The 72,089-nt window shown below is 39.7% G+C and overlaps 2 protein-coding genes and 2 long non-coding RNA genes across 5 annotated transcripts; 2 read left to right on the top strand and 2 right to left on the bottom strand.

Annotated features, from left to right (window-relative positions):
* Positions 1–5,698: 5,698 nt before the first annotated feature.
* Positions 5,699–24,547, top strand: pou2af2 (POU class 2 homeobox associating factor 2). Its single transcript, XM_032545529.1, has 5 exons — positions 5,699–5,876; positions 6,875–6,975; positions 18,679–18,718; positions 18,844–19,124; positions 23,840–24,547. Exons 1-5 carry the CDS (start codon positions 5,867–5,869, stop codon positions 24,272–24,274), a joined length of 867 nt encoding a protein of 288 aa, XP_032401420.1. The 5' UTR covers positions 5,699–5,866; the 3' UTR covers positions 24,275–24,547.
* A 359-nt stretch (positions 24,548–24,906) lies between these two features.
* Positions 24,907–31,302, bottom strand: LOC116707868 (uncharacterized). The gene is made up of 2 exons (XR_004336578.1): positions 28,723–31,302; positions 24,907–28,671 (listed from the first exon to the last, which is right to left on the bottom strand). It is a non-coding gene; the product is annotated as an uncharacterized LOC116707868 (long non-coding RNA).
* A 1,146-nt stretch (positions 31,303–32,448) lies between these two features.
* Positions 32,449–34,111, bottom strand: LOC116707867 (uncharacterized). Its single transcript, XR_004336577.1, has 2 exons — positions 33,999–34,111; positions 32,449–32,884 (listed from the first exon to the last, which is right to left on the bottom strand). It is a non-coding gene; the product is annotated as an uncharacterized LOC116707867 (long non-coding RNA).
* Positions 32,726–37,959, top strand: LOC116707865 (uncharacterized). Of its 2 annotated transcripts, none has more exons than XM_032545530.1 (5): positions 32,726–32,838; positions 34,458–34,555; positions 35,008–35,050; positions 35,536–35,843; positions 37,478–37,959. In XM_032545530.1, exons 1-5 carry the CDS (start codon positions 32,832–32,834, stop codon positions 37,811–37,813), a joined length of 792 nt encoding a protein of 263 aa, XP_032401421.1. In that variant the 5' UTR covers positions 32,726–32,831; the 3' UTR covers positions 37,814–37,959. The 2 variants fall into 2 exon arrangements, with proteins under 2 accessions (XP_032401421.1, XP_032401422.1); XM_032545531.1 differs by lacking the exon at positions 32,726–32,838 and adding an exon at positions 34,094–34,211.
* The last annotated feature ends 34,130 nt before the right edge of the window (positions 37,960–72,089 follow it).

A 72,089-nucleotide genomic window follows, 5' to 3' on the forward strand; every position in this document is an offset into this window, starting at 1 on the left:
CAACACTTCGGGTGTCATTGTCTCTCATCACTCCCAGATGGGACCGTCTCATTGCAGAGAAACAACCTCAGGGCTCCCATTAATTAGTCATTATCATGAGTTAAACTTTTCATGAAAGTAAAATGTTTGTTTTTGTGGCGCATATGTATCTTATTTTTAAGGAATGTGTAAACGTTACCACAGTGTTGTATAGTAACGAAGTAAAAATACTTCACTACTTTACTTAAGTACATTTTGGAGTACTTCATACTTTCCTGGAGTATGAAAATGTTTGATGACTTTCACTTTTACTTCACTATATTTCCGAACTCAATTGCGTACTTTTACTCCGATACATTTTCAATGTGTGGTTTAGTTACTCGTTACAAAAAAGCGAGAGAGAGAAACGAAGTGTTTTGACCCCACCTACTGATTAGCAAGCAGGCTACCGAACAAAGTCGTAGCCTGCTTGCCTGGCTTGTTCATCACCTCCAATAGGATACACCTGTTTCGCTTCTCCCATTGTTGGGGAAATCAGAAATCGGAACACCTTGCATCGGGGGGGAGGGTGGGTCGAACAGAGAAGAGTGCTGCCCGCACTGACGCGGCTCAGGGATTACGTGACACGCAGCGCCGTGCCCTATAATCCACTGTAAGCTATGTAATGTGTTTTGAGGCAATTGACCAAAATCCCGGACAATTTTTAAATTCCCCCCGGACATCTTTTTAGGTCTGAAAAGTAGGACATGTCCGGGAAAAAGAGGACGTCTGGTCACCCTAGTTCAATGGGGGACAGAAGCCATAGCGATAGCAATTTAGACTAAATTTAACGAATATAGGAAAGGCATGCAAGTTCAAAACCACAAACCATTAACATGTGCTACTCTTTAAAACTGGAACAATTTATTAGCAGGTTTCATTTTGCCTGCACTTGGTTGGGTACATTATTTTAAGTTTATTTGACAAGTTTACCAAGATATAAGAAATGTCATTCAAACTTGCCTTGTTTTACTTTTTACTTGTACTTTTCATTACATTACTTGAGTACATCCATTTTTACAGTAATTTCCATACTTAAGTACAAGAAGTTTCAGATACTTTAAGACTTTTACTCAAGTAACATTTCAGTCAGTGACTTCGACTTTTACCAAAGTCGTATTTTGGAGAGGTACTTGTACTTTTACTTGACTCTGAGATTCCAGTACTTTATACAACACTGCGTTACCATAGCGACAAGAGTGTTAGGGCAGTGGTCGAGACTAGAGGAGTAGAGCTTGAGTCTTAAGTCTGATTCACACGGCACAATTTAAGAATTGTCGGCCGATTTTTCAAACCGCAGAGGTTTGTGGTCACAGAGTTATTGCCAACACAGAGGTAAAAGTACAACAGGTTCGATCGTTCTTGTGTCGATCCACACAGGAGCAACACTCCACACATGAACCGATTCCACTCACAAACATCACGTAAAACCCCCAACATACAATACGTGAATATAGACTAAAAAGACACGGATGACGATGTAGAAGCAATAGTGATAGCTTGTGGACTCATTTTAAGCAAGCTAATGTCACAGTCAAGCCTTGACTGAATCAATAGCCTTATCATTGTAACCTATTTATGTCAGGTTAATGATAGATAGCTGAAAAGTTACCAGTTTTATCAACTGCAGTACCAGTTTTGCTCCAACTCCTCTCCTTATCATTTCTGTTGATAGTCCTGCTGAATAAACATTCATCCTGTTTCCACATATCAGCTCCGATGTCCACCGGACTCTCAGTTGCGCCATGTCAGCTGTTTGGGATTCCCCTCCGTGCTTACGTCACCGGGCTTTCTGATTGGCTACTTGTCACATTCAATAGGTTGCGTAGGGAAAACCCCACAGGCTGCGATAATTGGGCCAAGACAATCCAACATGTTGCATATGCCCGGAGCAGTAAAACAATGAAAATTTATATAGCTATTTTTACGGAATTCACCCTGTGAATTCCCCTCACCCCTCACAACATTGAAAGCTCAAAACATTGTCCTGAGCCGTATGCAACGAAATTTCGTTCTGTATACACCCTGTGCATGCAAAATGACAATAAAGTCAGTCTAAGTCTAAGTCTAAAGTCTAAGTCTGTGGTTTGTACTATAAAGTATTTATTTTTCATTTAGTTTAACCAATTTTGATTTTTTTTTTCAAAGTCGCTGAATTTTTGCTATTTCCTATTCAAATGCTCAGAACAGAGGCTCAGCCTCACCTTGGATTACGGAGCCTCTCACTAACTGCACTGGCTGCCTTTTGATGGGACCACGTTCTTCCTGTCTGTACATCACTAATAAAATGGTTAAAAAACATTTAATATATGAACTGATTTTCCATAATTTAGCCTATTTATATAATGTACAATGTTTTTTGTCACCAACTGTGTGTGTAACGTGTTTCGTGTGCTGAGGAGCGATCAGAAACGACAGAGAACAGATTCAAGGTGAGGCAGGCAGTTTTCTTGCTTCATGGCAGGGGGCGCTCATGATCCCAGACATTGGTCTTATGACTCCACGTCTGCAGAGTAAGAGACAGTGAGCTAGCTAAATGAGTGGAGTGCAGCAATAGATTTAATGTTTTCTCCTCTCTTCCAACGTCAACATGGATGACTACATTTCTACAGTTTTCTAAAGTTAATTTTCAATTGAAGCAGGAAATCATACTAAAAGAACATCAACACCAGAGCTGACAGGTTTGCTTCAAACTACAAGACAGAAGGCTACCACTCTTTTCAAACGGGGTGATATACAAGAAAAGACAGGCTTTGTGGATGTCCTTCTAGAAACGGCCTTTTCTGCTTTCCTTTCCCTCTTTTCTCAAGGATAAACTTGGCTTTGGCTGATCTTTTTGTGCAGAATGAGCGGTGCACGGACTTCATTTATAAGTAGAAGTAAGGCAGCAATAACTTTTTTTGTATTCTAATGAAATGTATGTTTTGTGGGCTACAGTTTGTATGTGTAAAGAATGCAAAAAAGATGCATAACCCACAAACTGCTGTTAGCTTAGCTAATAGCAGCGGTAGCTATAATCTACCACAGCGATCACTTATTAATAATCTCAAAATGTACATTAGGCCTAAAGCCATGCTATTGCAACAGACTGAATGTTCTGCTATTTGTATGGGAAATATTTGAGTGTTTTTTGGTGTTGAATCCTGAAACATAAGGTGACGTCAGTTGCTGTGGCAACGAGTCTGCGTGTAGCTTGGCGATAGAGAGGACGAGAAAGTGGTTTTGAGTTGTACTTCAGTTTTTCCCTTTGCTGTGGAGTACAGCACTAAACTAATAATACTTACATTTCCAAGTTTTATTGAGTTAACAGAATTATTCTACCACAACAGCACGGCGATGGATGGCATGTGAAAGAATTGTCTTTTTGGCCTCCAGCGTTGTGCGCATGCTCAAAATTTCCGTATGTAAACAATAACATGCAGGGGGTCTATATTTGTAAATCTGATTAAGTCAGCGCCTCACCAGCTATGAACCTCACCGTATGTCTCTGGTAAAGTAGGGGCAAAAAATTTAAAATTGTGCCATGTGAACTAAGCTTTAGCAGACACACCAACATGCAGAAGCCTTGTCTGATGGTTCACCTCCTCTCCCCCCTCCATTAGCAGTAAAATTGCTAAGCCTGGACCGGTCTGCGGTGATAAAAAGGTTGGGGTCCACTGGTGTAAAACACTTTGGTGGTCAAAATGACTGGAAAAGCACTAAATAAGTTCAGGCCATTTACCATTTGTCAGTAAGGATAATTGGGAAAAAAATGCTCTAGTTTACTAATGAGCATAAACATTGGACTGGGGCAATGGAAGAAGGTCATGCGGTCTGATGAGTCCAGATGTAACATATTCCACAGTGATGGGAAGATGTGCATGACCTGGTATACCCATCATGCCTATTGTCTGCCTTATGGTGGTTGTGCTGAGATCTGTGGTTGCTGCTGATTCTTCTTCTTCACTGATGGCATGGATATATTCTAAGATGGCAATGCCAGGAAAATATTACAAAAGTGGTTTCAGGAGCATGGGAGCACATCTCATTTCACCAGAGTCTGGAGTTTACCCTGCTAATCTTCAGGAGGTGATAGAAAGGAATTCATGGAGAGGTCTGACTCACCTGCTACTTGCACTTACATTGCAGATGTACAGTATATGTACATTTGAATGCTTATGTATTTTGAAAAGGAAGTACTTCTGTACTTGAGTAAACTTTTCACCGAGCAACTTTTTACTTTTACTTTTAGTTGAGTAAGATTTGACCATTAGTATCAACAAATTTACTCAAGTGCTAGTGCTGAGTACTTTTCCATCACTGGTTGCATATAGTGAATACCTACTTTTTGCACTACTGATCAAATCTAAAGGTTCTTCAACAAAATGTTAGTGTGTGACATTTTCTTTTGCCTGGGCAGTTTGCATTTAAGTTGTCATTCAATCGCTCCAGATAATGATTTACAGTTTGAGGCTTTGCACTTTCTGATGCTAATTTTATCAGTACAGCTTTGTGAGAAAATATTCCATCTATCTGCTACAGAAGAAATGCTAACAAATGCTTAAAACAAAGAGGGAAAATTATGCAATAGCAGAACATTTGAGGAAGCTAGCAAAATAATTCATCTGCGTTATCTTTGAGCTTTATAACAAACAATGAAGTTACACCTTAAATTCAACACAAGCTGCTTTCACCATGGAGATGTAATAATGGGATAACATTTTAGTCCCTATGGAACTAAGCTAGCCAAGCTCTCGTTAGCTTCTTTAGCCACTGTTTCTGGCTTATCTTTGATCAGATCAACAGCTGACTTCTCAGTAATGTAATTTTTGTCCTTCTGATTGCGCCACACCAGACATCATGCAAATTCCAGCAGGAATAAGTAGTTCCACTTTAATGTTTAGCTAGTTCGTCTCACTGGTTTCCCTGTCGCTACAAAATCATGTGTGTAAGAATGTAACCAGGCTCAATGTGCAATGGGAAACGCATGTAAATTTCCACCTACATATTTCGCAGATTAATAGACATCATGAGTTTTAGTTTGAAAGGCAAAGTTCTGTGGTTTGAGTCAGAAAACAAGTCAAAAAGCCTTTCCTGAGTTTGTTGCAGCAGCAGACATAAACGTTTTAGCGAAGCATGCCACCAGCTATTGCAGCCTCTCAACAAAAGCTTGAGATGAGTCATTTGTTTTTACTTTGCTCAAAGTGTTTTCTACAAATCTAAACAAAGAAAACTCATTTCAGAGGAAAATGCCATAATAAGGTTCATTTTTGCAAAAGAGTGTTATCAAAAATGTATGTGTTTGCCAAGAACAAAGTTTTTATTAGATGTACAGTATATAGGGTAGACAGCTATATAGGCTGGGTAGAATATTTTGTATGTACTCCACAGATGCAAAAGCTCAAAGTAAAAGAAGAACAACTTTCATGCCACGAGACCTGCGGCGCTCGGAACTCCCGCAACTCAAAATCAAAAACATGGAAACAATGTATCCTTTTTTGAATTCAGACAAGGAGTACAGGCCAAAGGAGTCCAGGTTTTCTTTCATTTTTCCCAATGCTTCCAACCCCTAATCTTGACTGCGGATGCAAATAGTCTAAAAAACGTCCCCCCCATATATTTGCATTTAAACAAATAGATAAAAGGTCATTTTGAAAACCTGCCTCCTGATGACTGCAGTGTGAGGTGCCATGTGTCCCTGCCCTCTTTACAGAGTGGTTATAGCTCTCTGAGTGGCACGCCAGTCAGTATGGTGCTGCACTCCTGCACTGAGCCACTGTAGGCAAATACAGCTGAGGGAGAACAGAACAGCTTCTGTGGGTGTGTGTATGAGTGTGTGTGAGTACATGATACACCGTTCGGCTGCATCATGGACACAGGTAAGACTTTTTCATTCATGCATATGCCCGTCTTGCTTTTCCTAAAAGAAATGTTATGAATATCAGTGTTGCTATGAAGAAATCAAAATTCTCTGCTGTTTTTTGTTGTGCCAGAATGCTGTGATTTTCATTACTGTGTGTGACGGTTAGTACCCCGAAACTTGTTAGATCATGTTTATCTCTGCAGAGAGCGCTTCTTACAACAGGAATATGAGGAAACCTACTGTCAGGAACTATTTATGTCTAATTGCACAAATGTAATTATATGTTGTGATTGTTTTAAAAATTTTGTAAAACCTTGACTTTCTTTTCACTTAGAATAATACAAAAAAAATGAAAAAATTTAAAATCCAGATAAAATTTTTTTTTTTTCATTTTCAAACATCTCTTTGCTGGGCAGATTTGGAGCTTATCTAAAAGATCCATTCAAAAAGCTGGGGTCTTTTACATACAGTTTTTTGCATGCAATTTCCGTTTGCATAATAAAGTTTGCATTTTCATTGAGTTTAGACCTTTGCTTCCCAGGAATGTCCCCAAATCACACCAGCATCAACGTGAGATTTATACCAAATACCAAAAATGACCTGCTTAATAAATATATGGGATTTCTCATTTCTATCAAAATGCATGCTTTTTCATTAACATGCATAACATGCATATTTTCTTTTCATTAATTAAAGAAAAACATGCATATTTTATAATGCCCATATCTTTCAACCTTATCTTTCTGACTGGTTGAAATCAAGTGTTTCTAGCTAATTGCTTCATTTTAGTTTCCATTTGCAACGACCAGACCAAGGGCAATTTCCATGACATTTACACATACAATCCCAAAGAGTCATTCACCCATATGTATAAAACTGTGATGTATTCAAATGAACGCACTTTGGTGGGAATGGATGAAAATTTGGATGAAGTTGTGCAGGAGGATGAACATTTTCTAGATGAGATCAAATCTCTCAGTGTCCGTTTTTTTTGTTGTTGTCTCTACTCTTCAGAATATTCGAAAAGAGTGTACCAGGGTGTTCGGGTTAAACACACAGTGAAAGACCTGCTGGCTGAGAAGCGATCCCGGCAGACAAGCGGGCCCAGATATACTGTAAGCACCAACTGTTTTTACTATTGTACACTCCTGTGCTGTCTGTTCCCCTCATCATCCTTCACCCAAACCAAACACCGTAGCCACAGTTGACATTCTGTTGATGACACAATTATGGCACTGCCTTCAAATATTATCCTCTCCCTGTTTACATTTACTGTTGTTTTGTGCACTAATAAGCCAATGGTTGATCCATTGACCACCTGTACGTGCCTTCCCCCCTCTGTTTCTGCTGCCCTCAAGGCCTCATAAAGACCATCTGTAAATAGTTGAGCACAGTGTGTGTGGATAAAGACAAAGCACAGAGTCCTATCCTAACCTCACAAAAGAACATTGACACAATGCATGCAAAGGCAATGACCGTGATCTTCAAAAAAATAAAAAGCTCCCTGGAGCTGGAGCTCGAGCTGGAGGTGAGGTGGAGGTGGAGGTGAGGTGGGGTTGGGTGGGGTGGGGTGGGGGGACTGGCGACGCAGGGGATACAGAGAAAAGGCCAATGCAGGAGGTTGCCTATGCAAAGTTTGATCAACACACACCTGCCAGCCGATATTGTCCTCAGTCATGAACGAGCTCCAGACAAACCTCCTATTGTTGTCAAGCACACATGCACACGCACACACACTGCTAAAACACACACACACACACACACACACACTAGCTTGAACATACAGACAAATTTGGCTGTGTCGTAGATGCCTGCATGCACAAGCAAGACTGGCTTTTCATTACCACAAACTGCCTGTCAAAAGGCTTTTATGGGACAGTATTCACTCATTGGTTTCTGTCTAATGGTGGCATGTCCACTCTATAGATATGCAGACTGCTTACCGCTCAGCCAGTTAGGAGATAGCATGGGATACAATAAGACAACAAACCTGTAGGAGAAAACATACCTTCACTTTCTGCTCTGGAAATTTCTGCAAAGGTTCATAACTTCAGTGGATGACAGTTGTGGGTAGTTGGGAGTTCTCCATGGAGAACACACAACAAAGTCAGCTGTACCAGAGCTAAAAGGATTTTATGCAAACAGGTTACATTGAGGCAAAGAAGCCTGTAAAGTGAAACATGCACAGGGAATACTGCTCCATGCTGCGTTTCCATTCCAAACATGCGCAAATCTTTGCCTAGTCTGCTAATGTCAAAAAAACACAATTTCACTATAAATTTATTAAAAATCATGTCAGCAATGGATGCAAACAGTTATATGAGATTATACTTATAATTCAGCCATGGCACTAGTACTATATTTGTCATCTTATTCAGGCATTAGAACGACAAGCCCCTTATAGCCCCTTAATTTTAGAGAAATTACAGTCATTGATTTTACAGAATAGCATATGATACAAACTGCCTGATGCAGTTTGTATCATATGCTGTCAAAGCTCTGGTGAAGCCAGCTGCACATTGTCCAAAAAAAAAAAAAAATCACCATCCTCTCACTACTTCCTGTCATCTTCTGAGCCAGCAGTAACATCTGACTGTTGATCATGTGGCTCATCTCTTGCAGAAAAATGTTTCCATTGTAATTTTTGTAAAACACATCTATTTTGATACTGTCAAAAAATACCTGATCCTTGCACAAAAACTATTAAAGAATGGGAATTTTCTCAGAATTGCGGTATTTTCTTGAAGCAATGTTATTTTCATACTTTCAGTTTGCATAGTTTTATGGTTGATGGTAACTCAGAAATATCTTTCTAAAGTCTCTATGTAGCCACTTTAGTTAGCCACACAGGCTGAAGCTAACATCTTTGTTCAAGCCTGGCTAAGACCAAAAACTTCTGCTATCTCCAGTTCCAAATAGTCATAGAGGCTTATGGGAACATTATTTTATGAACTTCCATATAAAAAACCAACCAATGCTAAGTTGGCAACAGTTCAAAGGTATTCAAATGAGTCTGTCTGATACTTTTGAGAGCAGACTTCTTTTAAGATGGTAGAAGTTCTTCTAAATCTTGCCCACAATCAGAAGAGCCAATATCTTTAAGCTTCATCACCAACTAATCTAGACTCATAATAAGATAAAGAGATAAAAGTGTTATTTACTGGAGGATTACAAAACTACTCAAAATCCTTTAAATGAAAAATCCCAAGATATCCAAGAAGAGTTAAATATTTACACATGAAGTGAACATTAGCAGATACAGTATGTGTTCCTCATGAACATTTTTGTGCACTCGCAGCCACTGTATGTGTAAAAAAATAAAAATAAATCCACACAGTTATCGTAATGAGATGAGCAGATATGCTAATTCCTTTATTTTCTTGACATGTAACAATATTTGTAATGAGCATAAAGGAGGCATTAGCCTTTTGTAGTGGTCATACATTTGTTAGACATGGAAACTTTTTTTTTTTCTACTTTTAATTGGGAGCCACTGAGCTTGATGTGAATTATGTCATTCAGACCAGTGAGGTTGGAAGGATGCAGTTCTTCCTGTACAAAACATGGTGATTAAAAACCTGTTCTGCTTTGCATATGGTTTTATGAAAAAGAAAATGCAGCCGCTTTAAATTCTGACTCATATTTTACAAATTTATCATTTTAATGGACAGGTGTAGCGTTTCCATTTTTGTTTTATGAGTGATAACAAAATAGGATCCACTGGGTGTGGGGGGGTGTACACTATTTCTGTTTCTGTGTTGAAAGCTGAACTCCATGTTCATGAGATTCCAGCCCAGGGCCAAACACCACAAAACAGCAGGCTAGACGCTTCATTCAGAGGGTCAGTGAGTTTACGTCTGTTGCTGCAGAATGTTTTCAGTTTGCTGAAGGCAGCAACAGCAATCTTAAACAGCTATCACATTGCCAGCTTCAGAAATATTAATATGCAAATCTAATAGGCAGCAAATCCAACTTTTTTTTTACTAAATTCAGTTCTGCATTAGGAAAAGTTAATTTGAGTAAAATTTAAACAATAAAAACATCATACATCCACTATTTATTTGGTAACGACTTGTTTATATTTCCTATTTCAATCCTTGTTCTTAGTCCTGAGCTTTTTACTCCACATTTCTATGGCTGCAAGATAAACAAAACTTCTTTAACAACTCCAATCAATCAATCAATCAAATTTTATTTGTATAGCACATTTCAGCAGCAAGGCATTTCAAAGTGCTTTACATCATTACAAACACAGAAACACAATGCAACATAGAATCAATCATTAAGTCAAGTTCCATCAATAAATTTGTAATTGATTACATTTCAAATACAATTCTAAACAGGTGGGTTTTTAGTTGAGATTTAAAAGAAGTCAGTGTTTCAGCTGTTTTACAGTTTTCTGGAAGTTTGTTCCAAATTTGTGGTGCATAGATGCTGAAAGCTGCTTCTCCTCATTTGGTTCTGGTTCTGGGGATGCAGAGCAGACCAGAACCGGAAGACCTGAGAGGTCTGGAAGGTTGATACAATAAAAGCAGATCTTTAATGTATTGTGGTGCTAAGCCGTTCAGTGATTTATAAACTAACAACAGTATTTTAAAGTCTATTCTTTGAGCTACAGGGAGCCAGTGGAGGGACTTTAAAACTGGTGTTATGTGCTCTATCTTCCTGGTTTTAGTGAGAACGCGAGCAGCAGCATTCTGGATCAGCTGCAGCTGTTTGATTTGTTGGACAGACCTGTGAAGACGCTGTTGGGTTAGGGTATCAATACGACTGAAGATGAACGCATGGATGAGTTTCTCTAGATCTGGTTGAGACATTAGTCCTTTAATCCTGGAAATGTTCTTCAGGTGATAGATGGTCGACTTAGTGACTGTCTTTATGTGGCTCTGGAGGTTCAGGTCAGAGTCCATCACTACTCCACTCCACTTCAACATTTAAAGCTACTGGCCACTAAAATTATACAGTTACACACTTTTTAAAAAATGATTTATGATTATGATGTTTTGTGAAATTAGTAGAAGTTAATCTATTATGCTTTTGGTTAGCTGTTTGTTCTTTAGCTGTAGATATTTACTCATTGTTCTTGTCATATATTTTGTATTAATGAAATGAGAAGCAAGTCAACATACATAATTGACATCAATCAAATGTTTAAGACAACCACTGACAGCCACTCAGGGGCGCTGTATAGAGGAGAAAAGTTATGACAATTCTAAGGGTCCCTGACCAACAGGGAACCCTCCACAATTTTTCTTTTCTTTTGTTTTGTTTGTTTTTTTTGTTCATAAAAATTTAAAAGAAAATGGTGTCCTGTCAATTACAAATTAATTATATTGTGTTTTCTAAAATTGTTTTTAGCAGTAAAAAATAAATGTCCCCCCTCCCAGACCAAAAAGTACACATTTGTCCTGAACCCCCCTGGATCTGCATGAAATGGTTCGTTCCTGCTTAGCTTGACGGTGACGGTGTTCAGCAGCAGTCAGAAGACAAGAATGACTGTGGCAGTTACTGTGCTGCTAAGAAAAATAATAAAGTCAGGTTTTCAAAAAATAGAGAGACAGAGAGAGAAAAATGTAAAAGTGTCAATTTGTAACCCAGTTTTTCTCCAATAGACGTGGGTAGACTGTGTGAGATTATCAACCATTTAGCATAGTTAGCTTAGCTACAGACTGTTTGCCTCCATTTCACTAGCATTTAATGAATTAAGGAAAGAAATTACCAACATATTCATGTATTGAACTTGTCCCTGTATCTTTTACCACATTTAACAACAGATGAGTCAGTCAGCAGCAGCTCTAACTCACGTCCCCCCTGACCCGTCCTCTCCTAAGTGAAATTAAAGCTGCAGTATGTAACTTTTATATATATATATATTTTTACATATTTGTTAAAACTGTCATTATGTTGTGACAGTATGGTATGAGAGATAATCTGTGAAAAATCTATTTCCTCTTCCTTCTCCCAGTACTATCTAGAAACAGCTAATCTGAGACAGGAGAGTTTTAGTGCTGTCAATCATAATCTCATGTGGCTGCTCATCCCTATGCTGTAGCTAGCGCAGCCTGTTGTGAATGCTCAGTCTAGTTAGCATAGCTACCAATGACAGCAGATAGACATTTTTCCTGTAATGATAAGTTGTTTTTCCACCATTAGCACATTTAGCAGTGAGTGAATGAGGTTGATTGACAGCGCTAAGACCCTCCTACTGGTTCTGATTGGTTGTTTTGGCCAGAACGTTGCATTACTAGCAATAGTAATTCAGGGAGCAGGTGGAGGAGATTGATTGTTTTCACAGATTATCTGTCTCATAACAAACTGTCACAACATGGTGACAGCTTTAACAAATATTGAGAAAACATATTTTTTATTAAAGTTATATACTGCAGCTTGAATAAAATGCAACTACAAAGCATTTTATGAGAAGTCTGGATTGTTTCATGTATATTTTGCATGTTGCCTATGACTGTTACTGGTGGGGAGAGACATTTCAGTAATCTAAAACTAATAGAACAAATTTAAGCAACCTACTTGCATACTGTATGTGGACTGTTGCATATAAAATTCATGAGCAGTAAATATTGTGCTAGTTATCAGTATTGGAACAAAGAAAGCAAGACAGTTGCAAGCCTTTAAAACTGTGACACTTTTGATAGGTCAGATAGACTCAAAAAATTGTAACAGCAGCTGCATGTTGGGGGCCAATTTAATTTTTTGTCATGGGGCCCAAGATTCCTGGCAGCGCCCCTGAAACCACTACTGACAACCTGTTATTAAATTTGCTTGCAATTTATAAGCACTTTATGCCTGCTGTTGTGTAATTTTGGACTGTAAAGCACCACGATTGCTCCAATTTCATAAGGAATTTTAACTTAAATTTGGCCTAAATTACTTTTTTTTCAACAAATACAGTATATCTCATGTGATATGTGTATCACACAAGGGAAAAGCATTACAACATTATAACATTATAACCCACAAATAAGTGAAGTTACAGCCATAGGACCGTTTCTCTTTGGGAGATCAGTCTCCCAAGAAAACTGACCAACTTGCCAGGATTTGAAATCATACCATTATGTCACATTTTTCATAGATAGCCTCAAACTTAACATGACATGGTGCATTTTAGGCCTTCCACGAGGAATTCAAAAATGTTTTATTCAATGGTCAAATTCTGATTTCTAGATGAAATCATAGGACTGAAACAACTAGTTACAACTAACTTCCTGTTATTAAATTTGCTTACAGTTTATAATCAAATTATTTAAAAAAAACTTTATCTCTGCAGTTGTCTAATTTTGGAAAGTAAAAGTTAATAAGTGCTGTCAAAATATACATTTTAATATACAAGGGGAAAACACATACTATTTCAAAACAAGGGCGGTGAAAACAGATACTCAATTTTCTTCGTGTGTGTGAAAAATTGTATACTTAGAAAACAATTGCCTCCCATTAACTTCTAAAAGAAAATTTTACCAGTTTATTTTGTTCCAAATTTCTTAGGATCTTGGATTGTTTTTGTGTTCTATTTCTTTCTATATTGATTATTCTCTTTCTTTAATTAGATCAATCTTGTTTCTGTTTTACTTTTGTTTAGTCCTTATTATGTTTACTTTTTTTCTAATTATTCTTAGTTATTTATTATGTTTCTTAAGTCTAGTTATTTTTTAATGTTAGATTGGTTTTCTGAGCGGGCTGGAGGTGCTGGAACCCCCGCGGTCGCTATGAGGCTGGAGCGGCGCTGAGCTGCAGGGCCGTTTGAGGCTGCTTGCAGCTTTAATTTTCTTTGTTTCCTTTTTGTGTATTCTGGTTCCTAGTTTATCCTCCTCATCATGCTGATGGTTCTGGGTTTTGGCTTTTGTATTCACCATGCAGGCCGTAAGTTTTTGTTATTCGTCTTTCTTTTTTCATTAAAAGTATTGTCTACTACTTGACGTATTTGGGTCCACTTTTCGAACACCTCATCATGACAAAATTGACTTTTCATTTTTATCATCACCATTATTTCATTCTATTGAATTGTTTAAAATAGCAATAAAATAGTCACAAGCATATCTAACTTAAAAGTCAGAAAAAATTCAAGCAGTTTTGTCTCTTGAGATATTAACTTTAATTTCATATTTTCAGTAATGCAGGATAGTAACTACGTCTTGCAGCAATAAAGATATTTATCCACCCAGAGTTTCTGAACAATTGTCTGCTCAAACATAAAGTTAGCTTGGTTTAACAACGTTGCTGTAATATTCCACTAACACTCCACTTAAAACACAGATAGCTTTACATTTCTTTTCTGAAGGACTAGCTAACTCGGCACATGGTTACAAAAAGTTTTCCATACTTGTGTAACTTGTTCTACTGAGGATCTTTTCACAGGCAGAAATGGCTGCTAGTGTTAGCTTATTCAACCTCTCTGTTTCTATACTGTTGTTATGTTTTAAATTATTTGTGTGTGTCAAGCCTTATTATTTAGTCATCACCGTCTGATAACTAAATAACCAGTCATGTCCCACATGTTATCCAGAATATTCATTTTTCCTCACACACATTAAAAGTTGGTCCCAACTGGAGTTTCAATTCTATAAAGTTTCTATCATTTGTTTCTAAACACTGATGCGACTCTGACTCCACAAATACAGCTAGATCTGCATGCTCCTGCTAGTACTTTCTTTATGTTTAGTGGTTTGCTTTAAAACGAGGCAATCAGTAGCATGTCTGATTTGACATGGCTCAGTGATAAGTTAGCTTTTAATGGATGCAATTCAAAATATTGGACTGTGGGGAAAGCTTACAGAAAACCTTCTTATTCTGCATCAAACTTAACACTTTGCTTTGAACTCTGTAAAATTCAATAACTGTTTCAGCTGCACTATGTAGCTGTCTACTGCAAAAGACCATAAACATATGCTAGGAGCTACTGCGGTCTGTTTCACTATTAATATCATTGTGAAAGATGAGAAACACCTTTAAGTAGAAACACGTTTCATTGCCACAATAATGTGAATAACCTAAAGTACATTTTGGATGACTTCGGTTTTCCCCTCTTGCTTTAAGAAATCTGTAAATATGAACAGCTGAACTCTTAGCAAACCTTTATGTTTTGATAAATGTAAACATTATTAAATGGCTTGTTTTAGCAGTTCCTGAGTTGTCCTTTTGTATCATTGTGGTACCTTGTTTTCTGCTTCACCTAATTAGAAGAGTTAGTTTAGATTTATCTATTTGTCGACTGCTCAAAAGGTTATTGTGAACAAGTTATAAGCTTCTTTAACAAACACGTAGTGACAGTGGACAGTTGATTGTCTTTAATGTCCCAGGATGAATGTATCGACAGAGCAGAAGAGAACTGTCTTTTAACTTGAGTTTGAGAAGACGGACCAGAAACCCAAAAACACAGATACACTGAACCACTAGTACTTTAAATATTAAAGAAAATTTAGAGCGTTAATGGCAGCAGTGGCCCTTCATCTGGGAGACAAACAAACATGGAAGCACTAGATTTAAAGTTTTATCCTTTAAATCTAATGGATAAAACTGACTTATGCAAACTATATTTGATTTCTAAATCTGAATCTAAATTTGCTGCAATTATGTGATCTTTCCTTAAAACACCCTGAGTAGTAGAATTGTCAGTTTGGATATGGCAGAAGTTGGGATCAGACATTTTTGTCAAGTATCTGATGGTTTATGAAGACTGGTTTATAATTACTTCAATGTCACCTCTTACATATGTCTCTGTCTTATGTAAGACTTTAGATAAATACAGTAGTCTCACTTTGAGACTGTTTTGGTAAATTTTATTGGAGGAACCTTGTGTTATATTGTTATTTTTGAAAACAAAATAGAAAATCTAATATGTAATCTTATTTAAACCAAAAACATATGTTATTTACAATTTTGGAAGCACTTTATGTGCTTGTCAATGCAGTATTTACATGTATGGTTGTGAATGTTGCTTAGGGAGCCAATAATGACCACAGGCACATAGTAACGATAGTAACGATAGCCGTTCCCTTCCAATGTTAACCAATGCCAGGTTTTATCTCGGAGAATAAAAAGGCCATTGAGAGAGTAAAGCTAGCTCTGACCACAGTAATCCAGCTCATGCTGGAACATGAACCGGGACAGCAGGAGTAAAAACATCTCACATCGTCCCACTTTAGCAGCTTTCTCCAATCTGACAATTTGCATCCAGGTGCACTTAGACATTCTGCTTTAGCACTACAAGTATGAGCTCAATAAAAACTGGATTCAGGAAATTTTACATTTACAATTTAAAACATTAGCAGTGTTGGCAAAGGTTAGCTAGCCAGTAAGAATTTCCCAGTGTGTGATTGGTCTTCACTTAAAAAAATGTAAATGCAGAGTACTTATTAGAATGATTTCTATATGTTGAAGTACTGAAACATCACAAACGGATAAATTAAAAGAGGTAATGGAATAACTTTAAAGTGAACTTTTATGAAATATTGATTTCAAAATTGTATTTTGAAATGTAGCTAAATTTCTTTGTCTCTGACTTGTGTCATATCCTGTTTGAATAGTAAGAAAGATTTTTTTCTTTTTGGAAACCAGGATAAGTGCCTCCCACACTTCCACCCCCAACCATCAACCACCGCCCCCCCCCCCCCCCTCCACCCTCACCCCGACTGAAACACATTATCTGACTGAGCTTGAGCTGATTTCCATACGCAGCCTTCAGAGATGCAGTGAGCCGTACCTGGGCCACATGAGGAAGTCTTGGCGCTGGCAAATCGCATTCAAATTCTGCCCCCAAAATTTGCGTGTGCCCTAGCCAACATGGGCTTAATATCAACTCTTTCATGTTAGCACTATGCAAAACAGGAGGCTCTGTCATTTTCTGTCCTGTGCGAGCGGCCCAGAGTGTCTGCATGTCTTTAGCTCTGCATGAGTGGGACTGCCAAGAAATAGAAACTCTACAAATGATCAGTCCTTTTTGGTTAGAAAATGAAAAATAAAAAATAGTAAATGTAAGAAAACATACTTCAGTCTTTTTCTTAGCATGTACCAACCACATTGAAAACATTTTTATTCTGTTTGGGTTGTAACTATTTTTCATACTGTCATGCCTCTATTGAAAAAAAAAATCTGGGTACCCACCTTATTTCTAGCCGCTATGAGGCTTTGCATGATTTATGGGCCCAATTTCTGCTGCAAACCGGAACCACCATTTGTTTACATGTTAGCAACTCGCTAACTGACTTTCCACGGAGGTTTTAGGCTATGAAATATGTGAGAACAGCAGCTATCACAGCTTACATGCGGCAGTATTGTTTTACCGCTACCTACAGCTAATGCGGGGAGGGATGGTGAAGAACAAACAACCCGCACTAGCATAGTTAGCTACATCACTGACTCAGTTGCTTCGGAGATGCAGATTTTCTTCCGTTGGCTTTTTGTCCACACAATGAAACGAGCACACATAAAGCATTCTGGGTTCTCTCTTCAAGTTTAGAAGTTTTAGCCAAATTCTTTTTGTTTCTTTATCTGTCGGCAGGTGATGAAAACTACCACTTATCACAGAAACTTGCCTTTTTGTTTCAGAAGCGCGTTCACAACACACCTGTTGCTGCAGCCACAAACTAAACTTTGTCTGATTATAATTTCAGCACAACAGTTACTGAGCTCCGCAAGGGCAGATACTTTCCAGTTGCAAGTTGCTCTCTATAACAGGTTAATGTGTGATTCGGTTTGGTTCGGTTCTAGTCCAGTGGGGAGATTCTCGCAGCAGCTGCGGTCATTCCTCCGCTTATTTGCAACGGAGAACCTCGAGGTTCTGGTTGTTATGGACTAAATAAACCGATATTTTATTTTGCCTTAGAAAAATGTATTGCTGGCCTAAACATAATGATAAAGACTCAGATCATGAACTTTATTATTTTTTTTAATTCACACGAAAAATCAAATTCACATCACACCAAGCTAATATTATGTAGTTCTGGTGTTTTACACTGTCGGCACAAACCTGCAGCTCAGATTTCTGACCAGCTTCTCTGCTTTTCTCTTCTTTATTACTGTCAGTTCTTCAGAAAAACGAGCTGCTAGCAGCTCTGCTAGCAGCTCGTAATAAACGTAATGATCGTGTTCCTGTCGCTCCCTGTGATTAAACTCACAATTACGATCCTCTGTGCTGAGCAGCTCTCTGATAGCAGACGGTGCGTCCATAAACAAGTTTTACTAAATATTGCACAATAACCGAAAAACATGTAACTTCTATCATAAATATAAACTAGCAAAAAAAAAACGACCTACAAATTACAGTGAAATACTGCTACTTCCGGTGGGCGCCGGAAGTAAGATCCTTAATCGTTTCCCCAGTTTCCTCCAGTAAGCCTAATAATCTAAAAATCATTTTAAACACAGGTGTGATAAAAATGGATTATTTGAGATTCTCATGCATAGTTCATATACTGGAGGGTTTCCTCCAGAAAATCTGCGAAGCCCTGTGATATGGGCGCTAGGGCAGCCCACCAGCGGCCTAGCATGCTACTACTTTTATGTTTAAAACGTTAATAGTTACAAAAATCTGATGTACAGGCATCATAAATAAGACTGGTGTGAAAGCCAACAAAAGGTGCAAAAGGTGCATGGATGGTACAATTCGTGCTGACTCTCACTTCCACTTCAATCAGTCAACTATAAACCTAGCTTACTCTGTCTTTACTGTCACTGTTGCTAGTATATTGAAAACCCATTGTAAAATAAACAAAGAATGCTTAGCCTGGGGATGGGGTGGCAAGTAAAGCCTGGTTTATAATAAACCCGGGGAAACCCTGAATTAAAACGCTACTTCTTCCTCACAGGGAGGATCGACTACTCCACCTTCGTTTGTCCAGATGCCAGGTATGTCTCAAAGTAGCATAGATCTTCAACAATAAATCTCTAGATTTCTACCGGTCCCAAAGTTTTGGCTCCAACAATCCCAGCACATTATTTTTGCATATCATATGACAAATGTTTTCTTACAGGATCACACATGCTGCCCAGCTACTACAGCATGAGACGTCCCTTCATATCCGATGCAGACTTTTGCACATCCACCAAGCAGTTTCCTTCCGATGTCTATTCTTCCACACAACCCTCCTCTATGAGCAGCTACTCCTCTCTCATCGACAGCTACTACCCAGAAACCTTTGGTGACTACCGTAGCGCAGCCACCTTCTCCGGCTCTGGCAGCTCCTTCCTGCCCTCGTCAACCATTTCCTCCCTGTTGCCAACTTTCAACGGAGATTCACCGCATTTATTTCTGGTAGGATTCTGAGCACTTTGCAAAGTTTTTATATCCCTTGAACTTTTGCTGACAAGGTGATACATATTTGTATATAATTATGAAGTGGAAAGAAAATGCTACATGGTTTAAATTTTCTTGCGCACCCACAATTTTGTTTTCGTTCATAGAGCGTCAATTCGAGAATGGTACAACTGTGGCTTCCATCAAAGATAAGATAAGATAAGATAAGATTTATTTGTCATTGTCATCAACAGATTACAACGAGATTGAGATTGAGCATCTGATGCTTCACACTTCTTGAATTTTCTTTAGAGCCTGATTTTTTTTTATGATGAATAAATTCTTCTAAAACCGCAAGCACAAAAGCATTTATGTGTTGCTCACCACTTTTATTTTGTTTGCCATTTAATTTGATCGTGAGCAGCTGCAGACCAAAAGCATTCAAACACTTTTGCTTGAAAAATTTTTTGATTCCAAGCCAAAATAGGAAACAATCGACTCAAAAGAACTGCGTGTCTTTGTTTTAAGGCAAACCTGCAAGATCTCAGGTTTACAATAATTTACTGATCCAGGTTCTGTGATACTCAGACTGCTTTACTTGCATTAAAAATATGCAATGTTGAATTTTTGAAGCAGAGTACTTTTACCTTGTTGATGTTGACCCACATGACAAAATGTTTTGATCTGGTTTAGATCAAAGCATATTTTTGTGTTTGAATGTCCTAGTCAAAGTCAAGGCTTAAATTTATTTGAGATTATGCGGGAAAATGATCTTCATTGATGCTCTCCATCCAATCTGACTAAGCTTGTTCTGTCTGATAATACCCCAAAACACCTAAAACTAAACATAGTTTGACAGAGAGGCATTCCACACTTTTCAGTTTCTAGACACTTCCTTTCCCTAGAGACCAACGTTAGTTTTTGTTGGTCTCAATAAAAGTATGTTGTTGTTTCAGCATGACAAAATATGAAGAAATCTCTTGGATAAAATACTTTACAAAGAACCAATCTTGATTTTGCTCCACTAATTTAATCTGGTGGACAAACAGCTCTGATAATCTGTTGAACATGCTAACAGTATAGACATAAAATTAACTTGCTTTTATGATAATCTTTTATAGCAAAAAATTATTAATTTTACATGAAGGTAAATTATTTTAACATCTGGGCATGCTATGCTAAATGGAGTAGTTGAAAAAATCAAATACAAAGAGTTTTTTTTACAATTCCACTGCAGAGAACAGATGTGTGGATTAAGGCAAAAGCTTTAATTTGTAATGCTCTGTCTCTCAGTTGTTACTCATCACATCATTTTCAATCACACATCAATGGTAATTTTCTGGTTTTGGTGGCAGGTACTTCCCTCTCTTCCCTAGCAACAGAATATTCAACATAATACAACACTGTGTGGTGACTGTAGGAGATTTATTATCTGCACATGTCTACACCCACTTTCTCACCTGGAATGGATACAAGCTCTGTGCAAGAGGGAAGTATGGGAAAAATGTTTTAGTGAAGGTCCTGGATGGAAAGTGTTTTCAGTTTGGATCTTTAAAAGCAATCCCTGCTAAAGTTATCTGTGAAACCTGCTGCTGGTTCACACACCTTACAAAATAAAAGATTTTACACAACAGCTATTTGCTGATTTGGGCTTTAGAAAATTAGTATAATTCAACAACCACTGTTACACATGGGATTGGTGTGGTCATGTAAAATTAAGCTTACTGACAATTTCAAAGTAAAAGCCTCATTGTTCCTTTCATACTGTCTCCATATTAAGGTGATAAAAGATCAGTGGGATATTGGCATTCCATGATTGTCAATGCACACTTTGAACCACGCTGGACTTTCAAAATAAGGCCCACACATACCCTACAAAACAAAACCATTCATGTTTTACACAACAGCAGTTGCATATTTGGCCATTATAACATTTGTATAACAAAACTACTGTTACGCATGATTGGTGTGGCCTTTTAAAATCAAGCTTACTGAAATGTTCAAAATGAATGCCTCAGTATTCCTTGACTACTCTATGTATTTTAATCTGAGGAAAGAGTACACTGGGATATTGCCTTAACACATAAGCTTGTGCTCCAACACATTCTAATGGTATCATCAGCATGCTAGTGATAGTCACACATACTAAATGTAGCATTTAAGGTAACCTTAAAGCATGATGTTGAAGCTATTCATCTAACTCAAAATGCTCCATTTAAAGCACAACATTGCTGGAAAAAGGAACAGTACTGCCTCGGCAGGTAGTACAGAGGGATATTTACCAGGGTATTTCTACCCTGGTAAATATGGAGGAGTTGCGTGGGATAATAATAATTGGCCCCAGAAAACTAGACTGGTTCCTGTAAAAGGTGGAAATGCTCCTTGTGACTGTCATTTCCATTTAAAGGCTGAAAAGTTTTATAGTTTCAATCAGAAATTGGAATATTGGAATTCTGACTTGGAAAGTTGGAGCTTCCTCACAAACTCCAAATTCAGAAGTCCAAAATGGCTGCCAACTGTTATAGGGCAGGTATGGTTTGGCCCCTTTAACATCATTACAGGTTTTGGGATTTATATGCGTTTTCACATCATTACTGAATGATCCACACATGGAAGGAGGCGAGAGGTAAGAGGGTTGTGGGTTAAATCAATGCACCAATGTACCAGTGGTTTGGTTTTACACTGGAGTGTCAAACAGGCCACTGTTCACCCCCTCACCTGTGGTGGCTTTGCACCAAGAACCACTGAAGGAAAACATTGAAGGATGCAAAATAAAGACCCTCTGAAGAAGACACTGAGCACAACTTCCTTCTTCACCAAATATAAACAACATAGTGGTTGTAGGATTTATATTTTGTCTTCGATGAGTCTAGCGCTAGTGCTAGACTAATGTTTGTTTTGGTTGCATTTATCCAGAATGTCCTGGATAGGTTTGCTTCCTGCTTCCGGGGTGGTCTCTGGTCTGCTTGGCGTTGACATATGCATTCGAACCACATCAGAGTTTACTTCCAACTAAAACGAGACGTGTTTGTAGGCAGACCAGAGTTCACCTTTTTGGTCTCAGTTGCACAGTCACATCTCCTCAAAACAACCAGACTGTTTGATTAAAGCAGACTAAACCATGGTGATGTGAACACACCTGTAATCACTATGACGAGTATGGGACACAAACCATTTTGCAAAATGTGTTTGAGATCAGACAGCAGAGACTTTAAGTGTAGCTTTTGTCTGATCTGAGAAATGCATTGGTCAGCCAAATCTGATGCTGATGACAGAACACTGCAGCTGTGGTTGCTACATGCAACCTGCAGTGCTATATGGAGGGTTACATGGAGAAAAGCTATTACTCAGGTGAAAGTTGCATGTTGTTAGCCACGCCAAAACACTTCTGCAAACTCAGATGCAACTCTGAAATTCCTAAAGACCTGTATTCTATGCAGATCAACTTGTATGATGGGAAACAATGTAATCAATAATTGGTAGTTGCATGTTTTTTTGCTAACTATGATCTGAAAGAGGGCTATGGTTGCAGTACTGAACTTCTATTTGCACTCTTGACAGCCTGTATCTCATTAAATTAGCTGCATATAAAACACAATACTTACTGCTCCTTTAATGTTTAAATGCGTCAAACTCTGAGTACTACATTGTCACTGACTTGCATTGCTAACAGCTGTTAGCCTGACCTCTGAGCACAACAATTTGCAGTTTCCACTAGTTTTCTGCGTTCCATCTTGGACAAAACTAGGTTTGGTGTTATCTCATTTTACTTATGAAGTGATGTAATGTAAACTACATCAGTGGTCATCAAAAGAACTGCAACATTAGCTTGATGTTCTAGTACTGGAGTTTGTTCCAGTCACATTATTCTTTAACAACATAATTCTAATGCAAAATTTTGTTAAACCTAATAATTTGAAGTCACATTTCATTTTCAGACACTGGAGGCTGGTTGATTCCCTCCACCATGTTCATGGATCAATCAATCAATCAATCAAATTTTATTTGTATAGCACATTTCAGCAGCAAAGCATTTCAAAGTGCTTTACATCATTACAAACACAGAAACACAATGCAACATAGAATCAATCATTAAGTCAAGTTCCATCAATAAATTTGTAATTGATTACATTTCAAATACAATTCTAAACAGGTGGGTTTTTAGTTGAGATTTAAAAGAAGTCAGTGTTTCAACTGTTTTACAGTTTTCTGGAAGTTTGTTTCAAATTTGTGGTGCATAGATGCTGAAAGCTGCTTCTCCTTGTTTGGTTCTGGTTCTGGGGATGCAGAGCAGACCAGAACCGGAAGACCTGAGAGGTCTGGAAGGTTGATACAACAACAGCAGATCTTTAATGTATTGTGGTGCTAAGCCGTTCAGTGATTTGTAAACTAACAACAGTATTTTAAAGTCTATTCTTTGAGCTACAGGGAGCCAGTGGAGGGACTTTAAAACTGGTGTTATGTGCTCTATCTTCCTGGATGCTGTAATGAAAGTTATATCAGATGATATCAAACACAGCATGAATGCAGTTCTCTTTTTAAAAGTGCTAAAATGTGTTTTGGGAAAACATGCAATGTTCCGTAAAAGTAGACGCTGTGAAAAAAAAGCTATCACAAAATAGATGATGCTGTGACAGAAGACCTTTTGTGATGGCTGAAGATCAGGATGCTATCTGATGAGGAAATGAATAACTGAAACGTTCTTCCTCTTTGTTCGTGTTTTCCTGCTTTAGCGTGACTCATGGGACCAGTCGGGACCTGAGCCAGTGTCCCAGGTGGAGGGCCTCTGTCCGGACAGCCTGGGTTCTGTCAGTGTCCCACCCTCAATAGCCAGCCCGGAGCCCTCTGGGAGCCCATCCCAGTACCGCTCCCCCAGCCGCAGCTCCTCCATGGGGCCTGTCTCCGGCAGCCAGCCGTACACCCTGCATTCACTGGAAGACGTCCACTACCACCCTTTGACTTCTGGCGGCACCTACTCTGTGCCCTCCTCCTTTCCCTGCCCCCCGTACATGAGCAGCAGCGTCAGCGACCTGGTGTCCAAGATGGTGTCGGAGGACATGGCGGAGGGTCACAGCGGCCTCCCAGCTGGCACCGAGGCCCACTCTTCGTGGGCTAAGGAGGACGGGGTGAGCCCCTGGTCCCCCTATGAGCTCCGTAGGGCCTACTGACCTGAGTGTCCAAACAAGACTGAGAGGTCAGAATGTCCAAATGAATGAAATTTCACAGACCTTTCCCATGAAAAGCACTGAGCTTGACATAAAATGTCAGAGATGTGTGTGTTTTTTTGTACATTTATCATCATTGTTTTATTCAACAGCTAATATTGGTACTTTAATAACAACAGAGTAGTAATTGGTTGACTAAGTTGGCCAAAACGATGTGGTAGGAGGATCACATTTACTTACTGCAAAGAAGAAAATAAAGGGTTATTATTATTATTATTATTATTATTATTATTATTATTATTATTATCTTTTTTTAAATTTTTTGTCTAGTTTTCAAGCTTGTATTATATGTAAAAAAGATTGGAGAAAATGGCAACTGAACCTGAAACTGACACAAATAAAATGCATTTACAGATGAAGTACATCTACAAACTGCTCCACTGTCTTCCTACAGAGACGTGAACAAAGTCTCTGCTTTGCTTCTTTTTGGATGTTTTTAAGTCTCTTTTTGACGTGATAAAGCAGACTGGAAGATATGTTTTGGTTGTAAACAATACCACACTGTCGAACTAGTTACCATTTCTTTTTACTTCATGGAATTGTATGTGCCAGGCTTACACAAAGTAGTGCATAAGTTGAGTTTGAAGTCAAGTTTATTTGCATAGCACATTTCAGCAGAAAGGCTGAATTGTTCCAGTCATTATGACTCAAAGTGTTTTACACCATAAAACAAAATACAATAACCAATTATGAAACAATGAACATTACATCATCAAATATACATCATGTAAACTGATCAATATTCCATTCAATATCGCCTTTGAGTCATTGTGACTCACAGGCAACTCTAGCCAGATGGGTTTTAGCTTTGACGAAAAGGAGCTCAATGTTTCTGCAGTTTTTCAGTTTTCTGAAGTTTGTTCAAGATTAGTGAAGCATGGAAGCTGAATGCTGCTTCTCCATCTTTGATTCTGACTCTGGGGATGCAGAGTGGAGGGGAACCAGATGACAACTGGTCTTTAGTGTTAAATTCATATTTGTAAAACTCTGAAAAGCGTCTGCCGGTTTGTGAGTTCAGCTGGCCTGAGTCAGTGCTTCGGTGCTGCGGTGAAAACTGTTTTCACTTCAGTTTTCCAGCTTTGTACTAGAGACAGATTTGTTTCATCCCTGTTTTTTCCACAGTAACTCAAGCTCAGGTAGATTGGGAGCTTCCATCTATTCAAATGTCTTTCCACAGATTAGACTGAATGATTGATAAATGAATGTGCTTTCTAGTTAGTTTCTGCTGCACATTGACATCAATTGACTTGTTTAGCCTACAAAACTACCAACAGGACTTCATACTTTCTGTCTTTTCTTACCTCTGTTCCTTGTGGTTCACACAACTAACAGATCCAGTTTAGGTAGATGATGAAACTTTGGTAGGTTTGCGCTTGTACCATCTTCTATGTTCAGATGATGGAATAGACAGATTAAACTGGATGTTCAAAGCTTGGCATGCTGTTTTAGAACCTAACTGACCTGTCTGCTGTATTCCTGGATCTGTGTGGAGCTTTTTCTTGTCTAATGTTCTCAAGCAAACCTCTGAGGCCTTTAAGGAACAGCTAAGTTTACAAGTGCTGGTCATAAAATTAGAATATCATGCAAACTATGATTTATGTCAGCAATTCCAGTCAAAAAGTGAAGCTTGTATATTATATTCATTCGTTACACACACATTTTTTTCTTGTAATGTTGATCATTATAACTCACAACTAATGAAAACCCCAAATTCAATATGTCAGAAAATTAGATTATTACTTAAGACCAAAACAAGAAAAGGATTCTTAGAAATGTTGGCCAACTGAAAAGTATGAGCATGTTCAGTACTTAGTTGGGGCTCCTTTTCCCCAGATTACTGCAGCAATGCGGCGTGACGTGGAGCCGATCATTCTGTGGCACTGCTCAGATGTTATGAGAGTCCAGGTTGCTCTGATGGTGACCTTCAGCTCTTCTGAATTGTTTTGTCTGGTGTATCACATCTTCCTCTTCACAATACCCCATAGATCTTCTATGGAGTTGAGGTCAGGTGAGTTTGCTGGTTAATTAAGAATAGGGATACCATGGACCCTAAACCAGGTACTGGTAGCTTTGGCTCTGTGTGCAGGTGCTAAGTCCTGTTGGAAAATTAAATCTGTATCTCCATAAGTTGGTCAGCAGCAGTAAGTGCTCTAAAACTTCCTGGTAGATGGTTGCGCTGACCTTGGACCTCAGAAAACACAGTGGACCGACACCAGCAGATGAAATGGCAACCCAAACCATCACTGACTTTAGAAACTTTGACTGAACCTCAAGCAACATGGATTCTGTGCCACTCCTCTCTTCCTCCAGACTCCGTGACCTTAATTTCCAAGGGAAATGAAGAATTATCTTTCATCAGAGAACATAACTTTGGATCATTCAGCAGCAGTCCAGAGTCCTTTCTGTCTTTAGTTCAGGCAAAGTGCTTCTAATGCCGTCTCTTGTTCAAGAGTGGCTTGACAAAAGGAATGTGACAGCTGAAACCCACGTCTTATCTGTGTGTGGTGAGTCTTGAAGATCTGACTCCAGCTGCAGTCCACTCTTTGTGAATTTTCCCCACATTTTTAAATGGGTTTGTTTCACCCCTCCGAGGTGCAGTTATCCTGATTGGTTGTCCATTTTTTTCCTACCACACCTTTTCCTTCACTTCACCTCTATGAATGTGTTCGGACACAGAGCTCTGTGCAGAGCTTCTTGATGTTTGTGTCTTACCCTCTTGTGCAAGGTGTCAAAGGTCATCTTTTGAACAACTGTCAAGTCAGTAGACATCCCCATGACTGTGTAGCCTTTGCATGTCTTTTGAGTTAATTAGCTGTGTGTGGCACCAGGGGTCTTCAATATTGAACCTTTTCACAATATTCAAATTTTCTGACGTACTGAATTTGGAGTTTTCATTAGTTGTCAATCATAAACACTAAAAGAAACAAACATTTGAAATACATTAGTCTGTGTGTAATGAATGAATATAATATACAAGTTACACTTTTGGAATGGGATTACTGATTTAAATCAACTTTTTCATGATATTCAAATTTTATGACCAGCACCTGTATAATTGTCCTCCCATTTTGCAGTTGTGCATTGCTTTGTGTTGGTATTACTAAATCCTAGTAAGTACATTAAAGTTTGTAATTATAATGTGTCAAAATGTGGAAAGGTCCAAGGAGTAGGAACATCTTTGCAGGGTGGTAGGGTAAGGGTTAGGGATTCAAGCTCTCAATGACTTTCCTCACCTCGTCCGTCGACTGGGTGGTTAGAGGAAAGCCAAAGGCAATGCACGGGCCACCGCACGCCATCTGCAGCTTCCCGTTCCAACTGGAAGCATTCGAGCAAAGAATGAGTGCCTATTTACATTTAAACATGATCAAATTGAATGCAAACCAACTAAAACGCCTAAAACTGTAATAGAACTCCCCAACTAACCTCAGTTAATTAATCTGAATGTCAAAAAGACAATGAACCCATCCCCAAATGTCTAAAGGTACTAAGTCGAGCAGTAAGGAAAGCACGTTTTTACAGTGCAAAACCCAAAAGACAGTAAATTCTAGCAGTAGTTGAGCACATAGTTATTGTAAACCTTCAGAAGGGCAATCTGCCATGAGAGGTGTAAAAATGTACTAGGAGTCCAGGTTAACTCGAGGTAAATCGGTGTAATAAAGTTACACCAATTTACCTAAATTATTAAATAAATATTAATTAAGGACACATTGTCATTAGTGCACCTCAGGGTCTCAGGGTGTTTCGGCCATTATCAAGTTAGGGAAAGGGTAGCTGTTTTTGGATTCAAAATAATCCCAGCAGATTATTTTGTGAAATCTGCTGGGATTTCCCAAAATAATTTGCTTGGAATTCAAAAATGTTGTGGTTTGAATAAAAATGAGAACTTTTTGATGTTTTTTATACAGTTTTGTTATGTCAGTTACCTCTTGATGTAGCCTCTGTCTGACTTCCAAAAGAATGCTTTTACCTTTATATCAAGTTAGACATGTTAATAAAAGACCAGATGCAGTTTGTTATTTAAAACAATTGCATGTATAATTTGTATTCTTTCTACATAGATCTTTATTTATTTCCTCTTTTTAACCATTAAAACTTATTGAACTGAAGTGAATTTTCAGTCAATAAATTAGGAAAGATTGTATTCATTTAATAACTCCTCAGCTTAAAACCACAGCAATTCAATTAATCCTTATCATTCACAAAGCCGGCCCAAGATTATTTCAGGTCAAGGGCAGCAATTGATTTGGTGCCCTTATTGTCAGTTATTATAAACAATAATCTCTTGTTTATTACCCCCAAGCATGGTTGTGTTTTGCATTTAACCTTCTCAGCATGACTTGCTGACTATTTTACAGAATTCTTTTGTTTGGCTTTAGAATGATTTACTTTACATTAATTTGGATTAAATGAATTAAAAGTACTGTAGATAAACAGTAATTAGGTTATTTATCTGACTTTGTGTGGTAGTTCATGTCTGCTCCTCAGTGCAGACTCATCAGAATTGGGAAGGACAGACCAATAATTTAATTATACATACAAAAACAAATTAACTATTGTAATTTTATTGACCTGTTTTCATCTAAAAACATGAAGATAAACCATCATTATTAAGAATATCAGGATTTCCCTTGGATGATCACAATTGGTGCATTTGTCACTGTAAAATTCAAAATAATTTTAAAGATTTTCTACTAATTGAAAACTTGCCTCACATAGGCAGTCAGAGTGAGCTTAACAATAGAATTATAGAAAACGAACATCTTGCTGCAAACCTCAAAGGCTATTGGTTTCCTCAATAAGAATTCCATACACTTTAGTATTCAGTTCCGGTCCGAATTCGATGACTAACTCTCTCTGCAATTATTTCAACTATCTTGGCAGTTCAGTCTCCAGCCGCAAACTGCTGCACGCCTGCTAATTTGTGACGGCGTCTATGCAAGGATATTCTGACCCCACAACCCTTCTTCCACTGTAAATTTACAAAAACGATATCTTTACTCTAAATCAAGGTGAATGCTCTCATTCCTACCCTTAAACATCATCCTGATAGAGAATTTAACTTTCTCGTTGACGGACTCATTCATGGTTTTCACTTGGGCATAGATATTAAAAATTCCACTTATCACTGTCTCTATTTTCAGTTTGCTCTTTCAGATCCTGACACAGTTGACTCATTTCTAGCCAAAGAAGTCAAAGAAGGATTCGATAAGATCATTAAAATCATTCGCTTAGCAGGCCAAGGCTCTGGGCAGACATCTTCAAAGTCCTCCTCATTCACCCAGATTTTCTGGCACTCATAGACATGTCTTGGAAAAGAGCTTTTACTTCACAGCTTTCCTCACTTTTGTTCATCATGTAGCCCTGAAAGATCAATTAAATCGCTTTGCTCTATTTAATTTTACCCACTGATAGATGTTTCCAATAACAGTTGCTTACATTTCTTGACTACGTGAACCATGCAATTGTATCATTAGTCAGAGAAATCTTACATTTCTAATATTCCACCAAAAAAGCAGCCAACATCTCTTCTGTTCAAGGCTAGCTCATCTTCGATCACTCCTGCAAGGGCATGTTTTTCCTCTACAATGACTTTCTTCTTCATCCCGAGCACCTTCTACTCTACACAAATGCAACTCCCTCTATAGACTTGGTGGCTATGACAGAGGTAAATGGTGAAGCCATGAATGGCGTAAGAGTATGCTCATTTATTCAGACTCACTCTGGTCTCAGTCTAGCATCAGTTCCTGCTTCGAGAGAGTTAGTTCACATTCCAGTAACTCAGAGCATCACTGACGTTCCATCACTTTCTTTGAAAATTCTGACTCTTTGTTCCAGATTCAGAAACTCATCCAACTCCAGCTCCACCATCTTTGTAATATCCAATCTACCCCCCCCGTTGTCCTATCTCCTCATGCACAATGCTTCATTCATTTATGCTTTTCAGACATTATCATTCACAGTCTAGTCAACTAATCAGTTTCTCATATCATCTCTTCCATCCTAATTCCATCCTCAATCCCTATGAGCCAGTCTTTATTTTCAGACCAGAATTTCAGCAAGCGTTTCATCTGAAGGTTCACTCCGCATCTCAGAATCCTGAAATCCAGCCACTTGAGTCTGGATCTCCATCCATCTCAGTCTAGCTCTCTTAAGATCAGACATCTCTCTCAAACTTTATTCCACCCATTCTCTTTTGTACAGGAGCCGCCTCTTCAGCATCCAGTCAGATCATCGCTCATCCCTTCATCCCTTCGTCCCTTCGTCCCTTCATCAATAAATTTTCAAATGTATATCTTTGTGGCGTGGTCCTTGCTAGTAAAATTAGGTGAATTTTAAATCAACTCAGATCCTCAAACCCCTTGTTCTGCTCCTGGAAGCTTTTCTCTTTTCCTGAAAACATTTTTTTTTTTTTTTTGCTTCACGGCAGGTTGCCTTATCCCGCTGAGAGAGCAGGGGACAGGGGGCAATCTTTACAAACTAGAGTCATTTCTGCTGTCAGGTCAGCCTAATTAAGCTCATTTAGAGCTGCAAATGTCACACGACTTTATGGAAATAGACAACTTATAATTTTAGACAAATATCTTCCCTGGAAGTTTAAAGAACTGTTATTATATTTCTAATTTTCTAATTCTAATAAAATAAAGATAATTTTAAAAACTTGCAAATTTGGGAATGGATATTTTTTTCTCAGTAGGATGGAAAATGATGTTTAAAAACAACAGCAGCAAAAATCACATAGATTCAGACCTAATGACAAGAAAACCATCTGAAACAAATGTCTGTTTTTGTGTCATTCTTTGAGGAAATTCAACGCAACTTTTGTCAGAAAAAAGAGCTGAAACCTGCATTTATTTTCATGTTAACCAACGTTATAAAGAGTCCAAATGTTAAGGAAGGTTTGACATGATGGAGGTATTTCATATACAGTATTAGGAGAAAATAATATTTTGATTCGCAGCATCTCTGCTGCATTATTACCATTTCTGCTCTGGTGATAACTCGGCAAAGGTTTAGGCATGTCACCGCGAGATGGCGCTACTGTGCCGCCAGAGGAGCAAAAGGTGGGCGGAGAGCTGGAGAGAGAGAGACAGAGAGAGAGAGAGAGAGAGAGACAGAGAGAGAGAGTGAGAGAGACAGAGAGAGAGAGACAGAGAGAGAGAGAGACAGAGAGAGAGAGTGAGAGAGACAGAGATAGAGAGACAGAGAGAGAGAGAGACAGAAAGAGAGAGAGCTGTGACTGCGAGGCAGAAGACGAGACTTTATGATCAAAACTGGAAGCAAAAATATGGTGTTAAATTCAAATATATATATATATATATAAATTCTTCCTCTCATATTATGATCATGTAAATTTTCTTCATATCGAAGAAAACAAAAATAGATATAACTACTGTATTGATGAGCATCCAGTTGAAGAGGTGTGAATTATGATAATTAAAATATGCACTACATGAAATAAATTGGCTGTTTCATATTTTAACTACAGGGAAAATTCAAGAAAATTATTAAAAACCACTAAAAATATTAAAATAATAAGATGTGCTATTTTATTAAATACAAATGCAAACAACACGTTCTAAATGTTAACCACATCAACAGTTATTTAATGAACAATATGCCAACAATATTTTTACATGTATTTACTATGCTTTTGTGATTTTATTGGATCAACTTTATTATAAATTTCTTAATATGCAATCAAAGAGATGGTTTGTTAACAGGCTTCAGTTCCTCCGCGAGAAAAAATGTAAAAAAACAAACACAAATTTAAGATTTTCTTGAACTACGTATTTTGTCAGCAGAGCAGCTCAGAACTCTGGAGCCACTTGCTGCAGCAGCTCAAGGCCTGCGATGGTAAAGATGGCTGCTGCCATTTGCCCCGCCCCCTTCTATCCTGCTTTTGTGCGTTTTTCTTTCCCATAAAACCTTTAAAAATGAACATTTCACACATTTCTTGTGCGCGTGGTCCATCAGTGGATATGTGAGGTCAGATTTGGGGTGAAATTCACCTTTAAATGTGCGCAAAAAGCGTCATCTACAGCTGGTGTGTGTAATAAGGGCTGTGATGCTCTGATATGCCAAAAGGAGCATAAAATTGATAAAAGTGTGTTTTTTTCTCACCAAAGCATAAAACACAGCTATATTACATTAAAGTGGGGCTTTTACAAAGTCCTTGGATAGTTATTTTTATTGAAAAATTGATTTGAGAGCGTTGCTTCTGAATATTCAAATTGTAAGTAACGCGCAATCAAATCATTGTCAAATCATTGAGTTCTAGGGGTTTTAAATAGTAGGCATGGAGGAAGAAAATCTCAAACTATTATCTCCCCAGCTTTATTACAATATTGTTGTATGCTCTGATCCCGCTGGAACACACCAGACTTGTTGTTTTTGGAGACTTTTATAGAAATTTCGTTCTTGGCCATTTTCCTGAGGCAGAACAGAACGTTGTGGAGATCCAAAGGTCTTCTCCAGGGATCCTCTAATCATCTCAGCCATCATGTCTGGTGAGTTAATTTTCTATTTGAAGATTCTCATTTTTTGGCTTTTGTCCTGTTAGAAAGAAAAGAAAAGAAATGCTAATGTTGGTTTTGGAAATAGATGTTTTGTGAGTGAAAGTAAGGACTTGTTGGAGTGAGGAGAAAACGTGGATGGCTGTTTTTCCTTCTAGATGTTCACTTTTAAGCACGTTTACAATAATTCCTGAATGTGAAAACATCTTTTTTCAGCCTTCTTTGAGGTGTTATATTTAATTGCCACCTGCCTGTGAAGCTGAATGTGTCCTGCGGACTTTCAGCTCCTGAAGCTTAACCGACCTTTATGAATTTTATAGAACGTTTTAGTTCACCCTGAGCGTTTCGTTGACGCACTCCAGGACACGTAGATGAGAGTTTTTTTGCACACATTTTTGATCGAGGTGATTTGCCAGTGGAGCTAAGATTTAAGACTTCGGCGCTCTGCCCGAACTGCTTGTGCGTAACAGGGCGTTTGAGTGGGATGTGTCTGCGTGTCATTTTAGCCCACTATTTCCCCACGTTTAAAACAAATCAAAGAGAAGCATTTAACTATATGAATATTTATCAGAGGAGGTTTTGAACCCGAGCCTTTCGTGTCTTATCAAATTTCTTCACCAATCCATTAATTTGCGCCTTTGGGGCCAAATTACGCGCCGCATATGCACCAGGTTCTTTAACGCTTTCTAAGCCTCGTTATTATTTTGTTTGTTGTTTTAGAAATCTTGTAAATGATCTCTTGTGCAAACGTCGTCAGTTTATACTGCCATGCAGTCAAAGAAAGGGTAATGGGGCATTGAAATAAAATAAGTGATTCTGGAGAAGAGTTGATTGGGAGTTTGAATTGTAAACAACTTCGACAAGAAATAGCTGAAACGTTTTTTCCACAACACAACATCTGATCATCATGAAACTAAAGAAAATTCCTGAGTATTTTTTGTCGACACACACCCAGTGCGTTCATGTGCTTTTAAACTTCTGCGGAGCACGACTAAACATTTAGAGTATTTTTTTTAAGTTTCTTGGTCTGATCGCTTTATTAACTGTTTCCAAAGCCTTTTTAAGATCAGTTACACAAATTAACAACATGATTTAACTGTAATAAATGTGTTATGTCCATCCCGCGCGCGATTTTCGTAAAAATAAGTACTTACTTTTGTGCCGATTTACATTCCTTTCTTTTCTTCCTGATCTGCGCGGAGTGGGGATTCAACAGATCAGAAAAGCGCCGCAGCCTGAGACTCAGCAGAGGGGCGTTTGAGGAAACACCGAGAACCCAGAAAGGATTCTGTGGCCAAGCGCGCATGGAGCGGGACAAATGGGCTTTCCGCAGAGAAAACTTTCAAAAATACAAATAATTTAAAAATGTACTTGCAAACAATTATTATTATTATTATTATTATAGAACGGAATAAAAGATGAAACACAACACGGGGATTTTAATTTACTTTATTTAATGGCTGTGAGCGTTTAGATGTTTAATCTCAGAAACTGCTTCCTCTCCTCGGGGGTTGCTGAGCGGTGGACGGCAGTTGTGTGTGCAGATGTGTGTTTGTGAGACAGAGAGTGTTTTGTCAACAGGTCTGACTCGTTCCGGTGGTTTTTCTGTGCAGAAAAGCAACGTGTGTACCAGGGCGTCCGGGTGAAGACCACGGTCAAAGAGCTGCTGCAGAGGCACAGAGCAAAGGAGGCCAGCAGGAAACCCCAACCGGTAAACACCACAAAAACACACCTACCCCCCCCCCCCCCCCCCCCCCCCGACACACACACACACACACGCACACACACACACACACACACCTGCCATTCTTCTGCTGCCCCTGCAGGAACCTGACCCAGTAAATCACCAACTGCCCTTGGGCAATAAGCAAATTTGGAAAATGTTTAACAGTAAGAAATATTGTCACCTTCCTAGAATAAAGTGATTCTATTTTTTTCTTTGCTAAAAAAATTATTTGATATTTATTTATTTATTGCAAAAGAAATGAAATCACCACATCTTTTTTTGCCAAAAGAGGATTTAGGGGGGAAACTAACTAAATAAAGACCATTATTTAAGGAAGGTGACGATATGTACAGTAAACCTGTACAAAACTCTAACTGTCCATTTCCTCTTCCTCGACATGATCCAACCATCCTCCTGCTGGATGGCTGTTTTTGCAGGTTTACTTGGAGCAAAAGGAACTTTGTCCATCCATGCCCCAAAGTAAGTGAAACATCAAAGTTCAGAACATTTTAAAGCTGCATTCATTTTACTGTTTTCAGTCAATCTCTATCAAATCTGAAGTCATGTGTCTGCCCTGCCTACATGCCGCAGTTATGCGATCCGCAGCTTGATCTCAGATCCCGGGCAGCGCGCTGCATGCCCCGGTGCTGACAGGCAGGAACCTGCCCTGACCCGCACTGACCCCGCGGAGCGCAGCTCTCAAATGAAAGCAGGGCTTGTCGGAATGCAGCTGCTGTAAATTATTGCCAGCTCTAAGCCTAAGCGCTCCAGAGTGTCAGTTGCTGCTGTCGCCATGACATCACGGAGTTGAATTAGTGTTAGAGCGCAGACAGCACGCTGCGGTCTGAATAGAGGAAGACAGAGCAGCTGCTTCTGCGTCAGCATGCCGCATTGTCTCATGTTATTGCTGATTAATCTGCAGTTTATTGCACTAATCTAATTTTTAAAAAATCTGATCTCATTAGGTCGTCATGAGGACCCTCCTCCTGCCGCCCCTCAGGCGGACATGAGCTCTCGAGCCCTGCAGCTGCGCGCGCCCTGCCTCCCTGTCACTAAGAGCTCGTGCAGCCTGCACATGCAGGCGAGCGCGTTCTGCGACCCCCAGCAGCAGCAGCAGCAGCAGTTCGGGGACTTGATGTTGCCCAGCAACGACTACAGTTTCAGTTCCAGAGGAGCCATGGACTACAACTCCCTGCCTCCTCTGCCCACATCCTCCCCGCTGCCCTGGAGTCACGCGATCTCCTCAGACGTGGACTACTACGGCCAAGGGATGGTGAGTCTCCGAGTCTTCCTCCATGAAAAGCATCTCTTCAATTTTTACCAAATCCAAAGTTAAAAGGCGTCACTTTTATTTTTATTTACAACTTTTGTGTGACTCCACATTTCATATGTCAGTTTATCGCAAAATTAAGGAGAGAATACGACCATCCAAGAATCAAGTAAGAATTAGTCTGTTCAGTTATTAGAAACTTTCAGTAAATTACTTCAGTATATTGTTGCAATCACAGAATAAAAAGACACATTTTAGACAATCAAATGTGACTCAGTGTGCTTAAAAGACAAAGAAGCAAGCTAACAAAACAACAACCAAAATTGCTAAATTACTTGAATAAAATGCTAACATTAATCATAAAACTAAAATGAAAAAAAAAAAACACATTAAACATATATAAAATCTTATTAGAATTATGTTAGTTAGAATGCGGGCTGCACAGTGGTGCAGTTGGTAGCACTGTTGCTAGCAGCAAGAAGGTCCTGGGTTCGATTCCCAGCCCGGGGTCTTTCTGCATGGCGTCTGCATGTTCTCTCTGTGCATGGTGGGTTCTCTCCGGGTTCTCCGGCTTCCTCCCACAGTCCAAAAACAAGACTGTCAGGTTAATTGGTTTTGCTAAATTCTTCCTAGGTGTGAGTGTGTGCATGGTTGTTTGTCCTGTCTGTCTCTGTGTTGTCCTGAGACAGACTGGAGACCTGTCCAGGTGACCCCACCTCTCGCCTGGAATGTTAGCTGGAGATAGACACCAGGACCTGCTGACCCCACTAGGGACAAGGGTGTTAGAAAATGGATGATTAGATTGCCATTTGCTATTTTAATATGTTGGAAATAAATCTTTGTTTCTACATTTTTGGCCTCTAATTTTAGTCAAACTAAGATTCAGCCCAAATATACCACAACAAACCACTTTACAATTACACTTTATGAGACATTTTCATGCAGGCATTTTCTGATAGAATAAAAAACAGAACAGAAATATCCTTTACTGTCCCACTGTGGGACCAGCTGCAAGTTGAAGACAAACACAGAGTCACGCAGAGATAAAAATCTGTGAAAATAAGAAGTGAGAGTAAATATAAAGAAACATGATACTCTGCTCTTATTAAAAATAACAGACTCATGGGTGGGGCAGTGGTAAAGCGTGATTAAACGGGGGCCTCAGTCCTTGATGTTGCTGCCACAGGTTCGAGTCCTGGTGCAATGACTTCCATGTCTTCACCGTCTCTCATGACCCACTTTCCTGTCTGACAATTGTCAAATGAAGATCATTAGAGCCATGAAAACCTTTACAAAATAACATACTCAGAGTAAAAGAGAAGTGCATCTGAGGAAGACAAATGTAGGAAAAAATCTTGACTCTTTCACTTTTTAACCATATTTCAGACATTGTTAAAAGTAAATGTATAAATTTTATCTCCAATAATTAACACAATTTACAATAAACTGTAAGTAAAGGCTGCGCTGACTGCAGGGTGATTTTCACACTAATCTGTGGTGTGACCAAACATTTTCTGAGCCAGACTTGGCTCAAGCAGAGTTAAATTCTCACTCTTTCTCACTGTGTCCTGTTTCCATGACAACTTCTACTCAGACTAACGCTCTACGTCTGCTGGTCGTTCCCTCCCCTCTTCCAGGCGGCCTGCTCCTCATCAGAGTCCCTGACACTCTACACCCCCCTGGATCCCAACAGCTACTCCCCTCAGGACTCCTTTTCCTCTTCCTCCTCGTCTTGCTATGACTCACCCACCAGGATGGAGTCCAGCTTCCACGGCTCCCTCTCAAAACGCTACCCCAACCCCCATCAGGACAATGTGGCAGAATGCTGGCCGGCCCAGCTGGAGAGCACCCCCCTCGATGAGTACGCCCCCTACCACCTCCCCACAGACTATCCCTACATCCAGCCTGTGGAAGAGAGCTACTTCAGGAAGGATTTCCCTCTGGGCTCCGAAATGTGTTACAATATTCTATGATGAGGAGTTCCAGCAGTATTACATTATATCCTGTCTGTACACTGCAAAAACACAAAATCTTACCAAGTATTTTTGTACTAGTATCGATTGCAGATATCCTAGTATACTTGCAATAAGACAAAACCAACTTAAAATGAACTTTTCAGCAAAAATATGATTGTTTCAAGTCAATAATTTCTTAATGTTGATAAAAAGTACTAGTTCCATTGGCAGATTATTTAACTTATAACATGACATTTTTCCATGTTATAAGTGAAATAATCTACCAGTGGAACTAGTACTTTTTATCAATATTAAGAAATTATTTCCTTAAAGCAATCTCCTATTTCTTGCTGAAAAGTTACTTTTAAGTTGCCTTATTGCAAGTATACTAGGATACTTGCAATAGAAACTAGAACAAAATGACTTTGTAAGATTTGGTGTCTTTGCTCTGTTACTGTGAATCCCCTCATCCACTCAGCTGGACTGTTTGTTGTCATGGTCTGCGTTGCATTTCAGTTTGTTCTCTGACCACCCGATGCTGCACTGGAGTGACTGATGATTGTTTAATGGATACACAGACAGTTTTCTATAATTGTTTTTTACAACCTTGATTTATTTTAGTACACATGATTTGTTATTATTCACAATTAAAAAATAGGTTACAAGAATAAAACAGGTGTGTGGAGTGGATTTTAAATTTTGTTTTTCTTTTAGCAAAAAACAAAGAAAAAATTTGAGACTGAAAAGTATTCTCTCAGGAGGCTTGAATACAAATGTACAGCAAATTATTCAGATTTCTATGTATAAAAAGATTTGAGAACCCTGCTCTGTATCATATTAAAAATTAACAAAAAGATGGGAAAGCTTAAGCAGCATAAATACTATTCCAAGGTCCGCTGCAAAACCACAAAGTTTTGTCAAGTATTTTTGGTCTAGTCTTTTGTGAAAATATCTTAGTGCACTTGAAATAAGACAAAACTAACTTACAAGTAACTTTTCAGGAAGATATGGGAGCTTGTTTTAAGTAAACAATAGCTTATTATTGATGAAAATGTACTAGTTGCACTGACAGATTATTTAGCATATAATGTCTTGTTACAAGTGAATTAATCTGTCATAGAAATCTGTCATTAAAATGCAGTAAAATAATCTGCACTGTAACATCCAACAGCTACCTTAATTACAAATTAAGGTAGCTATTGGATCTATCAGCAAAATATACTTATGACTTATATTTATGAAGCAACAATTACTTGAATTTTATAAAACACAAACGTAGTTATTGTTTAGAGTGAGAATTATGTTATTTAGAGTTAAGCTCATTCACAAACAGTAAGTTACAACACCTCTTTCACTGCGCAGTTCAGTCCTTTCTGCTCAGTAATGGAACAGTTTAGCACACAGGATGGAGAATGGAGGGAAACCTGATGGCTTCCACTTTGGCTTGCTTCTTTTAAAGAATAATAAGGTAAGCTATCAAGCAAGTGTGCCTGTTAATATATGTAAATTTCTGCAATAGTGGACTACTCTGTGCCAGCCACATGGAGATCACATCAGAGCCATGACTAATGTCATGGTGTGACTGATGTGTGACTCACTAGACTATATAAACATCTGTGTGGACAACACCATCTGCACCAGAACAGTAAGATGCTTCCTGAATAACAAACCCTGGATCACCAGGAATCAGGAGCTAAAGGAACTTTTAAACAAGAAAAAAAATAGCCTATAGGGAACAAGACAGGGAGTTTCTGAGGAGTATACAGAAGCAGCTCAAAGTCAAGATTAGTGACAGTAAGGAGAAGTACAGGAAGAAGCTGGAGAACAAACTGCAAAGGAACAATAACAGAGATGTGTGGTCAGGGACAAAGAAGATCACAGGCTTCAAGCAAAAGGAGGATCAGACTGATGGAAATCTGGACAGAGCAAATGAGCTGAACACATTCTTCAACAGGTTCAGCTCAGGAACAAGCTCATCGTCATCCTCTCTTGACCTATATCATACAAACATCCCACCGTCCTCTGACCCACAAGAAGGTGTGCTCTCGGGGCGTGCTGTGGTGGCGCAGGGGGTTAGCACGCCCCACGTTTGGAGGCCTTAGTCCTCGACGCGGACGTCGAGGGTTCGACTCCCGGTCCCGACGACCTTTGCCGCATGTCTTCCCCCCTCTCCTCACCCTCCTTCCTGTCTGCCTACTGTCGAAAAAACACGAGCCACTAGCGCCGCAAAAACTCTTCGGAGAAAAAAAAAAAGGTGTGCTCTCAAACACCAAGAACCGCGGTCTCCCAGAGTGGACCAGGTTCCTCCAGCTCCACCAAATCTGGAAGAAACTGTTACTTTCAGTTTGTACGTCACCCTCACTAGAAAATGGACAGACTGGACTGCAATTGTGAAATTTTGTTTTTTCAGCATTGGTGGAATATAGCCAAAGTTTTGAGCACATTTGTAATGGAAACGCAGCTAGATATGGTATGACTTACTGTTGGCCTGGTAACTGACTCTCCGTATGCGACATGTAGACTTCCACACTCTTCCCAACTTTAGACGATCGATTAAACAGAGCTATATATGATATGATTTTATAACTTATTCTTTGGGCTTTGTCATAACTTTTTCCTTGACCTATCTGCTGTGCTCCTTGTACTCCATGATACTTTTTGTTGCTCTCTAATAAATCTCTGGGGCGCTCAAATAACATCTGAATCTGTACAGATTGATTTACTCACAGGTGGACTTTGTTTTTTGATGCCGATGAATTCCAAAGTGCAACTGATTCTACTAGATAAAGAAAGAGGGCTGAGTATAAATGCATGCCATACTTTTCAGTTTTAAATTAGAAAGCATTTTTGAAAACCAAGTGTCATTGACATTGAAGCTCAAGAGAGTGGGCTGTAATGTGCAGAATGACTTTGTTTGTTATGTTGACATGTTGGATTCAGTATGACTGCTGTGTGCAGACGTGCAGAAACCTGAGACGAACCGCTTCACCTCCTGCATCATGGCTTCCTGTCATTTATTTTTATTGTTTAGGGTTAGTTTAGATGCCACTTGTTAAAAGCAAACCGTTTGTTTTTGCACTTAAAATCGACTTCACACATCACACACAAGTCATTGAAAAATACACACCTAGCAAACACAAAGATAGTAATGCCGGGGAAGTTGAGCGGAATAAATGAAAAGATCATGGCTTGACATCAACTGCAAGAAAGATTAATCCCTCCCTCACTCCAATCTTTATATTATAGAGCCCCGCATAAAGACAAGACACCATAGTAAAAGTACATAGCAAAAGAAATATAGTTAAGCATAAAAATAAATATTCATTGTAATCAAATGTTGTGATATAAGAATGGTTACAAAGTAACAAGCTCACATCTTTACCCACTCCTCAATTTGTTTTCAGTTTTTCTTTTGATCCAGCCTTTGTATCATTAAAACAGAAAATATTCAGGATTTATTTGTTGGCTTCACAAAAGTCACTTGTTCTTTGATTTAAAGCTTTAAACAGCATGGAATTTTCACTTTGCCTGTTGTGGATTTATTGTCCACTTGATGTTGCAGTAGAGCATATGAAGCACCATGGTGCATCAGCTTATGTGTCAAACAGTTTGATGGAAAGCCTCAGTGCATCATGAAGCTTCATCTCGCCATCACTGGTATATGTAACAGTAGCTCTGACAAAATGGTGACGGCGGTTTTTGCCATGTGTTGGTCTGGAGGGAAACTACCATCTTTACAAACGGGAAAAAACAGCAGAGTAATCAGATTAGTCTGTAGAGAATCTGGGCGTGTCTTGAAATGAGAGGAGACACAGAGTTAGATCACCAAGGAAGGCATCCAAAGGTGAACACATACATAATGAAAACATTTTGACATTACTGTTAGGGTTGCTATTAACAAAAATCCAAAAGTCAAGTTTGTTAACTACTACTTTGTACAACATAATTCCAATCACTCACTGTTAGATAGATAGATAGATAGATAGATAGATAGATAGATAGATAGATAGATAGATAACTTTGTTCATGTTTCTCTTGCTGTTTAACTGTTCAACATTACTTTGCAAACTATTTTTAAGAGACAAAAACACCTGTGCAGTTCTAAAAAGAAAAAGAAAAAATAAATTCTCTCAGACTGTCTCATGCCTCCTTTCAGCTTATTCCCAAACACATCAGTAGCAAAAGTGAATGTTTGGTGGGAAACGTCTCTCTTCATTAAAATGACAAGTTTCATCAAGTTTGGAAAACTGAAGCCTTTAAATGTTTGCAGTGTCAAGTACATACTTGACCTACTGGTGTCAGGTAGGCCAACCTCTGAATCAAAGAAGTTTTCCCTGGTATTTAAATGCCTCAACAAAAACAAATGAAAACAAATCTTTAGTGAGTGTAAAATGATGGGGTTTGGTTGGTTATGGCAGCATTTTATGCCTTTTCCCAAGCTCTGCAACTAAAATCAGTGTGTCAGATAGCAAAGCTCTCAGGGTGGATAAGTGAGTGTGTTCAGCATGTATTCCACAAATCCTTGGCAATCGTCTTGTCTGTTCCTGCTGAGCCGAAACTTGTGGAAATCCCCCACTGGAGGCTCAGGACTGCTGGCTTAGGGTGAAAAAACGCCCACGCCGCCAGCCAAGAAAGCAAACTCCGTTGGCTTTTATTTCCTGGTTGTGACGTTTCAGCATGCTGACCAGAATGAAAAAAAAGTTTTTATGACCTTTTCCTCATAGAAAAACCTCCATAAAAAAATCATAAATTCATTTTACAGGCAAATGTACCACAGAGCATTGTTCCCTTAGTTACTGATCTGCAGAATCTATTGCAGATCTATGTTAATCATTCAAAACAGGACTTGGATTAGAAAAATGGGCCAAAGCAGAAAAGGTGAATGAAAAGTTTGTTTTGAAAAGTACTTTTCTTTTCTGAATGTCAAATTTATTCTGCCTTTTGTTCACTTTGTCTGATCATTTGTTTTGTCTTTAAAAAGTAATCTGTCATTTATTCTGTGCAATTAAGCTGAACAAAATAAATGTAGGAAGGAAATATGTAACAAAATACGAGTGCATTAACTTGGCTGCAGAAGTATTCACACCATAAACTAATTGTTTGTTGAAGCACACTTAATTCAGTTTCAGCATCCAAAGTCTTTGTTGGGAGTCCTAATTCAACTTGATTCAAAGATCAAGTTGAGCCAACTTGATCTCTGAAAAATATTCACCTTATGATCATTTTTCAAAGATGATCATAACACCCCTTTTAAATGACCGGTTTATGACCAGGTTTATTTGACCATTTTCAAAGGTGATCATTTTGCCCACTCTCCAAATTTAATGGATTGTGATTGTGTTTTGTCTGCAGTCTTTTTCATGTGAACCCAAAGACTTGCTATTGAATTTAGTTGTGAACTTTGACTGGACCATTCCAAACTTTCTCTTTTCCTCTTAAGAAATCATTCTTTTGCTGAAATGGACGTACGTTTTGAGTCATTGAGAATCTGAAAAGTAAACTACTCTTTATCTTCACCTCTCCAGCAGACACCTAAAAGTTTTGGTTCAAAACTAACTGTTACTTTGAGTTGACCCCTACAAACGATGTTGCCATTACTGTTGTTTTTATTACAATTGGAATCGTGGACAAGTTTCAATATGGTTTCATCAGACCATAAATAAATTTTTCCACAAGGGTGAGAGATTATTAACTTAAAAACTATTTTCTTCAGAAAATATTTCAGTATTATTTTTGACAAGGTTTCTGATTCTTCGTAACCTCACTTCAATCTATGTGCTATGGCTGTATTTAAAAATGCTGAGGCAAAAGGTCCAGTAATTCTATCATGGCTGCTAAGCCTTCAGGTTGATCAGGTTTACTCTAAGTGATGGCAGGTTTCAACTCAGAGAGACTATGGATGGATTTTTCTGCATAATCCAAGAGCACACATTTTCAGTCTGAAAGAAGGTGTTGGGAACCGGGGTTTTGGTCTTCTTTGTGGGTTTTTTGCTTTTTCCTGTTCGCCTGCTGCTTCACCCTTCATCCACCAGATGGCGGCAGAGGCTGCCGTCTTAGAGGGGCGTGCCCACGGTTGAGCGCACCTGTGTCTCATCATCTCATTATTCCTGGAGCTCAAGAGGAGCAGACTGTCAGCATTCGTCGCCTGAGTGTTTGCCAGTAATGGTACTCTGAGCCCCCCTGAGTTAACTCTCTGTGTTTCTCCCGAGAAGTGACTCTGAGTAATTTCTCTTGTTGCCTTCCTCTCAGGTGTTTCCTCGTGACACCATGGTTCCTCCTTGTGAAGACTTTATTCTGGCTTTCTGGATTCTCTCGCCTCGTAACGCCAAGTCTCACCATCACCTCCTCACTTTGATCACAAGCAGTTCCTGGATTGTCCAGGAACTGCTTGTGACTGGCAGTCAGATTGCTCCTCTGTCTCCCTCCACGCCTGAACTTGCCTGTCCGCCCTTCACCACAGTCTCCACATCTTCACCCAGAACCCGCTCGACAGACCCACCCCTCTGGAACCTAGATATTCTCAAAGACACCGACAAAGTGACCAAAGCCCCAAACCGGCAGTCTACCCTCTCCCTGACGGAGATTATCATCTTTACAAGTAAGATTAGTCTAATTCATCTCGCAGTTCCCTTTTCCAACTCCCTCAAACTCACCATCTCCTTTTGCTGTCCCTTAGTGTGCAGACGACTCCGTGAGCCTGTCCCAAAGATCATATCTTCTCAACCCATCTTGTCATATTGTTTAAATAAACATAATTTAACTGATTTCTGTTATCCTGTGGTTGTTCTGCCTGTGGGTGAAGAAACTGGATCCCAACATGACAACAGTCAAACCCCACAGACACCATTAGGAGAACTTTATCCAAACAACATTCTTTAATACAGTCCCATGATTCCGTTCTACGGGAGTTAAGTACTTGCTAAGCCAAGACAAACCGGAGAATTGCAGAACTAACTAACTTCTTGTAAAGCTCTGTTCAACAGACCACAGCTCCAGATCTTGCACTGGTCCCCAATCCTGTTCCACCAGTCCGCTCCACGTTTTCTGAGATCCGACATCCAACGCCTGAAAAGTTTTCTGGTAATATAAGCAGATGCAAAGGTTTCATCTTACAATGTTCTCTAATTCTTTAATCACTCACCTCAGAGTTTTTCCCATGACGGCGCCAAGATCGCTTATGCCATTTCCCTGCTGTTGGGCTGAGCATTAGACTGGGCAGAGGCCAGATTTCTTGTTCCCACCAATTTTCACTGCATGTTTGATGAACTTCTGAAAGAGTTCCAGTAGGTACTTAATGAAGACCCTGACAAGACATTTAATTCGCGTGAGTTATGTACAATAAAGCAAGGGCAGAGAGCTGTGGCGGACTTTGCCATAGATTTCAGAATTAAAGCCACCTCATCTAACTGGAATGCTGCCGTGTTAAAAAGTGCTTATTATCATGTGCTGAATGAGTCAATTAAGGACGAACTAGCCACTTTAGATGAATCTGAAACTCTAGAGCAGGGGTGTCAAACTCCAGTCCTCAAGGGCCACTGCCCTGCAACTTTTAGATGTGCCTCTGCTGCACCACACCTGGATAGAATAATTAGGTCATTAGCAAGGCTCTGGAGAACTGATCTACACAAGGAGGAGGTAATTAAGCCATTTCATTCCAGTGTTTTGTACCTGTGGCACATCTAAAAACTGCAGGACACCGGCCCTTGAGGACTGGAGTTTGACACCTGTGCTCTAGAGGAACTAATAAATCAGACCATTCGCCAAGACAGCAGAATTCAATCCCGCACAAAAGAAAGGAATAGAAGAAACCCTCACTCCCACTCACTCCGCCTCTACTCCACAAGATCAAACAGATCCCGAACCCATGCAAATAGGCAGCACCTGTCTCACACCCGAAGAGAGGCAGAAAAGAATGACTTCCTTTCTGTTTGTATTGCGGGGCTCCTGGTCATTTTATTGCCCACTGCCCGATTCGATCAAACTCCAGGGTCTGCCAGTAGACGCGAGAAGGCTGGTGGACCACCTACAGAAAAAAAAATCTCCTCGCCTACTGTTATCTGCGACACTTATTAACAATAAGCGGTCCATTCCCCTGTCTGTACTCATCGATTCTGGGTGTGAACAAAACCTTATTGACTCCACTTTCGTTCAGCAGATGTTGTTAGAGACAGTCCCTCTAAAGGTTCCCCTTCGCGTCTTAGCTCTAGATGGTAAAGCTCTATCTAAGATCACCCCTAAAACCAAGCCAGTTCACCTAATCATCTCCGGTAACCACAGAGAACTCATTTCATTTTTTGGTTTTCTTTCAGCTAACTTCCCCATAATCTTATGTTTCCAGTGATTACAGGAACACAATTCTCACATCAACTGGTCTGATATGCACATTGAATCCTGGTCCACTCATTGTCACTCCTCCTGTCTCCACTCAGCAGTTCCTCCAGGTCCATCACCAGCAGATCTTCAAGCAGCAGACCCGCCTGACCTATCATTCATTCCAGCAGTGTACCACGATTTGTCACCAGTGTTTAGTAAGACAAAAGCTCTCTCTCTACCACCTCACCACCCTTACGACTGTGCTATAGATCTTCTACCCGAAGCACCATTACTACCAGCCATTTATACAACATATCTTGACCCGAGCGCGAAACCATGGAAAGATACATCAAGGACTTTCTAGCTGCTGGTATAATCCGCCCGTCCTCCTCTCCCCAGGGGGCGGGGTTCTTCTTCGTGGGGAAGAAAGATGGTTTGCTCAGACCCTGCATCGACTACCGAGGTTTGAACCAAATAACAGTAAAAGACAAATATCCTATACCTCTTCTTTCATCTGCATTTGAACCTGTTCATGAAGCCACTGTTTTTACAAAGTTAGATCTCAGAAAAGCATATCACCTTCTTCGAATCCGCCAAGGAGATGAGTGGAAGACAGCATTTCAGACTCCTATTGGCCACTTCGAGTATTTAGTGATGCCGTTTGGGTTGTCTAACGCCCCAGTGTTTTTCTAAGCGCTAGTTAATGATGTGCTAATGGATTTTTTGAATGTTTTTGTGTTTGTTTATTTAGACGATATTTTGATTTACTCTAAGTCCCTGGCCGAGCACAAGCGTCATGTCCATCTTGTCCTTCAACGCCTCCTGGAAAATAAACTTTACATCAAAGCCAAGAAATGTGAGTTCCACAAATCTTTCTTTTCTCGGATTCATCCTCGAGGGCGGGCAGATAAGACCCAGAAAGGAGGAGATAAAGGCTGTTGTGGAGTGGCTAACCCCAGAGACGAGGAAGCAATTACAGAGGTTTCTCGGTTTTGCTAACTTTTACTGCCACTTCATTCGAAATTACAGCCAGACTGCCTTACAGTTAACCACCCTAACATCTACCAAGACCACTTTTAGTTGGACTCCTGAGGCTGACGCAGCCTTCAAAAAACTAAAGTCCCTGTTCTTCAACGCTCCAGTCCTTATCCAACCAGATACCTACAAACAGTTCATAGTTGAAGCTTCAGATACCGGAGTTGGGGCTGTTCTTTCTCAAATTTCTGATCTCGATAACAAGACCCATCCTTGTGCCTTTTTCTCCTGCAGACTGTCTCCTTCCGAACTCAACTACGACCTGGGTGACCGTGAACTGCTGGCCATAAAGCTAGCCCTGGAGGAGTGGCGGCATTGGTTGGAGGGTGCTGAACATCCTGTGCTGGCCTGGACGGATCACAAGAAGTTCTCCTACCTTCAGTCCGCTAAAAGATTAAACCCCCGTCAGTCCCATTGGTCCTTGTTCTTCTCCAGATTCAAGCTTTCCTTTTCTTATCGCCCAGGTTCCCGAAACATAAAACCGGATGCCCTATCTCGTCTCCAAGACCACAGCCACAATCCTGCCTCCCAGTTGTACTGTTGCTGCCGTCTCTTGGGAAATTGAGGACCTTTATCAAGCAAGCACAACAGTCTGAATCCGCTCCTGAAACCTGCCCATCTAACAAGATCTACGTTCCCTCCGCTGTCCGTGGCCGTTTCATCCACTGGATCCATTCATCTATGTTCTCCGCACACCCAGGTATTAGTCGCACCTTTGCCCTCATTAACTGTAAGTTTTGGTGGCCATCTATCCATAAAGACGTAAAAGAATATGTCCTAGCCTGCTCAGTCTGCTCCAGAAACAAATCATCGCATCGACCTCTGTCTGGCCTGTTACAACCATTACCCATTCCCAAACGCCCCTGGTCCCACATTGCCATCGATTTTCTTACTGGATCGCACCCATCAAAAGGCATGACCACAATATTCACCATCATTGACCGTTTCTCTAAATCTTGTCACCTGATTCCCCTCAGATTCCCTACAATTTTTCAAATAGCCCAGCTCCTCATCAAACACGTTTTCCAATTACATGGTACCCCTCAGGAGATTCTGTCAGATCTTGGACCACAATTCATCTCTCAGGTTTGGAAATGTTTCTGTTCAGCTCTCAACACTAAAGTTTCACTAACCTCCGGATACCACCCACAATCCAACGGTCAAACAGAAAGTAACGTCCTCCAACGTTACATCCGCCGCTGCAAGAACATCTGGAAGGCCACTATTGACACTCTCAACAACACCTCCACCCAGAATAAATGCCTAGCCGACTGGAAAAGGGTCCCTGCTCCCACCTACTGTACACCCCTGGCCGGAAGGTTTGGTTATCTTCTGACATTCCTTTGAAGTCTATGTTTAAAAAACTTTCCCCTAGGTTCATTGGTCCGTTCGAAATAGAAACTGTCATCAGTCCATCTGACATTGAGGCTATTCAGCCTCACTGCACATCCATCCCACTTTCCATGTTTCTCAGATTAAACTTGTTCAGACCAGCACATTATTCCCTCCTTCCGAGCCCCCTCCTCCCGCCCGCGACGTGGGTGGACATCCAGTTTACACTGTCCGCCGGATCGTGGATTCCCGTCGGTGAGGTCGTGGCTGGTAGTACCTCGTCGACTGGGAGGGCTACGGTCCGGAAGAACGCTCATGGCTCTTGACCCTTCTCTTATTGAGGATTATTATTCTTCGCTCCGTTCATGTTCGTCTCGGCCGCCAGGTGGCGACCATTGAGGGGGGTGGGGGGGTACTGTTGGGAACTGGGGTTTTGATCTTCTTTGTGGATTTTTTGTTTTTTCCTGTTCGCCTGCTGCTTCACCCTTCACCCACCAGATGGCATCAGAGGCTGCTGTCTTGGAGGCACGTGCCCAAGGTTCAGCGCACCTGTGTCTGATCATCTCATTATCCCTGGAGCTCGAGAAGCAGACTGCCAGCACTTCGTCGCCTGAGTGTTTGCCAGTAATGGTACTCTGAGCCCCCCTGAGTTAACTCTCTGTGTTTCTCCCGAGAAGTGACTGAGTAATTTCTCTTGTTGCCTTCCTCTCAGGTGTTTCCTCATGACGCCATGGTTCCTCCTTGTGAAGACTTCATTCTGGCTTTCTGGATTTTCTCCCCTCGTAATGCCTTGGACCATTTCCCACTGGTTGCCCGAGTCTCACCATCACCTCCTCAGTTTGATCACAAGCAGTTCCTGGATTTTCCAGCTGGCAGTCAGATCGCTCCTCTTTCTCCCTCCACACCTGAACTTACCTGTCCGCCCTCCACCGCAGCCTCCACATCTTCACCCGGAACCCGCTCGACAGAGCCTCCCCTCTGGAACCTGGATATTCTCAAAGACACCCACAAAGTGACCAAAGCCCCGAACCCGCAGTCTACCCTCTCCCTGATGGAGATTATCATCTTTACAAGTAAGATTAGTCCAATTCATCTCGCAGTTCCTTTTTCCGACTACCTCAAACTCACCATCTCCTTTTGCTGTCCCTTAGTGTGCAGACTTCCGCAGGTATAATGAACCTGTCCAGGGATCATATCCTCTCAACCCATGTTGTTTAAATAAACATAATTTAACTGATTTCTGTTCTCCTGTGGTTGTTCTGCATGTGGGTGAAGAAACTGGATCCCAACATGACAGAAGGATTCCATGTCTTTTGTTTTCAAAACTTTTAATACATTTGCTTACATTTTTATTTTGAAAGCAGGACTTCATACCCTTTTTCTCAAAAACTTAATGATTGTACTCAAAACTTCACGAGCTCAGAATTACATTATTAGTCTCTGATCGGACTCTCTGCTCCCTCCTAAAGTCCAGGGAACTAAACAAAATAAACTCAGTTCAAACAAAACAGCACAGTCAGGGCGGGGCCTGCCATGAAACAGCCTGGTGGGGCAGACCCATTGAGGTGGGTCCGGCAGGGGCATCGACGATGGAGGAGCTCGGGCCTCAGGGGTGACGGGAATGCCACAGGAACCCACTAGAGGGCTCAGGAGGCCCGGCAGAGGGCTCAAAGGAGTCACTGGCAGGAGCTACTAGGAGGCGACGAGGAATCACAAGGAGGCAATGAAGTCCCACTCACTGGGGACCAGGAACCCTGGTTCGGGGGCTAGCTGTGCATCCTGGGCTAGCTGTGCATCCTGGGGCACAGGAACTTGCTGTGCGGCTTCTTGTCCTGAAGTCACTCAGAAGTCAGCTGCACAGCCAGTAGTGCAGCCTGACGCCCAGAAGCTAGCCGAGCGGCCTGGAAGCCGAGAACCAGAGGTGCCGCCCAGAACCACGAGGTTGCAGCAGTGAGGGGCGAAGAGTCTGCTGCAGCGTTGTGAGATGAAGATTCAGCTGCAGCAGCAAAAAGCGAGGAGTCCGGTGCCGGGGATCGGGCTGAGATTCTGGGGTGGATGAGTTTCTTTTGGAGCTTGAGGTTTGGGACTTACGGTAGGTCATGAACATGGCGGAAGAAGCGATGAATCTTGGAGCGGGTGACAGGTGAGTGCAAAGGGTGGAATCTGTCAACTGTTTTTCTGAATAAATGAGTTGTAGAGCTTAAAGACTATTTCCAACATGGTTGATTGATTTTCATATTGGTGGATGAGAAGGAGGTAATCGGATTCGGAGAGAGAGTCCAGGAAAGGGTTGCCAATAGGGAGAGCAGTGGAGGTGTTCAGTCCAACCTCTGGAAAAGCCGGAGAGGAGGTGTGGAGCTGAGCTGCTGGGTCCATGTTGTAGATGTTTTTTCCTTTAGCGTTCCTCACCATAGTTCCTTCTATTTGGGTCCTACTGTCATGATATGCAGTGAGAGGTGGTGAGGGAGACATTGTGGACCCAGGTTGTTGAGAATGAAGTAATGAATTTAATGATGAAACAAACAATAATCCAAGTCCAGGGCAGCACAGAATGAGCAGAAGGCTAAGGCTCAAAACTGGTAGCAACTGGTCACAATCAAATAATTGACAGCAGACTTGACAGGAGACATGCCAAGACGAGAAAACTAGACAAGGACCCGACAAGGAACAAGGAACATAGGTGGGTTTAAATACACAGGGAGACACTCTGGGGAAACAAGAAACAGGCGTAACTAATCAAGGGCTAGACGGGACAACACAGAACACAGAACTCTAAATAAACACACAGAAACAACCAAATCCTTACAATGAAAGAGTTGTACTGGGTGCATTTGTTTCCTTCTAGCGGGTGTGCATGTGTGGCTACTATTGATTGTAGCAACCCACACCACCCACTGGATGTAGGAAGAAACAAGAAGTCAGCTTTCTGCTCTGTAGCACATTAAACATCTGCCAGCTGTGTGCTACTGGTCGCTAATAACTACTGATCTTAAGCAAGATTTTGTTCACCCAACCAAAGACAACATAGTCATGACATTGTGAGGATTTGGATTTTCTGTGTTTTCTTTATTTAATTGAGTCTCTGTGTTGTCCCTTCTACCCCTTGATTGTCCCCAGCTGTCCCTGGTTTCCCTTGATTACATTCCCTGTCAGTGATGTGTGGTCAGGGGAGGCAGGTGAGGCAGAGGTACCCTACCCTAACCCTAGAGCCTGTCATCATGGAAATTTAATATATATTGCTATTGACATTTTCACCCTGTGGTTTGTACTGTAAAGTATCTATTTTTCATTTAGCTTTACCAATTTAGATTTTTTTTTTTCAAAATCGCTGAATTTTCACATTTTCTCATTCAAATGCTCAGAAGCGCATCTGGTGAGGCAGCAGTGAGCTGAGCCTCACCTTAGCTGCACTTGCTGCCATTCGAAGGGAGCACGTTTCTCCTGTCTGTATGTCGCCAATAAAATGGTTAAAAAACATTTAATTTATAAACTGATTTTCCATCATTTAGCCTATTTACATAATGTACAATGTTTTTTGTCACCAACTGTGTGTGTAACGTGTTTCGTGTGCTGAGTAGTGATCACAAACGGCAGAGAACAGATTCGAGGTGAGGCAGGCAGTTTTCTTGCCTCATAGTAGGGGGCGCTCATGATCCCAGATATTGGTCTTGTGACTCCACCGTCTGAATCCTTACCACCCACTAACCAACAACTCATGTCTATCTATCTATCTATCTATTGAAATTAGTAGCCACACAGGCACACCCTGTAGAAGGAAACAAAGTGTTATACCCCATACAACACTCTCATTCTATTGGCTGAGAGGCTGCCAGGCGACTATACCAAAAGGAGCTTTTGGTTTCGTAAGTGAGCAGAGAATCTGATGTGATGTATCCAAACTCAAAGGCTGCATCCTCCGAAGGCCGGATTTGTAGGCCGACTACCGAGAAATTGATCAGAAGCGCCGTGAAAATGGCCAGAGCCGCCAGATCCGCCTCTCTGGCTGCAATGCACGCTCCCGACACAGGAGGAACAGATTTTAACAGGGGAACAGAATTTCGCACAAGACCGGTCGATCGGTGATGTCAGTACCGCAGGCAGTATAGCTCCTGTTAGCATCTCAAAGAGCATCCAGCTCTGCCTGTCTCAGCAGCACGACGTTTATTTTTAGCTCGTTAAGGTAACGATCACCTGTTAGAGCCTTTGTTGGTTCTGCTGGTATAAATGACTCAAAGTGTTCTGGAGTCCAAATTAGGTCCTTTGGAAGTTGTGTTCCACTCCTGCTCTCGCACTGCGCTCTCTTTTCTTTCATTTGGGAATTTTTTTCAGATTTGCCTCAATTTTCATTTTTAGGGTTTTTTGTTTAAATCACAGCCGATAGTGACACAGTGTGGCATTATCTAAAATGACACCAGTCAAACGCAATATGATAAACAACTACTCAGAAAAAGTTGGCCTTCCTGTGTTTACTCTGTAGACTCCAGTACAGAATGAACCATTATGCAACATCAACCCATTGGTGAAAAAAATGACGACCTCCATGTGTGAAAAATAACAAAAGATGTACATTTTTGAAGTAATTATGAGTTTTGGCATATCACAAGCAGCAATTATTTAGGTAATAGGAAAATTGCAATATATATAGGCCAACATGTTCACCTAGTCGTAGATCTTTTTAAGACTAGAAGTGTTTATTGCAGATGTTGTACAGTAGGTTTCTTTGAAGCACACACTAAAAAGGTAAATGATAAGAAAAGGTAATGATAAGAAAGCACACAAGGCTTATGGTCACACATTTATGACACTTCTTTGAAGTTCATTATCAGATTTATGAAGACAAGTCTAGAAGCAAAGCCTTTTTTGAACTTGTTAATTTTTAAACAAGAAGATCAACATCTCTGAATTCCCCCTCCTTCAACAGTTCCAGTTGTTGGATATGAAGCCTGGGATGCACTTTTATCACAACCTCACAATAGCTCTTTGTTTAGAAGTAAACATATTAGCACACTGTAAATTCCAACTGATAGGTGCAACACTGATAGGTGTGTATTATTATATCCCAAAGTGTTGCTTCATTGAGTGAATCAGGGGTTGTTTATATCTTTGCTGTTTTCAGCACGTAGGGTCAACACACACCCAAGACTGATGACGGAAAGAGCAGCTTATCAAGTCGTACACACTGCAGTGCATGGGCGTAGGTTTGGGTATGGACGGTCGTGACATGTCACAACCAATATTCAAGGGATATAAAATAGTCCCGACCAATTTTTGCCATATTAATAAAAATAAAAAAAAAATGTATTTTTTAACAAAAACAAAATAAATAAACGAAAATCTACATTGATTAGTTTAATATTTCAATATACTACGCAGTGGTAGCATTCATTTTAAAACTCGCTGTTATGAACTATGACGACCCATGCCGCTATTGGCTCAAAGAACGTGGATCTACGTTCTTTGATTAGCTGCAACAGGCGGCGGCCAGCTGGCCACACGCGGTACAGAAGCTTGGTCCATGGTGCTGACAGTGAACGCGTCTCCTTCTGAGTTTGACATTTATTATGAGTCTCCGAGACCATGTCGCCACCAAAAAAGAAAAGGACGACAGATATTAGAAGTTATTTCGCTACCTCGGCAGTAAGTACAGTGAGTGGACCCATAAGTTAGATATCTATCACGCAATGCATTTGTTGTAAAGTCCGGTGTTTAGTAAGGTCAGCACTGAATGTGAGGTAGAATAGGTCTGTTAATTATGTAATATTTTTCCACATAGGATGCTCAGACAGCAGAGCAAGGGGCAGAGCAGAACGATGGAGAGGTGGCTGGAGCTTCAGGGCTCCAGGTGAGGTGTTAGTTCTCAGATATGTAATATACTGTGAAATTATCTCAGTAAATATGGCATTTGAAGTGTTAGTCTTAAATTAAGTTAAGCTAGTGTGAATACAAACCAGGTTACGCTTTGTTTGCTCTATAGGAGGCAGTCAGTGTGAGTGCCAGTGACCAGGGAAGTCAAGGCAGCAGTGCCCTGGACATGTGGCAGCAGCACAGAGTATATATATATATATATTATTATAATATATTATTTTATTTTATTATTGATTTATTTGTTATTTTATGAATCTTTTTTCCTCTTAAATGCATAATATCTCAACAATTGGATCTTTTTCCTGAAGTGCAAGAAGTCATTTTTTGTTCTTATCTGCAATTGTGTTTGTTGTATAATCAGTAGATCCAGAGGATATTTCTTTTGATCTTACTTGTAATGTTTGCTGAATTTTGAAAAGGAAAAAGTAAAGTGTTCTTGAACTGATCTGCTGAGTATGACTGTATCTGGTTGTATACACAAGATGTATGATCAAGTTATGGTTATGGTTGGGGGGAGGGGGTTATTATGCCAATGTGAACTACTTTAGGAATCGGACACAAAATCCTCTGAAGAAGACACAGAGCGTAAATACTTGTTCTGTAAACAAAAATGAAGCTGCGTGGAGTTTTGGGATTTCTATTTTGTACCAAACAAACAACTCTCAATGATGGACTCAGGAAGAGCGGAAGATGAGTCAGAAGACCACGAGGTATATCATTTCTCACACCTAGCGGGAGACGGTTCTATATGAGGGGGCGTGCACTTCGCAGGAGTGCATCCGTCTTCACAGAAGTGATGTCCAACTTGTACAGATGTCAAACAAGGTACAAGATATAAATAATGTCATTAATATTGTTGCTCAAGAACATGGCATTACACGTATAATCCTCCTGTGACCCAGCAATACATTTTTGTCCTCTGTGGAGCACATAGGTTTTTTGTTCATAACTCTGAAACCATACATGCCACTGTGTTAAATCCTGTTGGTCCTTAGAAAGGACATCCTGGGCTCTCCAATGATATGACATGTGTGGGGGTGGGGCTTTTCTAGAATTTTCTTCCTGATTCTTCAAAATGGCTGCCATCCCTGTGAGCACATTTTATCGAAAGAAGAAAGGTAAGTATATTATTTTCTAATTATGAGCTTTGTGAGTTTAATATTCAGATTGCTTCCAGTAAATGAACATCTAAGGAATAGTTAGGTGAATTTTCAGAGCAGTTTAATTATTTGTTGGCATAAAACATAACCTGTTTATGTGTGTCCTCCATAGAGGACATCAGGATTTGCTTTTTATTTTTTAACCTGTTTTAATAGAAGTCAGCTCACTGACTGAGGCAGAGAAAATCCTAAACAGGATTACTGATGGAGACTCAGACATAGATTTGTCAGATGAGGAGGACCAAGAGGGACAGATTGACGGTGATTTTGAGGTCGGGAGTTCAGAGGATGAGGCATCAAGTGAGGAAGAGGAGAGTGAAGTTGAGGATGCAAGGGCCCGTCGCCCACTTTGGACCAAAACTAACACGTAGGCTTCTGAGACAAGAGTAGATAAGCTTAGACAGATAAGAGTATTTTTTGGATGAACTATCACTTTTAGAGGACATAATTATTCAACGTATTTGTCTGTCTCTTAAGATTCCTGCCTGTGCTGGAAGACTCCGGAGAGGTTGTCTGTACTGCCCCAAACCGTGTAGACTGGCCACCATCAAAATACTTTGAGCAGTACATTGACAACAAAGTTTTTGAGGACATGTCCTTTTGCACAAACCAGAGACAGATTCAGGTGTCAGGCTCAAGTCTGAATACAACACCTGAGGAGATTAAGTCAGTCAGGCCAACCCAATCCAATTGAATCTGATGCGTCGAATGATGAGGAGTACGTTCCATCACAGAAGAGAAGGAGGCCCCAGCCAGATAAGGAAGTGAGAAAGTATGGAGCTGTCCATTTGCCACAGATGATGGACAATCCTAATACTTCCAGGTGCAGAGCAGAAGGGTGCACTGGAAAAACCTATATAAAGTGCATCAAATGCAACATGTACCTCTGCATCTCAAAGAAGAAGAACTGCTTTATGGACTACCACAAACCAAAACAGAACTAACACATCTGATTAAACTACACTAATCAGCTTGCTTTTGATAAGTTGAATGAGGTTTCCTGGAAATCTGAACCACTGGCTTAAATGATGTAGCCATTTGAAATTTACAGCACTAAAGATTGTCAGAGTTCAGAGGTAAATGTATACCTCGAAATGTGTTCATATTTGCCACAAGAGAGTCCCGATGTCCTCTCCAAAGGACATACTCTAAAAAATAAATAAAAACATGTTTTGAAATTTTTTCAATTGTAGTGATATTTTTTTACTCCAAAGAGTCATGTAGTGTAAAAAAAAAAAGAAATTCAAAAACTTTTTTTTCTCTGGGTCTCAGGAGGATAATCAAAATGTCTACCGTTTTAGAGTTCACTTCAACCCAAACGAGACCGAGGTTTTTAGGCGGATCGGAGTTCGGTTTTTAAGCTCATTTTAGAATTCAAATTTGCATTCAGACCTCCCCTCCCCCCCAAAAAAAGGTCTGAATGCACCCTAAATTACATAAATCATAAATTAAAAACTCGCAAAGTATTTTTACTAATATAAATATTCCTTGTGTGTGATTGTGTACAGTGTTTATATCCCTGGCCACATGTTTGGCACTTCACAACCACAACATTCAACCTACTGCAAGCATAATTGTATGTGTTTTTCAAACTGAAAGGTGAGGGGTTGTTCTGCATTCACCCAGTTGAGCAATCAGTGCTGAAGGCTTCTGGGGGAGTTGTTTCTTCCAGCTTTTCAGCTATTTTTGTGTTCCTTGGTCATCATGATGCCATTTATTCACTAGCAAACTTCTCAGCCTTTCAGAACACATGGGTTTACTCAGCTTAAATTACACACAGCTTACTGTATTAAAGGGGTAGCATCAGTGTTGTATAAAGTACTGAAATCTCAGAGTCAAGTAAAAGTACAAGTACCTCTCCAAAATATGACTTTGGTAAAAGTCGAAGTCACTGACTGAAATGTTATTTGAGTTAAAGTCTTAAAGTATCTGAAACTTCTTGTATTTAAGTATGAAAATTACTGTAAAAATGAATGTACTCAAGTAATGTAATGAAAAGTACAAGTAAAAAGTAAAACAAAGCAAATGCAGTTTGAATGACATTTTTTATATTTTGGAAAACTTGTCAAATACACTTAAAATAATGTACCCAACCAAGTGCAGGCAAAATTAAACCTGCTAATAGATAGATATACCTACAGGCATCATTTAGTTAAGAAAATTAGGTGCTTTACCTATAGCACAAGGTTAACTTAACCTGCTTTACAACTGAACCAGCTTCTTAGTAAACCCTCCAGGACAGAAAATACAAAGTTTTTGTAAGCCTTAAGTTTTCCCTTCAAGTAAGGTCAGTGCTGAAAATGAGAAAAATAAATAGTACAGAAAATGCGGCCAACATGAAGAAAAAGAGCTGTTACGATTACTCTACTTCACAAATCAGTGAATCAGTCAATGCTACAGTCAGTAGGTGGTGCACACAACTGGTCATTATGCAAAAGAAAAAAAGAATTGGGAGGGAAATGCAGCTTATTGGCATCTGTAAACCTGGTTTTGAACTTGCATGCCTTTCCTATATTCGTTAAATTTAGTCTAAATTGCTATCGCTATGGCTTCTGCCCCCCCTTGAACAGAGGAGTCTAGGTAGCCTGCTACAGTCAACATTAAGCCTAAGCTAAATACACCACGTGTGGAACTGAAACAATGCCAAACAAAGTTCATTTATGGTCAAGATTTCACAATACAGTAGTGTCTAGTGACCAAGCTATAGTTACTGAAACAGGAGGATTATAACCATTTCATAAGAAGTTACCTCGATGTGTTTCTTCAAGTTGGACGGGGAGTTTTTGTAAGATAGAATTTCCATGTGACTGCTACTGATTGCGAGACTTGCTTTGTGTTTAATGGGAGAAGCGAAACAGGTGTATCCTAATTAAAAGTAAAGAAATCAAGAAATGGCAAAAAATGTGGAATGAAGATAAGAAAGAAAGAAGATTATATGAAGTACAAAAGTCAGTTCAAATTCGAAGCATTAATGAAAGAAACAGAAGAGAAGAAATAATAATTAGTAGATTAAGAGTAGGTCATACCTACTTAAATGACATGCTTTATACAGTAGGGAGGAAAAATAATGATAAATGTGAGAGATGTGGAGAGAAAGAAAATGTAGAACACATATTGATGAACTGTAAGTTATATGAACTCGAAAGGGAAGAATTAAAGAGAATAGTTAGAAATATGGGGCATGAATGGAATCTTAAAGGTATATTAGGAAATGAAGGAAACATAACAGATATTCACAAATTAAGGAAAGCATTGTTTATCTTAAGAATACAAAATTAAAAAATAGAATTTAATAGATGTGAAGTAATGCTTCTACACACTCATGTACAGTAGGTGGCGGTATGCACCTTAAAGTTGCTTGTGATCCACCATAATAGAAAAGAAGAAGAAGAAAGTGTATCCTATTGGAGGTGATGAACAAGCCCAGGCAAGCAGGCTACGGACTTTGTTCGGTAGCCTGCTTGCTAATCAGTAGGTGGGGTCAAAACACTTTGTTTCTCTCTCTCGCTTTTTTGTAACGAGTAACTAAACCACACATTGAAAATGTATCGGAGTAAAAGTACGCAATTAAGTTCGGAAATATAGTGAAGTAAAAGTGAAAGTCATCAAAAATTTTCATACTCCAGGAAAGTATGAAGTACTCCAAAATATACTTAAGTAAAGTAGTGAAGTATTTTTACTTCGTTACTATACAACACTGGGTAGCATTATATAAAGTTGACTTTTTCAGACAACCTTGGCTGGACACCTCACATCACTTCACTGGTGAAAAAGGCACAGCAGCACCTGCACTTTCTGAGACAAATGAGAAGGGCGTCCCTCCCCCCTCTCATCCTCTCCACCTTTTACAGAGGAACAATTGAGAGCCTGCTGACCAGCAGCATCGCCATCTGGTCTTACAGCTGCAAGGCCTCAGCCTGGAAGTCTCTGCGAAGAGTGGTGAAGACAACGGAGAGGATCATTGCCACTTGACTCCCCCATATCCATAGCATTGCACACATATGCTGCTTAGCCAGAGCAAGCCAGTTCCTCTCTGATAACACCCATCCTCTCCATGATCTGTTCATCTGGTTGGCATCTGGCAGGAGATTCCGCAGCATCTGCTGCAGAACAGCCAGACTCAGAAATAGTTGTCTCCCAACATTATAAAATAAATAAATGAACAGATGAACAAAAAAGAAATTTAAGAGATCTGTGTAGTTATATGTCTGCGTGTAAATAAACTATGAGGTGAAGCTGCATTTGGTGCAGCTTTAGTTCATCAGTCTGACGGCTGAAGGGCAGAAACTGTTCCTCAGCCTGGTGGTTTTGCTCTGGATGCTCCTCAGCCTTCTTCTTGAGGTTAGCGACTAGAACAGCCTGTGTGCAGGATGGGCGGAGTCCTTCATGATGTGGAGCACCCTCCGCCTCCATTGTGCAGAAATCCGAGGTGGAAGAAAGGCTGTGGAGCACTTAGGAACAGGGACAATAATGGCAGTCTTTAAGGAGGTGGGCACAGATGACAGTGACAGTGAGGTGTTGAAGATGTCCGCCAATACCTCAGACAGCTTATGTGCACAGTCCCTCAGTACTTGCCCTGGGTTAGGTTGTGGGGGGCAGCAGCCTTATGGGGGTTGATTTCCTGGAGGGACTTCTTCACATCTGCTGTTGTCAGACAGAGAGGCGCATCACCAGGTGGTAGTATTAGTCTGGTGATGAGGGAGGTGTTAAGATCCGCAAAGTGGGGGAGGAACTTAGGTGCATCTGGCAGTAAGGGGTCCCTTAATGGGTCCATTTATGTTGGTGTGTACACCAACATAAATGTTGGTGTACACACAGTATTAAAAAGTTAAAAAGTTTTACACAAGTAAAAAAGTAGTTGGTAAAAAGTTTATTCAAGTACTGAATAACTGATCAATTATAATTTAATATTTAAAAATTACCCAATCAGATGGACCTAAATAAGTGGAAGCTTTGCTATTTTAAGGACAAAAATGACAATAATTAATATATGTCGTGAGATGCGGTGAGAGGTGGTTAGGGAGGCGCTATGGACCCAAGTTGTTGAGAATGAAGTGATGAATCAAACAATAATCCAAGTCCACGCAGCACAGAGTGAGCAGAAGGCTAAGGCTCAAAACTAGTAGCAACTGGTCACAATCAAATAACAGAAGACATGCCGAGACGAGACGACTAGACAAGGACCTGACAAGGAACAAGGAACACAGGTGGGTTTAAATACACAGGGAGACACTCTGGGGAAACAAGAAACAGGTGTAACTAATCAAAGGCCAGACGGACAACACAGACACTCCACAAAACACAGAAATCTAAATAAACATATATAAACAACCAAATTCTTACAATATAAGTAACAAAAAATGATAAAATCAGACCAAAGAAAAATTTTCCAAATTAGTTTCTTTCAATAAAAAAACTTGTAAAGCTTTAGCAAAAACTGCAGGTGTGTATCTGTGTCTGGTGAATTTTTGGTTAAAACATGTTTGTTTTTCATTCAGTGAAGTTATTCACAGTGGGTGGATATTCCAAGAAATTGTACTCAAGAGTAGCAATACTTCATAATAAAATTACTCAAGTAAAGTGAAACGTACAGCATAGTAAAATTACTCCTAAAAGTACATTTAAAAAAAAGAAAACGTTACTCAAGTAGATGTAGTGGAGTAAATGCAACTAGTTAATACCTAGGCCTGTCACGATAGCAAATTTTGCTGAGCGATTAATTGTCTCAAAAATTATTGTGATAAACGATAATATTGTTTGAAGACCTTTTTACACTGATTTAATGGAAATGACGTAATAATGCATGCGATTTCTTGCCAAAGATAGATACACTTTATTTTCAAAAGTACACTAAACACTGGAACTGATAAACAAAATAAACAAAACAAACAAAAATAAAATGGATTCTCAGTCTCCATTAATAAAAAACTCACTTGAAAAAAAAAACTAAACACCATAAAGCCAAAGTGGAAATAAATACTGCATTCAATCAAAAGAGTGCAGATTATGAAGTCTGTATATTATGTTGCCCTTCAGTAATAATTAGATTTAAATAGAGAAGATGGGCACATCGACTACCTGATGCAATAGTTCACACTACACGATTTTTTGCTGCTACTTTTCCAATTACGACAATCTTAGAACGTTGGTCTTTCTAAGATTGTGTGGTGTGTTACGGTAGATCGTCGTGGCCGCTCCGATCTAAATCAGGGGTTTTCCCCGACTGGGAGCTTAACGCAGCCTGTTGAATGTGACAGGTAGCCAATCAGAAAGCGCGGATTCTCCTCCGTGCTTTCTGAGGGGAAATTACGTCGGGGAATCCCAAACAGCTGACACGGCGCAACCCGAAGTCCAGCGGACATTGAAGATGATATGTGGAAACAACATTAATGTTTATTCAACATGCAAAGAATATAGAAATGACAAGGGGAGGAGTTGGAGAGAAATTGCTACCGCAGTTGATAAACCCGGTAACTTTTCAGCTGTTCTTCGTTAACGTGACATAAATAGGTTATAATAATTTTCATTTAGTCAGGACTTTACGCTGACACTAGCCACATGCATTGCAGGTAGATTGATTAATGCCCAGTTTTAAAATTAGTTCACTGGACTTGTAGCCATTATTTTGTGCCCATTGTTGGACACCACACGGCAGGAACGAACCTGATCGAACCGTTATACCTAGGATTTCTGTCGGCTAATGTGTGGTCTCAGGTTTTGAAAATGGGCCGACAATCAGCCGACAGCTCTAAGATCGTGTAGGATAAGATAGTGTGCTCTGGGCATTACACTAAGTAAAATGAGGAAGGGAGGGTCAGTGGGAAGCACTGGAGTTGAGCCGTTTTTCATTCGGTGTCATTAACAGAAAGAAAAAAAGGCCGGAAGAGACGATAATGCCGATAATTAAAATGACGTCGATAGTTTTAATTTATCGTACGATTAATTGATTTACCGTTCATCGCGACAGGCCTATTAATACCCAACTCTGGTTGTTATACAATGATACAATAATTATTGAACTAACCGTAACCCTAATGGTATAATGTTGCCAAATGACATGTCTGTCTGTGTGTGGAAAGCCCTTCCACACACAGACAGTACCTCCAATTTTACAATGTAGTGCACTGAAAGAGTGATAAGACTCCAAGAGAAGCAAAACAGTGTTTAAACTTGTCACATCATTTTCTGGAGGGAAATTTGACACCCTTTTCTACAGACCTCTTCACAGGGAGGAGCCTCGCTATTTGACTCCTCTGAAATCATGAAAAGAAGTATTTTTGACCTTTTTTGACCGGGGAAAAAAACATATTCAACAATAAATTAGGTAAGTTCACTATTCTGTCATTTATTATGCTGTATTCGATCATTTAATAATGATAAACTGTTAAAATATTGATGTTGCAAAATGGCAACACTGTACCATTGAGATTACAATTGTATTGCTAGCCCAGCATGTTGATCTAGAGCAGGGGTGCCCAAAGTTGGTCCTCGAGGGCCAGCATCCTGCATGTTTTAATTCTCTCCCTGGTGGTAGTAACAACCTTTTCAGCATGTCAATGTTCTTCTTAGGCCTCTAACGAGCCATTATTTGATCCAGGTGCATTAAACCAAGGAGAGAACTAAAACATGCAGGATGTCGGTCCTTGAGGACCCACTTTGGGCACCCGTGATCAGAGTGTGCTATAATAATACATTTTCTGAGTCCTTTCCATATCGCATAGGACTATTTCTTCCATTTACATCATTAATGCTACAATGTTTTATAATTTTTTTAGGAAGAAAACCAAACAACAGTTCCTTTTTATAGTAGTGAGGAAAAATTAGGTTTTAGGATTTGGAGGCACTGATCCCCATCCCGGCAACTTCACACTCGGCTGCGAACCACTCCAGTGAGAGCTGTAGATCACAATCTGATGAAGCCAATATGACCACATCATCCACAAAAAGCAGAAATACACTCCTAAGGCCACCAAAACGGATCCCCTCCACACGTTGGCTGCACCTAGAAATTCTGTCCATGAAAGTAAAGAACAGAATCGGTGACAAAGGGAAGCCTTGGCAGAGTCCCAAACCTCACTGGAAACGAGCCTGACTTACTGCCAGCAATGCAGACCAGACTCTGACACCAGTCATACAGGGACCTAAAAGCCCACATCAAAGGGCCTGGTACCCCATACTTCCGGAGAATCCCCCACAGGGCTTCCCGAGTGACACAGTCGAATGCCTTCTCCAAGCTCTACACCTTCCAGGACCCTGCTGAGGGTGTAGAGCTGGTCCAGGGTTCCACGATCAGGATGAAAACCACACTGCTCTTCCAGAATCCGAGGCTATACTATCTGATAGACCCTCCTTTCCAGGACCCTTGAATAGACCTTGCCAGGGAGGCTTTTGGCTATTGGCTCAGAAAAAGCCATTCCCGAATGCGGTGTCGATCAAAAGGGTGGGCTCTGGGCTGCCCAATAAAAGTGTCATAATGGACACCGGCAGAGTTTAAACCCTTAAATCTCAGCCCGGGAAATTACAATGGAAAAACAGCATTTGGGCGTTCCGGTGCAGGTTAAGGGGTTAAAGAACTCCGAGCGAATCTCATCTACCCCCAGGGCCTTGACAACGAGAATCTCTTTAACCACCTCGGCGACCTCGTCCCCAGAGATTGGACAGTCCGACCCAGAGTCCCCAAGCTCAGCTTCCTCAATGGAAGGCATGTTGGACGGATTGAGGAAATCTTTGAAGTATTCTGCCCACCGGCCCACAACTTCCCAGGTCGAGATCAGCAGCACACCATCCCCACTACAAACAGTTTTGGTGCTATACTGCTTTCCCCTCCTGAGAAATATGCCAATAAAATGTTAAAAAAATATTTTAAAATTGTTTTTAGTTTTCAAATGAGTGTCATTGATAACAATTGCTACATGTGACTATTTAGACCAGGGGTGCTCAATACGTCGATGGCGGGAAGGTTTTGAGTCCATCTCGGCAGTAGGTGACAAACTGAACGCCGCCAGGACGCTGAGACCAGAACTTCCTCTTCTGACAGGCTTATCAAAGTTATTCACCAAGACCCAAAACGTTTGTAGCTTCATTGAAGAATATATTTTAAAAAAAAATCAACAAAACGTGTTAAAATTAATAATCTCAGTAATTATTGTTTCAACTAGGTGTTGCGCAATTCAGTGCGTTTCAGTTCCATTGACAAAAAAAGGTGACTCAAAGACCGACTGACTAGCAGAGCAGCAGTTTAAATTAGCTGATCAGCCACCGCTGTGTTCATGAGAGGCTTATTATTAATAGAGAAATAAATATCAAGCCTGGAAACCTGATATCGTAACGGACTGAATCTTACGTTTTTTTACCCCTCCAGGGGTGCTCTAGTGTCCCTTATATGAGAGTAGGCTGACAGGAAAGGGGGAAGACATGCGGCAAATATCGCCGGGTCTGGAAGTCGAACCCGCGACGGCCGCATCGAGGACTCAAGGCCTCCAAACATGGGTCGTGCTATCCCCTACGCCAGGGGTGTCAAACTCAATTTCACCAAGGGCCACTTCAGCATATTGGCCACCCTCAATGGGCCACATTGACGGTATAAATCAGGAATGCCCAAGTGCAGTCCTCCAGACTGCAACTTTTAGATGCGTCCCTGCTAAAACATACCCCAGACAAAAAGTTGACTTCCCTCATTAGCAGCAACTCAGTTCTGTAGAGGCCTATGAATGAGTCAATGATCCAGGTGTGTTAGAGAAAGAACGCATCTAAAGTTGCAGAGTGATAGGTCTGGAAAACTAGACCTAGCATAAATGTATGAAAATACAATGTTAAAAATAAATTAAACAACACCTCATATTGTTAAATAACTGATTTTATGTATTCAAGTTTTAAATATTACATTTGAGTTTGCATGGATGTAAAATTACTGCTCAGTTTAAAAATATTGTAACTTTTAAACTGAGCAGTTTAAAAATATGCTCAGTATTTTTAAACTGCTCAGCTAAACTTCGCTCTTTAGCTTGTTAGCTTGTCGATGTTTCAGTTTTATTCGCTGGGAAAATTAATCTTTGTCTGCTTTAAAGATAAGCAGACAAAGAATAAAAACAAGTTTTGATATTAACTCTCAACTAAATTTCACAAAACTTTTTCGTTTTTATTACACAACGAACATGTATTTCACATAAGAGCAAAACAATTAGGTGAAGTTGCCTGTCCTTGAACACAAAGCTGATCCTCTTCACCCTGTCACCAACTCACACACATCCTCATTGTAATAAACACAAAACAAAACACAAGCAAAATCAATAAACTATATGCATATTCCAGTATACTGAGTTTTGGTTTTACATTCATTCTATTTAAATTTAGTTTGTTTGTGCTTACCAATGTTTTCTGGCCGGATGTCTGGCACCGTTTTCCCCTGGTCAGTTCGTCGATGTCTGGTTTTAGTTCTATTCTGGAGAAGGACCTCGCTGCAGCAAACAGAAAGGGGCGGGGACGGACCTTTCCGTCAGTCCTATACCTTATTTGGAAATGGGACTATTGCATTCCGGAAATGAAGGGGGCGCTATTTTCATAATCACTAGTATAAATACCTCAAGACGCGGAGTTAAGAGGAACAGAAGAAGAAAGAAAGAAGTTTGAGAGGTTCTTCCACTGGTGTTCGGCACACGATCAACAATGCAAAACTCACAAAGTCAACAAAAGGTATTTTTACCTTCTTAAATTTTTTCACATAGTAAATCAATACGCTTTTCTAGATTAGGTTGAAAATATAATTAAGAACTAGTGAAATTCGTAATTCATACAGGGGAAGGCTAATTTTAGCATGTAGCATAGCTAATTATTATCCCGCTGGGCACCATTAGATAAAAATAGAAAAGTAGATAACATGTATAATTGAGAAATGTATTTTATGCTCAAACTGTTTTTTATTTTCATTATACAGATCCACGTATCTATTTGCAACATGAACATAAATATTGCTGTCCCCTTTGCTCATACAAGCTACAGAACCATTTAGCACAAACTGCTATGGTTCAACATAACGGTATGTATAACTACACTTGAAAAATATAAAATATTTTTTACATACCAGTTTTCTAGTGTTTCTCTTTTATTTTTAAAGGTTGATCTTTTTTAAATATGTTTTGTACACCAATGTTAAATTTCTGGAAAGTCTAATATATTTTATAAACTAACAGCAGCCATTATAGGTGGGTGTAGTACCCAGATGTGATACCCTAATGATGAGTAGCACTACTTCAATATAGTTTTAGTAAGTAACTGCAATAAACTACACTAGTAAGAGTAACAAAGTATTTGGTGAAATGGTTATTATTAACTACTGTTTTACTGATCATAATGTGCAATGTGATTTTTTATTTTGTTTGGTTTTTTGTTATTTTCAGATGCCTCTGAATGTTCTTGAAGCTGTTCTCCAGGAGGTGATACCAGCACAGGGAGACTCAGCTTACCTCACCTTGGCATTGACCTGCAAGTGCTTTGAAGCCGTTGAGTCTGAGCCAGTTTTCAGGAAGAAGACTCACTTTGCTTGGCTGGATGGTAAGGACCTTTGACTTTTTTCATCTGAAACATGTGAAATTAGATTTCAACTACATGAAATCGATTTTTCATTAACAGGTGAGATCAACTGGGGCAAATTTTCAAAAAACATTCAAGGCAGAAAACCGGATTCCTTTTGCGGTTGTAACGTGTTTTTCCTGCCACCGGTGATATAAAGACTGTGGGCTTCACCGGCGATGGAAGACAAGGAGAGTACCCTGGTTACTACTGTGATGGCCGACCTGGACACTGCACTGACTGTCAATACTGAATGCAAGGAGAATATTAGTTGCTTTCCTCAGTCTTTCACACATTTCAGTTGTCACACATTGTTCGTTTTTTTTGTGACATGCCATTTTAAATCATTTCTGCTAAATAATATTTGCCTTTTGACTTGTGCAGTCATCCTTTTTAATAATGTGTTCTTTCAATATTATTTACATTTTTGAATGTTCCTTTTGTTGTAGCTCAGTTGATTTACATTATTTAGTTTTCATAGAAATGGTGCCGTTTTCACACAAAGTTACTTTGTGGCTGTAATTTGTTGGAGAGAGTAGAACCAATAAAGTAGTTGTAAATATATTGTAACAGCGTTATTTAACAATAGGATAACCTTGTTTTAAAAATTTTAAATGCAAGCAAAGCTAATAACTTGCAATATTTTATATGTGTAAATACAATGTTTCCTATACATTTTGAACAATGACTGGAATCAATACAAATTTTTTTACAAACCTGACATACAGCTAAGTTGTTTTATGTTTTAACAGTCAGAATCAACTTGGGGTTTTTTTGTAATAAAGCAAGCACATACAGAAACATATTGTTCGGTTACAAACAAGATTAAACGAGCAGAGCGAAGGTGTAGTCGGGGTGGAGGTGATGATAGCTAAGATGAGGAGCAGTTGCTCACATCAAGCCGGACTTTATGAAGGGTGGAGGAGATGAGCCCGGCGCCGTTAGGCTGGGATGGAGACACATGATCAGGTGATTGGCTGAGCAGGTCAGATAAAGACAGTTATAGTTAGAATTTACACACTGGTTTAATTTATGTAACCAGTGACTTTATTCAAAAAGGTTTTCGAATAGAAAAAAGATCATTCTCTCTGGCAGTTACCAGTGCAGTGTCTACTGCCGGGGTCCGAGCCCCAAAGATTATTTCTTGTCAAATAAACTTTCTAAAACCTACTTTCTCTCTGTGTGAGTCTTTCCAGATTGAAGCTACATTTAAAGTTTTAATTAATCTCTTTGGGTTTTGCAACAATTGGATATTTAAGGTCTTTATTTTATGAATCGATTGCAATTGATAGAATTGATATGGAATTTATAAATGGAATAGTGGGACACCAATCAGTTTACTGGTTGAACTGGAGTCCTTATAGCAAAAGTTTCCAATGAGACATTATGGTAAACAATGATAATAGCTGAGCCAGGTCACCTGCTACCAAAAATATTCTAGTTTTCTGAATGGCACTTGTTAGAAGTTCAGAAGTCCTTTGGTTTGTTTGTAAATTATATTCACAATGTGAATAATAAGAAAAATATTTGGCAAATAAACAACAAAAGTGCTCTGTGAATGGACGTACTAAGTTGGCCAAAATTGTTGACTAAATGTTTTACCGACCAAACCTCTTTTCCATCTAGTTCTTATTTAATAAGCCAGAGGCTATTATATTTTAGATTGTAACTTATTTATTTTAAGAGTACCATCCACAACATCAAAATATATTATTTGAACTTCATTTGTTTATATCTGTTTTCTTAATCTGCGACGGACTGGCGATCTGTCCAGGGTCAGCAGCCCTCATGACCCCACTATAGGGATCAATCATGATAATTAATGGATGGATAAATGTGCTCTTAATGTAATGTGCATTTGTCTCCAAAATATTGATTTGATTTATGTTTTATTACTTTTGTTTGAGATAGATTGGGTGTAAGGATAGATAAATACATCTCCATAATGTTTCCTTATTGCTTATTCTAGATTGTTTGTTACTAATATAATTTTAAATAAAGGTTTAATAAAGATTTGGAAATAAAAAAAGTGACTCACCACGTGACAGACATACCACGTGACATATCACGTTTTGTAGCCATTTTTTTACTATTTAATTTGTATTTTTAATGTTGAAAGTGTTCTTGGGTGTTTTAAAAGGCGTTGTCAAATAAAATACGTTATTATTAGTATAATTATTATAACACGATCGGTACAGGAAATAGTGTCACTAGCGCCCCCTTCATTTCCGGAATGAAATAGTCCCATTTCCATATAAGGTATGAGACGGACAGTTGTCCGACCCCGCCCCATTCTGTTTGCTGCAGCGAGGTGTACTTGCTATTCTGTGGCAATCCGCAAAACGGCGTGTAGGTTTTCGTCAGTAATGCGCGACCTGTGCTTGGTCTTGTTTAAATTCATTATTGAAAACATCTGTTCGCACAGATAGGTGCTTCCAAACATGGACAAAACACGAGCTGCATGGAGTCGAAGCTGTGGCATCAAATCAGGGGGCAGGAGACGGTAAAAGTCCTCGATTGAAACATCACGGAACTTCGCTCTTTAGCTGGTTAGCTTGTCGATGTTTCAGTTTTATTCGCTGGGAAAATTAATAATCAGCTTGAGGTGACTCTGCTGCACTCTAGTGGTGAGAAGCCGTAATGTTGGCTGGTAACAATCGGAAGGCATTATGGGAGATGTAGTTTGTAGTCAATTCGTGCTCAAAACCTATTTTAATTAAATCAATGGGGCTGTAAAACGGGGGGGTGTTCATCAGATGAACACTTCAGAGGGACGTCAGGTCACTAAATAGATCTAGCAGGAGTTACAACACAACAGGGCTGTTGAAGCAGTTCCTGAAGTACAGTTCCAGGCCAATAAAATGACGATATCCAGATTTTGTTTCACAAACTGAAAAGTCCATCACATGTGCCAGGATGATCAGTTTGTGTAGCTCAAACTGATGCTGATGATTTCAATTCCTTAAACTTTCAACTGTTCTGTTGAGCACAGTTGAGCACCAATCGCTGTGGGAGGACAGCATCAAGATTCATTGGTTTCAAATGGTGGGAGTCATTGTGAAGGCATGTAAATTGGGCTCAACCTACACCCCACAGAGAATTTGCATTGGATACTTTCCATAATGGCCCACTCTATAATCAGTTCAAGAGTCTGAAATAAATAATAATTCAACAGAAATCACTGAGGGCAATTTGCAGGAAGCCTGAATGAAGCTGTGAGAGCTATTTTTACAAACTGAAGGTGTTGCCATGCTGAACAACACTGCGTCTATTGTGGATCACTTCTGGTTCGTAGGAACCACTGTATTTCAGGACCTTGGCTAGTCCTCACACATAGATGTATTGGGTTGAGAAACAGTAAAATAATAATAATAATAATTCTCCTATTTTTGAATTAGAATTGGTCTTGTCTTTTGTCTTCGTTTTTTTCTTCTTTTTTCTTATGTACTGTATATACAGTAGATGTGTTTGTTGTGTGCATGTATCTTCTTGCCAGTGGGAGCGCTCTCGTGCCGCTGTGGGTCTAACAGGGAGAACAAGTTTCCTGGCTCTGGGCAGAGTAAACGAGCTCTTGCCAGAGTAATGTTGTATCAACTTGCTTCCTCTGTGATCCACAGGTAGGATAAAAGGCAACTTTTATAAGCCATTTTAAAATGGCATATAAATAAGCAATAATTAATCTGAAAATTATTCAACATGTAAAATGGATGGAACAGAATGACAGTGTATGATCATGACAACAACAATATTATGAAGGACTCAGCATGAGGAGAAAGTGAAATGTGTTTTGCATAACCTTTCCACAATAAACCCTGAAAACTCACTGGGTTCCACCCAAGAAGACTTGTAGCAAGGCTGTGTAGACTTGTTCCTCTGCATGCCTGTAAAGACACTCACTGGCTGTCAACATAAATATCTTTCACAAGACTCTCACTACTAAAAATATGTTTTTGGTGGAGAAAGTAAAATGCATTTAACTTAAAAGAACATATTCATATTTTAAAATATGTTGATTTCTTACATCACCTCTTCATCTACCTACATAATCAGTAAGATTCATTTGAAATTTAGTGAAATAGTTAAAAAATATTTTCTGGTTATGGCTGCCTGTATGGATAACACAGAAAGTATAAGCACTTCACAATGCATATATATATATATATATATATATATATATACAGTACAGACCAAAAGTTTGGACACACCTTATCATTGGATTCAATGAGAAGGTGTGTCCAAACTTTTGGTCTGTACTGTATATATATAGGTTCTGGTATAAAGAGTGGAAAGTAATTAGTTACATTTACTCTTATAGCTATAATTACAATTTGTTTAATATGTACTTTAAGTTGTTTACAAAACCTGAACTTTTACTTTTATTTGAATTTGTTTTTAGTAAAGTTACTCAGTTACATTTGAAATCATGTATATACATTAATGAGTAAAAGTACAACATAAAACACCAGAAAAAAATTGCATTTTTTACTTCAACTGGGTTTGTATTGACATCTCATGGTGTTGCATCAATTAGAAGACAGAGGAATAAGGAAAACCCATAAAGAGTAGTTCATGTTAACTTCTGAGAAAAATAAAACCCATTGCTGAATTTAATGTATCAGTTTAACTGTAAGTGTAGACAGCAGCTTTATGAAACATTGTAAACTTGAATAATAATATCTCTAAGGAATATTATTATCCCTTATTATTACAATTAAAGACAGTAGAGACTCTAAAGATGACTTATTAGCATATCATATGAAAACTGATCTTTTGAGTAAAATACGTCTTCCTCTTCAATCTATTATGTGCTCAGATGTTAATTGCAGATATTTCTCACTGTTTAGATCTTCATACTATGTATGATAACATTGTGGATGCTTTGTATGAGAGTACAAGACCATACCTTACATGCAGAAAGGCTAATGACATCAGGCCAGGTTGGAATAAACATGTGTCAGGATACCATGCAGAAGCTAAACAGGCATATAAGATGTAGGTACAAGCAGGTAGACCAAGAGATG

This window comes from Xiphophorus hellerii, chromosome 18 (genome assembly GCF_003331165.1).
Source record: "Xiphophorus hellerii strain 12219 chromosome 18, Xiphophorus_hellerii-4.1, whole genome shotgun sequence".
Taxonomy (NCBI): Eukaryota; Metazoa; Chordata; class Actinopteri; order Cyprinodontiformes; family Poeciliidae; genus Xiphophorus; species Xiphophorus hellerii.

What these genes read in the sequence shown, in the direction of transcription:
- pou2af2 (XM_032545529.1), top strand. An exon ending in TTCGTTTGTCCAGATGCCAG is followed by an intron (nt 18,719 to 18,843) that starts GTATGTCTCAAA and finishes GTTTTCTTACAG; the next exon opens with GATCACACATGCTGCCCAGC. An exon ending in ATTCACCGCATTTATTTCTG is followed by an intron (nt 19,125 to 23,839) that starts GTAGGATTCTGA and finishes TTCCTGCTTTAG; the next exon opens with CGTGACTCATGGGACCAGTC.
- LOC116707865 (XM_032545530.1), top strand. An exon ending in TTGTCCATCCATGCCCCAAA is followed by an intron (nt 35,051 to 35,535) that starts GTAAGTGAAACA and finishes TGATCTCATTAG; the next exon opens with GTCGTCATGAGGACCCTCCT. An exon ending in ACTACTACGGCCAAGGGATG is followed by an intron (nt 35,844 to 37,477) that starts GTGAGTCTCCGA and finishes CCCCTCTTCCAG; the next exon opens with GCGGCCTGCTCCTCATCAGA.